This window comes from Phodopus roborovskii, unplaced genomic scaffold, assembly GCF_943737965.1.
Source record: "Phodopus roborovskii unplaced genomic scaffold, PHOROB, whole genome shotgun sequence".
NCBI classification, from domain to species: domain Eukaryota; kingdom Metazoa; phylum Chordata; class Mammalia; order Rodentia; family Cricetidae; genus Phodopus; species Phodopus roborovskii.
In genome coordinates this window covers 74326-146414 of record NW_026125489.1, presented here as the reverse complement: position 1 = coordinate 146414, position 72089 = coordinate 74326, and the positions used below count along the sequence as shown (strand labels likewise).

The 72089-nt window shown below is 39.5% G+C and overlaps 1 protein-coding gene across 1 annotated transcript; it reads left to right on the top strand.

The window, feature by feature from the left end:
• Positions 1-45648: 45648 nt before the first annotated feature.
• Tespa1 (thymocyte expressed, positive selection associated 1) lies at positions 45649-58875 on the top strand. The gene is made up of 9 exons (XM_051176299.1): positions 45649-45831; positions 46646-46688; positions 51156-51205; positions 51374-51427; positions 52307-52343; positions 52581-52679; positions 55685-55893; positions 56388-57130; positions 58158-58875. Exons 1-9 carry the CDS (start codon positions 45669-45671, stop codon positions 58251-58253), a joined length of 1494 nt encoding a protein of 497 aa, XP_051032256.1. The 5' UTR covers positions 45649-45668; the 3' UTR covers positions 58254-58875.
• The last annotated feature ends 13214 nt before the right edge of the window (positions 58876-72089 follow it).

The window sequence follows — 72089 nt, the reverse complement described above, 5'->3', positions numbered from 1 at the left end:
GCAACAGGCAGATTTATGGGCAGCAATCTGTTACACCCCACCCCACCCCCAGGCCCCTCTGCCAGGAGACAGATTGATAATCCATCAACCCCACTAATGAATTAATTAGTATTCCCAGTAATCCTGACCCCCAAAGGAGACCTGCCTGTAGGCCTGTAAGCAGAGTAGAAACTGCCTTCTGCAACCAGACACGGAAGAAGTGGGACCAATGTCTGACATTGGCCCTAGGGCGCTGGGCTGCAAGCCGCAGACACTGTTGGCAACTGTCCGCAGATGTCCTTCCTTCTCATCTTCCCTGGGGAGACCACTTGCTTTTGCTGAATTAAACCCCTACTTCCAAACAAATGGGGTCTAGAGGCAATAAATTAGAAACTATAGAAAGTGAGAAACTGCTAGAAGGGAATTACTGGGCTACCCATATTCCCAGTAAAACTTGAGCAGCCTACGCCTGTTACAGGGGAATTACGCTGGGATCTGGGACAGCAATGGGGCAGGGCATACGTTGAGAAGACAAAGACAAAGGAGACAGTCTGTGTTATAAGAAGCTCAGTGCTCAAGTAGCAAGGTGATAGTCAAAATTGTGAAATGGTTTTAAACTAAGTAATTTGTGACTTGAGATACTCCTGAGCATGGACTGGAGCGAAATATAAAGACATTAAATTTATTTATTTTTATTTATTTTTCTTATTTTACATATCCCAGTTCCCTCTCCCTCCCTCTCATGCTCCCCCCACCCCCGATCACCCTCCCATCCCATTACACACACACACACACACACACACACACACACACACTCCACAGGGAGGGTGATGCCTTCTAGGAGGGATCAACAAAATCTGTCAAGTCTTTTGGAGAAGGGACTAGGCCTTCCCTCCTGCCTCTAAGGTTAAGGGAGTATCCCTCCATGGGGAATGTGCTCCCAAAGTCCTTTTGTGCACCAGGGATACATCCTGTTTCCAATGTCAGAGGTCCCTTATACTGCCCAGGCCTTTAATCCTCTTATGTTCAGGGGATCTGAATTGGTCCAAAGCTTTGGAGTAAGTAAACTTGTGTTCTGAACCTTAACTTAGGACCAGATCCCACTTGTTTTGGCAGTATTAATTTTAATTTAATAAAAGCATGTGGGTTCTCCAGGATGTTGGAAGAAGTGGTTTAACTGCCCAGGCATAGTGTTCTCCATAGTTAAGGATCAGGGTGAATCATGATCTCTGATCTCATATCTCTCATGTTCTTTTTACTTCTAACATTCAGTAATGGCAACATGGTTAAATGTCACAATTGTCTTTTTACTCTAAATAATTCAAAGGCCTTCAGGCTTGAATCAGGGCCCCACATTAGTCAGTGACCAGGTCATAAGCATTAGTGTGGGTATGTCTCCACCTGCAACTGGTAATTTGCTTCAATATTCCTCTACATCATTCATGCAAAGTCTGTGTATTTAAGCATTTAGTGTGCATTATTCCAGCTACAGAAGAACATTACCCATGTTTGCTTTAAATCTGCTTAACAACTCTCTTTAAAAACCTCTGACTATATACTTTAAGCCTTCTTGGCAATTGCTGTTCCCAAAAGTCCTCTAGGATTTACTGAATCTTAGTGCTACTATTTACTAATTATGGGGCATCAGACAGCTTATTTGCTTCTATACTTCTAAGTTCCACCATATGTAATTGGGGGTAATAAGGCTTGGCTAATGAATTTGCTCTGAAGAGTAAAAACAAATAACAGATGGTGAGTTTGCTAAGTTCTTAGTATAATGTCTGGCACTTAGCAAGAGACCAGTAAATGCTACTTGTTAGTATTTTTTCTTAAACATTAGATTCTGGTCTTAAATTCACTAGAGACTATAGAAGAGCTAATGTCAGTATCTCCTTTTATGAGATCTATTTCTGTATTTCAGTGTTACAATGATAATCTTATACTATATTAATTTATCTAGTAAATAATCATACTATATTAATTTATCCAGTCTAATGGAAGCATTTTCAAAGCCAAGCTCCCTTTTCCCAGATGACCTTAACTTTGTCAAGTTGACAAAAAGCTAACTAGACAGCACTCTTAGTTTTTAAAAATACAACTATATATTTGATGATGTATATTTTTTACATGTACATTCACAACTTGTATAATAGTACATCTTTATATCAGAATTATCTCTGTTACAGTACATATTTAGACAGATAGTCATCAAAAAATATTGTTTTCCATTTGCATATGGAAAACTAGTCATCAGTAAAAAATTTAAAGTAAAATTGGTTTTAGGACATAACTAAAAAAAAAAATACTGTCTTTAAAATGCCATTTTCTATTGTGTTAGTAAAACAGCCCTGCCAGAAGCAATTGCAGGAAGGAAGGGTTTGTTTTGCCTCACAGTTTGAGGGTGCAGTCCAGCACTGTGCGGACATCATGTGGCAGGGGTCTGAGACAGCTATTGACATTGCATCTACAGTCAGGAACAGAATGAGATGAATGCTTGTATTCAAGTTTCTTTTTTATTGTTTCTGTCTTTTATGCAGTTCATGAAATTGTACTACCCACACATCCAAGGTGGACCTTCCTTGCTCTGTTAAACTGTTTGACTAACATGCTCATTCACCTACCCAGAGGCTTGTTTCTGGATCTTAAATTGTATCAAGTTGATAGTCCAGGTGAACAATAGCATCTACTCAATAGCACCCACCAACTCCACCCCGCTCTTCCCAACGCCAGGAATACCTGCCAAGTCTTGTATTTTTTCATTTATCTGAAAAAAATGTACTTATAGTCCATAAACATTTATTTATATTCCATAAATGTGAACCACATATATGACTGTCTTTCTTGTTAAGATTAACTTTTACACCCACAAGAGCTGTAAAATAATCCAGTTGAACAAAGACAGGCAAAAATATGTCACCCAGTTGTTCTCCAGTGGAACAGTGGCTAAAGAAAATGTGGTCTGGCATAGGAGGGAGGAAGGAAGGGAGGGAGAGAGGGGGAACTGGGATTGCTATGTAAAATAAGAAAAAATAATAATGATAAAAAAGAAAAATAAAGAAAAGAAAATGTGGTCTGTTTATACAATGGGTTACTGGTCAGCATGGGAAAAGGAGAGAGAGAGAGAGAGAGATAGAGAGATAGAGAGAGAGAGAGAGAGAAACCCTGCATTCACAGGTACATGACGAAAATGAAAGTCATTGTGTTATGCTAGATAAGCTAGAGACAGAAAGACAAACACCATATGCTCTCACCTATGTGAGGAAACATGCCAATCTCATAGAAAAATGAATCAGAATACTGTACAGCAGGGGACACAAACACACAGGAAAGAGTTGTGATGCTTCTTTGCACACAGGTTAACAACCTACAATATAATTCACAGTAAAATGAGAACAAAATTTCCCAACAGATAAAATGATGAATGACTACAAAAATGTTTTGTTTTGTTTTTTGTTTTTAATGATGAATGGTTGTGGTGGTATATTGTTTATGATCTAATAAAGCTTGCCTGGGGATCAGAATGCAAAGCCAGCCACACTAGCTAGCCATAGATGCCAGGCAGTTGTGGCATGTACCTTTAATCCCAGGACTCAAGAGACAGGCAGATGGATCTCTGTGAGTCCAGGATCAGATGGGCTACATGGGAGTAATCAGTCTAAAAGAGTAACAGAGCTCATGCCTTTAATCCCTTTAATAGAGAGGTATATAAGGGAAAAGCAAAGGGTATCGTGTGAGATTCAGTTTCCAGTCACAGGGAAGACAGGATCTCTATTTCAGCTTTGGTAGAGGTAAGAGCTACTGGCTGACTGCTTTGCTTTTCTGATCTTCAGGCAATCTTTATTAAATCATGAACAATATATCGCCACAAATAGTTGAGAAGAAAATACTGACTTGACCATTATGTATTGAACAGACTTATATATCATGCTGTATCACATCCATTAGCATCATGTGCCAATATGTGCCAATTAAAAGCAAAAAGAAAATTATAAAACAGCAAAAAAGAAAGAAAGGAAATAAAACTGAGAGTGGTGGTACATCATGAGATCATAAGCAATTATTTTCAATCTCCAAGGAGATACTACATGTGACAATATTACAGCATATCGTCTTACTTTTTCCTATGGTTGGATAGATTCGTATTTCCTTTTTTAATTATTTTATTATTGTTGATTTTTACAACTTGACTTCAGTTTCTCCATACCACTCTGAATGCACCTGATCTCATTTGCCAAGTCTTAAAAGAACACACTTTAATTTGAATTTGAGAAACTCCAATTTTATGGCTCCTCAACCAAGAAAATACATGGTGTAGGTCAATGAGGATTTCCTGCACAGATTTAAAAACAAACAAACAAACAAACAAACAAACAAAACACAACACAAGAAAGACATAGATAAAGCCAAATGCAATTGTCAAGTGTTTTAGTTGTCTGTGAGGAGCAGACAGAACAAAGATCTACACATTTGCAGCTCAAAGTTGAAACTATTTCACCAAGCAGACTCTTGAAGGATGAAGCATGGCCCCAGCTCTAGACATTTTCTGTTTCGTGGTCCACTGTCTTATGATTAGTCTCTACCACAGGCTTCCACTGCAGCAGAGTGAGTCACTGTACTTCATGCCTTCTCCACTGTAATGGAATGACACTCCTAAAACTGTGAACCAAAATTAATCTTTCTTATTTGGTTTCTGTCAATTTTTTGGCCTTAACCTAGAGATAGGAAGGAGGGCCTAGCCCCTACTTCAAAGGACTTGACAGATTTAGATGACCCCCTCCAAGAAGACATCACCCTCCCTGTAAAGTGTGGGGGGGATGGGATTGGAGGGTGGTGGGGGGCATGGGAGGATGGGAGAGAGGGAAAGAGGGAGGGAGGGACAAAGAGGGAACTGGGATCGATATGTAAAATGAAAAAATAAATAAATAATTTTGGTCGTAACGACACAAAATAAGTACAGTAAATGATTCTTCAACAACTTTCCAGTTTAACTTTGCTGTCTTTCTGTTCTTATTGCTAGAACTATTTTCTTTTCCAAATATGTTAATGTTAGTCTGAGTTGAGAAGGCAGGAAATCAGGCAACACAAGAACACATGGCTGTGCTTACCCGTTGGGACTCAAAGTGAGTATTTCCATATATCAGAATTACAGAGAAGCAGAGGCGATGAAAATAGGTGAGGGAACCGACATTGTCTTGATGAGTCTGCTATTTATCTCCTTTAGAAATACACATTTTCCTATTTCCATATAGGTAACAAACTACAATAACTCTTTGTGATAGATGTGGCTATCATTACTTTTTATTTCTTTTCTTCTTTGTCTTTTTCCTTCATCACTAAACCTTGTACATCCTAAACAGGTATTTTACGACAGAACTACATCCCCAACTCTGTATCAATTTTTAATAGATGAGAACAAAATTCATTAACTTATTCAATAAAGATTTAAGTGTTTCTCATGCATCATGGATAATAGGGATGTATCAGTGAGCAAAAACAGAAATGGTGATTAGGTTGTCCAATGTAACAAAACCAAGGAATGAATGTACTTCTTTGGATATCTGCCTACTTTGATGCCTCTTGGTTGGTTTGATCTTTCTATGTGTCTAAGTGTCTGCCTGCCTGTGTTTTCTGTGTACCATGTGTGTGCCTTGTGCCCAAGGAATACAAAAAAAGAATATCAGATTCCCCTGGAACTGAAGTTACAGATGATTGTGAGATATTTACTATATGGATGCTGGGGATTGAAACTGTAAGAGCAACCAGTGTACTTAAACACTAAGTAATCTCTCAATCTCCTTATTTTTAATATCAGAGCTATAAAAGATTATGTTTAAATGAAAATTCTGTAAGTTAGCACTCCATTCCAGAAACCTACCTACTCCCAGGATAATATTGGTTATATAAAGGTAAGCCCATGGCCCCACCTGATTGGTATTGCCCTACATGTGGAATTGGGGTGGGGGGATAGGAGGGGAGGGTGGTCAGGGTGCATGTGAGGGGGGAGAGAGAATAAGAGGTAGGGAGGGAGGGAGAGGGAACTGGAATCTACATACCACATGTAAAATCAAATAACAAAAAGATAAGCCCTGGGGTGTCACTATCACTATAAAAATTGAATGGTTCCCTTATTTTACCCTTTTCTCCTCCAAGCACCTACCCACCTCCATTCACATTACATCCAAATTTAGTCACATCTACAATGACCATAAGTTCTGAGTTACTTAATGCCTGTTGAGGACCTATGATTCTCTATTAACAACTTTAATGTTTTTTTTAGTGTGTGAACAATTTTCAGAACTTTAGCCTCACTTTTCACTTTGTTAAGGAAAGGTCTTTTATATCTGCTGCTGCGTTGTATCCAGAGTAGCAGGCTTGTGATCATCTGGCCAAATCTCCTATCTCTGCCTGTGATTCCACTATATGAATGCTGGGAAAGTGGATAAAAACCACTGCATTTGGTTTTTATATGGGTTCTGAGGATTGAATTAGGACAGTTGTCAGGCTTGTGCTGCCGTAATTTTTTAGCCTTGTCTTTGACCCCTTTTTAATTATTTCAGAAGTTCTTTGACATTCTAAAACATCCCCACTTGGAGGCTCATTATAGGGTATCTACTTACCCATTCCTGAACGTTTTACTATACTATTAAAAGAAAAAGGCCTTCTTTATCTAGGCTGTAAAGGATTGTAGTGACAGGATTCAGAGGGGTGTAGAGATAAAGGCTGAGCCTTTGGGTTCCTAGGTAAAAGGTAATTGAGGTGAGAACTGGGAAACATAAAGTGAGGGGAGTGAGAAATGGAAGACAAAGGAAAGAAGGAAGGAAGGATGAAAGGAAGGAAGGAAGAAAGAAAGTCTTCTTTATCCCCTTTTGTGACTCTGGAAAAGAGTGGAAAAATAGCCCCAGGTTCATCTTCTTGATATTCAACCCCCACCGCCTGACCTTCACCCAGATAAATTAGAGTTAGAGTAGGAATAAATTTTTAAGTGTAAGCACTGGTTCCCCCTCAGGCTAGGAGGGATTTAACATCTTCAATGGCTATATTAAGACCATGAATGGATGCCAGCTGAGGCCAGGCTGCATTCTCTAGGCCCATCTACAATATGCTGGGGTAGATATTTCTATCTAGTATTTAGAGGGCTAGTGGGTGACTCAGCGTTGTCAAAACAGCTACTTGGAAGGCTGAGGCAGGGGGATTCAAGGTCAGCTTCAGCTGTGTAATGAAGCTTTGTTACTTGGAATACAGGGTCCTTTATGCAGGTTTTTAGACTCTCAGATACAATTATTTAAAAACAGACTCAGAAGGTAACTTGAGGATGATTTTGAGTTGGAGAGTGAAACAATAGGGCAGGAATGTTGAAAATCTCAACAGCTGCTAGCAAAAGGAAGGTGGATAGAGGAAAGGAGGAGGCCATACTTCTGATAAAGGAGGAAGGGGAAGAGGAGGGAAAGGAAGAAAGCAGAGGAGAGAGAGACAGAGGGAGGTAGGGGTAGAGAGTTCACATCCACAGTTCATAGTTTTAGGGCAAGCAGGCTTAGGGTTTGGGCCAGTTTCATAAAAAGGGAAATAGGGAGTGAGAAGGAAAAGTCATACTTCTTCAGGTTAAACTCAGAAAAGTAGGCAGGCTTAGTGGTAAGAATCTGTAAGCAACCACACTGTGGGGAGGAGGACTTTCTTGGGTACAGAATTTATATCTCACTAAGGGGATCGCTTTTCCTTAAACAGTCAGGTGTCTACAGTACACATTATTGACAGGTTCATTTGGACTAACTTCCTCGCATCCTTTTATTTAGTGCATAATAATGCAGGGTTTGTTTTTTTTATGTATGTAATTTTTATGTTGTTAAGAATGCTGTGCTGAGAGGTGGTTCAGAGGTTAAGAGTACTGGCTGCTCTTCCAGAGGTCATAGGTTCAGTTCCCAACAACCACATGCAGAATACTGTATATATAATAATTAAATATTGAAAAAAGAACTCCATGCTATTTTTTGTTTGACCAAAAATGTGTGATAGAGTAAATTTGGAAACATAAATTGGGAAATAAGTAGTTCATCTATAAAGTAGCCCTGTTATTCCAGGAGGAAGCAACATCTCAATGCACCCAACCAAATCTTGCTCCTACATCTGGTCCTGTGCTGTGCTGTGCTATGTGTAAGAGAAGGGTGATTCCCTTCCTTTACACATAGTATTGCAAATTCTAAGGAGGGTAATCATGGTGTTTATTTATTCATTAAAATAGTGTTACAGTTCACAAGGAAAAGGCTCATATCCAATGGCCTGCAAGCATGATAATAATCTGATCAGCTATGCAAGAGTTTGGGCAATTTAGCAAGTCTTGGTTTAAAAGTAAAGTGACTAGAATTCTGATATAGCTCATAGGGCAATTCTCCCAGTGCTTCTGTTATATATCTGCAGTATGGATAATTTAGTTTTGCTTAGGGATTTGAGAATGAATTACATAGAAAACTAAGTTCCCAGAGACCTTAGGACCCTGGACCTTGTCCACCTCAGCTCCTCACTTCTCAACTGTTGCATAATGATAAATCTCTACATACCACCCTACAACTACTTTAAGGTTTGAGGGCATCTCCCTATCAGGCCCCTTACTACTGTGTCCTCTTGCCCCTCCCTTCTTTCTCCATCCTTTAGTGCACATGTTCCCCAATTTGATTTACTTCTGGACATTGTGCGGTTTTGCAATGACTGGTCCTCCGAGCCCTCAAAGGGAGCACTCCATCTGTCAGCCTTTTATCATGTCCTCCCCGCCTTGCAGCCACTCCCCACCCCCCTGCTTCTTTGTAAGCAGATTCTGAGCAAGTTGTTGATTTAGGCAAACTTTCCCTACCAGACTTTGTCCCATCTTTGCCCTGCTTTCTGCTACCCTTATTCAACTTGATTCTGTTTATCTCCTTACAAAGCCTTTGACATTGTAGAAGCCTGTGATCTTACAGCTCAGTGAAGCTACTTTGTCTTTTCTTGCCCACTGGGATGACTTGTACTATGTGATTAAGAAGATGGGAGGGGAGGGTGGTGGTGGGGGGATGAGAGGATGGGAGAGAGGGAAAGGGGGGGAGGGAGAGGGAACTGGGATCGATATGTAAAATAAAAATAAAAATAAATAAATTAAATAAGAAAGAAGAAACAGCTCATTGAGTTATCAGTAAACTCAGAATTAGGCACACCAGCAGAAGGGGGAAATTGTGCAGAAAATCTCAATCAGCAGATAATCTAAAATTATATCCTATTGAACACATATTATTTAGTCAAATCCATGAGGACACAAATTGTAATGAAATAGCAAATGTCCCAGTTATCAAAGACTTCTATTGTCTCCTGATGGCTCTGCACATATATGAAAAACTTCAGTCCAGATAGACTATAATTTGGGAAGAAGTTGCACTAAGAGTGAGCACATGGTGACTTATGGGTCAGCGAGTGGAGTTTAGGCTCTGCTTTAAAACATCATGACCTTTGATTTTATCCCAGGAACTCAGCACCAAATATATATATATATATATATATATATATATGTCTTTAAACTATACAGTAACCTATTTTATATACAGTGTATAAGTAAGTTTGCAGGGGAACAATTATTTAATATTAAACACAAATTTTTTTGAGTGTTTTGGTGTCCATTTTGGTATGTGTGTGGGGTGGGATTTTGGGCGTTGTCCTGGGACTTGAGGAAAGCCAGTTCTGTCTCCTTGTTCTATCATATTCAACTGGTGTCAAAAATTTACTGACATATTTTCTGGGGAAAGTGTTGCATAATAGTGATAACATTTAAGATTTTAAGTGTTTGGAACTGTGTTGGGCAGGAAAGCATTCTATATATCTGCCTCATGCATTTTTTTTTCTTTTCCCTCTTCTGTCCAGAAATTCTGAGTAATTTGAAGGGCAGAAAAATAAAGGTAAAATATGAAGTAAGCTTGAATAAAGTTACACTCAAAGGTGGCTTTGAGGCAGGATAAAAAGGTGGAGAAAATTATGGGGCAGAGGACAGGAGAGACGACCTTCATTCCATGGTCTGGTTGAAGTATCTCTCCAGTTCAGAGTTGATAATCCCCAAACAATTCATATTTGTTTTAGGCCTTTCTCCCCTCCCAATTGAAAGTTTTCTAGTCCAGAAACCTACTACAGTAAAATATATGTCTTAATTACCCTGTGTAATCTTAGTGACTCCTAACTTTATCTGATTATAGCCTCATCTGAGGCATCTCCACAGCCATTCTATAGTCTCACTTAAATAAAAAGATAGAAAAAAAAGGGGGAAGGTTTCCTTAGCAACCCTTCAACAAGTGACTTGAAAACACTAAAAATGGTATCTATGGCCATTGCTAAAGCACTTATGATTCTCCCTTAAGAATATTGTCCCCTCACTTGGGCATGTCTTATTCTTTTCCTGGGCATCTCTCTCCCTTTTTTTAAAACCACATTTCTAAAAGTCTTCTGATGAACAATGACTCATTTGAGAAGCTCACACCTGTGCTCTTACACTGTATTTTCTCCTTGAGCTCTATATTTTTTTTGTGGTCATTCTTTCCCGGAGAGCCTATCTACATAAAAATAAAATAAAAAGTAAATCGCAGCTCTGCCTCACCCAGGCTCATCCTGAAATTCCTTTCTGCATCAAAGCCAAGTGTCTGCTTTCACCTGAGTTTAGGTCCTTAAAAGACTAAGGAAAGTTCAGGCTGCTGCAGGTCAGCATGGGACTGTTTCCATGCTTGCCTGAGTCAAGATCTGTCGTTGGTCATTTCTCTTGGCCTGCGTGTTTCTGTTGCTCCCAATTTCTGTCCAAAGATCCAAATAGTGTTTATTACGTTTCACTGACACCAGAGGCTCCCTACCACATTCCTGTGTTAAAACAGTTCATAACTTGTAGGTGGTGAGGGAGATTGGGGTGTAGGATAAAACCATGAAACCATCAATGTCCTAGCCACTCTTTTTCCCCTGGGACAGGCATCCTGGCTCTGGTGAGGTGAACCAGCTGTGATATTATACTTTAAAGGAGTAACTTCAATCAGCAGTGGATTCTGAAACCAAAACACATTAAGGATGATCCCAATCACTACCTGTTCCTTTCTACCAGCTCCCAAAAGACTTCCCTCCAGTCGGTCCTCTGTCATCTGTAAGAATAACATTTAGCTTTCTTTCTTTTTTTTTGCTCAAAATTTTCTAATGACTTTCTATTTATTCAGAGTAATGTATAAGGCCTTTATAATGACTAGCAAACTACACATTCTGTCCCCCTCCATGCATGTATTCTGATGTGTTCTTAGACCTAGCCTGGCTTGTACACTGGCTCCAGAATCACTAGCTTCCTTACCAGTCTTCAAAACTCCTGGCCATGCTCAGGACATCCAGCTGTTTCTTCAGCCAGCAATGCTTTTATACTATATATGCACACATCCCCTGTCTCATCTCTTGCAATCATTATGCATAGCCAAATTATATTCAGATTAAATTGTTCTGTATCCTTAAGTAAATTTTACTATTTACTAAAATCCAATGTAAGTTTAAAAATTCATAGCTGGGCATGGCGACAGATGTCTTTAATCCCAGCATTTGGAAGGCAGAGGCAGGCAGATCTCTGTGAGTTTAAGACCAGCCTCATCTACAAAGAGAGTTCCAGAACAGCCAGGGCTGTTACACAGAGAAACACTGTCTTGAAAAACAAAATAATAATAACACACACACAAAAAAAAACAAAAAACAAAAAAACAAAAAACGAAAAACAAACAGCAAACAAAAATCCATGACACTACCCCAGTGTTTTTTTCTAACAAAGTTGAATAAGTTTTACTTTGCAGAAAATGAAGGAATAGTGTGGGGGTGGAGGGGGGGATTATAGCACTTGTCTCACCACGCATTATTACGGTTAATACCATTTTTTTTTTATTTCTCCTACAGAGGGCACAATCCTTTCATGTGATGATGTGTCTCTTTATAATGGATGCCCTGAATGTAAAGCACAATTTCTTACACGTGTTGAGGAAAACCATGGCTGTCTTATCAGAGACCACACTGCCAATACAGTGCCATTGCCCAAACTTTTGAAGCGCTCTCATGACAGCTAAGTACAGCTTAAATCACTATAGATCTAGTAAAACAATGTAAGTCCTTTTGTAATTACATAGCATTATTTGATAAAAAATAGAATGTTACATCTCACAAGTGTCTTTAAACATTAGATGAAGTCATTCATAGATGAAGTCAGGGAGCTCCTTGCATTTCATTCTGTCCTTGTTGTGACAGGCATATGATTTCTCTTTATTTTTGTGATTTCTCTTTAGATGGGAATGCCTACTTGATAATTCGTCTTTCCCTTATGACTTCAGGCTTTTTCATGTTTTTCTTTCCTCATGTCACTAATTCTATAGAAATGCCTTCCTCTGTTTTATCCTTTTAGCTATTCTTAAAGTTTTTTTTTCTGGAATTTCCACTTAATTATCCTTACTTCTAACAACTCTAGAACCACCTTGAGTTAATTATCAATTAGTGATGAGCTGAACTGCATTCCCCTGGTGTGCATGTGGTTGGGGGTTATTTTTGATCCTCTTGCACCTGCCTTCCAAGTCTGGGATTATAGCTGCATACCATATACCTCACTTCTGATGCGCTGGGGATTGGATATAGGGTTTTGTGCACATACTAGAAAAACTGTATCCTCCGTCTACTTGTACAATATTTGGTCATCTCATTGCTTTTAGAAAGTCCAGATATTTTGATTAAAAGAGTATTTAATTTGTCTTGTGGTAATGAGTTGATATTAAAAATGAGCAGTATTTATATTTTCCATTAAACCATAAATGAAAATATTACCAGATGCATACTTATTACATTTCTTTTCTGATTAGGCACTAAATTATGATTATGACCACAATATATATGAAATCCTGACTTTTCAGAAGTCTAGACTGCTGTTTCTGTGACTAAAACTATTTAGTACACGGGAAGACATATTTTTTTAGACATAAACTTAAGGCCAGGGAGATGGCTTAACAGGGAGAAGTAGTTGCTGCCAAGACCGACAACCCCACTTTGATCCCTGGAATCCACAGACTTTGGGAGCTGGTTCTCTCCAGCTCCCAAAGTCTGTCCTTTGATCTCTACACTTTGGTTTCAGCACATATTATTATGTACATAAAATGAATAAATGTAGAAAATTAAATTTAAAGTGTATTGTTACCTGATTTCTTCAATGTGATTTTCCATTTCCTTATTCAAACTAAGATCTAGCTGGGGGATGATCTTTCTGTATGCTGTGAATATATGTTCCTCCCATTGGTAAATAATAAAAGCTGTTTGACCAATATCCAGGAAGGCTAAGGTTAGGTTGAACAATCAAACTGAGAACTCAGATGAGGAGGTTCAGGGAGAGGTGCCAACCATCCGTGGAATTAACAGGATGTGTAGAAAATGAGGTAACAAGCCTTGAGCCATATGGCAAAATATAGATAGAAATATGGGTTAATTTAAATATAAGAGTTAGCTAGTAATAAGGCCGAGCTATTGGTTGAGCATTAATAATTAATATAAACCTCTGAGTGGCTATTTGGAAGCAGCTATGGGACAGGGCTGGACAGAGAAACCTCCATCTACAAAATACAATGGGATACAAACTAATAGGATGAGTAAAATAATTAGTCACAAAAATAGTTATAATAATGTATACATTAAATATCAATTCTTTCTAAAGTTAGAGCTAGCTACTTCTCATAAGATATGTGTGTGTGTGTGTGTGTGTGTGTGTGTGTGTGTGTGTGTGTGTGAAATCAAGCTGGCCAAAGACAAACTAAAATTCAAAAATAAGTTATTTCAAATATTACCAGCATCAAATAAAATATTTCATAAATAAAGAACAATTGTACACTCAGGGGAAGTATAGTTAATCTGTTTAAAGAGTAGGCTTTTGGGTTGTTTGAAGTCTGTGTTTCTAGGGCTGGGGGGCTGTGGCTCAGTGATAGAGCAGTTGCACTTACACCCAGTGTCCCATTTCTCCTAAAAAATAAAATAAGAGGCAAAACAAGAAACATTTCCCTTTTTTGTAGTCTTTTTACCTTTCTTCTTTCTTTCTTCTTCCTTTCTTTCTTTCTTCCTTCCTTCCTTTCTTTATTTCTTTCTTTTGGTTTTTATTGCTTTATTTGGTTTTTTGAGACAGGATTTCCTTGTGTAGCCCTAAGTGTCCTGGAACTAGCTCTATAGCCCAGGCTGACCTCAACTCACAGAGATGCTGGGATTAAAGGTATGTGCCACCACTGCCTGACTGCCTTTTTACTTCTTGAGACATACTGTGCTTTTAAGAATATTTATTACATTTCTTACTCACACAAAAGGTGGTTTACACTTTTTTTTCTTAAGTAAAAGAAAAAAGGTCTGAGCTATGTTTAGGGTCTATGATTCCTGAGACTACAAGATTTGAGTTCAGCCTCTATGACTAAATATAAAAATAGGGGCTGAGGAGATAACTCAGTCAATAAAGTACTGTTACAATGTTAGAATATGATATTTGAGATTAATGAACTGAATCTAAGCTCCTGGGAGTTGGTCATTCACATTTGGCCCCAGAGTAAACTTACCTCTCATTATCTTTGATATGAAGAAAAAACTAAAAGAACTCAAATGAAGCATATGTCAACTAGGGAATGACAATGTTATCAAGTCACCATAATTTTACAGGATTTCACTCACAGGATACTTCCTCAATAATATCTGAATAATATCTGTTCTGATTTCTTGTGTGTGTGTGTGTGTGTGTGTGTGTGTGTGTGTGTGTGTACTTGAGCTTGTGTGTGTGCGCATGCACACATGTGTGGTGCGGTATGTTTTGCAGGTGTGTACAGCGCGCATGTGTGGGTGTTCCCACCTGTGTATTAGTAGAGAAGTTGAGGGACGACATCAGCTATCTTGCTCTATTACTCTCTGCCTTAATCTTTTGAGACAAAATCTTTCATTACAACTAAAGCTGGTCATGATTAGCTAGCCCGGGAAACCCTGTCTTTTCTGTCTCTTTCCCTGAAAGCTGTAGTTACAGACATTCAAGTATCACAGAAAACTGGGGAAGCCCCAGCATATCCCTAATATGACACTGGATAATTGAGGTCCCCTCCTTCAGTGTTTGGTTTCATTAGCAAAAGAACTTAAGAATTTACTGAAAGAGAAGTTCACAATTATTTTAGCGTTTAGAAGAAAAAAACCCAGGGTAAGCCAGCTGTAAATATCAACAGCCACCAGCATGAAGGGAATGGAGACGGGAAGTGGGAGAGTCCATAAATTTGAGAAATTCTGGCTGGAGGTTAGGTACACGGTTGGCAAGGCGCTGCATGGTGGGAGTGGAGCTTTGGAGAAGGAATAAAGAAGCCCCAGATGGGCCGGCAAAAGTGCACTAAGGTGCTTGCTTGCATCTAAATGAAAGATACAGAAAAGAAAGGGGAAATTTATGCCTTTCTTATTCAGGACCCTGGAATGTGGGCAGATCCAACAGAAGCCCATGGGGTTGTTCTAGCTGGTAGGTGTTCCGGAAGGAAAAAGAACATTATCTTATTAAAGGAATACTTATTAATCCCATTTCTTTAGTAGGGCTTAAGGTGAAACCACTGTCCCAGAGGTGGTCCAGCTCTCCTTAGGAATGGATCCTTTATCTGGATCATTTGCCTGCCGGACTGGAATACTAGGTCTATCATGTGATTAGCTTTTGAATGAGTTCTGGAATCCAAACACAGGTCCAAAATGTACTGTATCTGTACAGCAAGCAGTCTCATCCAATGAGCCATCTTCCTAGCCTCCCAAGTCTCTTCCTACATACCCTGCACAGCATTTAGGAAGAGGAAAAGAAACAGGAACAGTAAAAACCATGGATTTCTCTACAGGTTTCAGAGGAGATCTGGCCATGGCAGGGTGACAGCATGATGCTTGCTTTTAGCATACAGTCCATATGAAACCAGGAGCTCAGTGCTTTGTTAAAGAAGCCTAGGCAACCGGATGCTGGGTCCTCACTCTTTGGTCACATTGTACCCACTTTAAAAAAATACATATTTTTATTTTTTTGAAATTATGATGCAATTACATTATTTCCTCTATCCCTTTCCTTTCTCTGACCCACCCTCCTCTGTTATCATTCAAATTCATGGCCTCTTTTTAATTGTTTTATACACACAGGTGCGTGCGTGCGCGCGCACACACACACACACACACACACACACACACACACACACACACTCATTTTTTAATTACCTAGATACTAAACTGAAGTCTTCAAGGGAAAGGACCTTTCTACTCTTCAAACTGTGTTGTCTTTAGAGTAGTAATTGAGACATTGCAGAGAAAACATGCTAAATTGATGTATGAAAAACCTTGTAACAAGAGAGTTCACTGACTGTAAAGGGTAACACCAATAATCCGCTCAAAGATTGATGATTTTTAAGTAACTCTACTGCCAGGATTTTCCTTTTTAATTCTTAAAAGGTTTAAGTTATTCTTTTAGGTGCCTACAGAGGGAACATTGCAACAGAGCGGTTATTTGTGAAAGGAATATTGAGACATATTTTGAAATAGGCATGACTTGGGCAGCTCTGAACTTTAAGCAAAAGACCTGTTTCCCTCCGCTAAGAGGTTTGGGTCCATAGAGTCCTGTAAATAAAGCATCATTCTACTCAAGACTCCTCTGTTCCACCCCTAGCAAAGAAGGTATGTGAAACTTATTCTGTATGAGGGAAAATCAGTTTTCTTAAATAGAGCCATACAGGGTATTATGGTATTGATATGATTACTTTGTTTTGGAATCGATTTTCATTTATTGATACAATTTAATGTCAATTTTGTGAGATGTGTATTTCTCCTCTTGTTTAGGTATTGTGTTTATATAGAAATATAATGTAGTACAGATTATAGATAATTACCTATGATAGTCAAAGCTTAGAGTTAAGTTAGTTAGGTTTTTCAAGATACACAGAGATGTATTTGAGATGGATAGGAATTCTTCAAACCTTTCAAAGACCTACAGAATATGGCATTTAAAGTGGTTTAGGGTTTTTGTGACAGAGAGACATAATTGCTCTTGGCAATACCACCTGCACCAGAAAGGAAGATGGACATCGAAGAAATGCATTATGACGTTTGCTTCCAATATGGCAAGACTAGCCATTTGGACAAGATACTGCTCTTGTCTGGACTGTTTGACTTTGTGATGTATAAACTGGACATGCAGGACCCACAGGAAAGTGACTCCTGATTCAAGATGGACATTGCTACAGAGATCCTGCTTCATGGAAGAGTCTTCGAGACAGTCTGCAGGACACAGAGGAAAGTGACAGACAAACTGCCAATACAAGAAGACAGTTTAAAGTTTCCTCCTTTGCTGAAGAGTCTGCCAGACACACTATGGCCTATGGGCTGAAGATGGAAAATTACAAAAGAACTTCGGGTGACCAAGCAGTGAGTTGTCTCTGTCATTTCTAGAGCTTATATATTATCCTTCTGTGGTCTTTGAAAGAGTTGAAGACAGATAGTAATGGTTATAGTTTTCCTTAGTTAGGTTTAAAGATAAGTTACATATAGGACTTTAGATTCACAAATATAGGATAGATGATAGAATAGTTTCTTTTAGTCTTGCTAAATGTTAATGGACTAAATATTGTTAGCTGTGATTCTTATTTGATAACTGATGTGTTATATATTTTGCTATGTTAAGGTTAAGACACTTCTTTTTATTTAGACAGAAAAGAGGAGATGATGGGAGAGGTCATTCTGTATGTTTCTCATACTGGTTAATAATAAAGCACTGTTGGCCAATAGGAAAGGAAGATAGGAGGGACTAGGAGACAAGGAGGAAATAGGAAGTAGGAAGGAGGAGTCAAGATAGAGAGTCAGGAGAGAGCTGGACGCCAGCCGCCTCCCCGGTAAGAGAAGGTCATGTAAAAATACATAGATCAGCAGAAATGGGTTAATAATTAAGACAGAGCTAGCCAATGGAGTCAAGATAGAGAGTCAGGAGAGAGCTGGACGCCAGCCGCCTCCCCGGTAAGAGAAGGTCATGTAAAAATACATAGATCAGCAGAAATGGGTTAATAATTAAGACAGAGCTAGCCAATAAAAAACTAGTAACTGGCCAACAGCATAATATCTAATACAGAGTCTCTGCGTATTATTTGGGGCTGGTGGCGTGGCGGCGGGACAAGACCAGCGGTGGCAGGCGAAAAAACTGTACTCGTTACAGGGTATATCAACCACACTCCAAGGCAGGTCCCAGGCTCAAGAGTTGATCAGTTCACATTTTGTTTTGGTTTGGTTTTTGTTTTGTCTGCGTGCTTTTGTTATTCATTTATTTATCTATCTATGCATTCATTTATCTTAAGAAGGAAAAAAGAACATGAAGTTGAGTGGGTTGGAGTGTGGGGAAGGATCTGGGAGGAACTAGGGAAGGGGCAAAAAGATGATCAATAAATATTGTATGAAATTCTCAAAAAATAAATATTAAAACCACCCTCTCCTCTGGATACTTCCATGCTTGCAAGTCATGAAATTGTTATGTCTTTGTCTTTATTCTCCTGGTCTAGGACTCCTGTTCTCATTTTATTGGCCTTCTGCATGATACTCAAAAATTTACTTAAAGGGCACTCTTCAATAAGCATACCTTATATTTTCTGATTTCTATTCACATACACTATTTCACATATTTAAATCCTGACTTGTCTGTTATTGTTCTTGTGAGACAGTGTCTCATATAGTTCAGGCTAGCCTTTAACTAGATATAGAGCCAAAGATGGGCTTTAACTCCTGATTCTTCTGCCTCTTCTTCCCAAATCCATGTGCAACCATGTCCAATGTGTTAGGAACTAGCAGCCAGCTGACTCCTGCCCCCACGATGGGCGGGACGCTCATGGCCGTGTCATCCCTATGTCAGCCTTACCTGGCTTTACCTGGCGGCCAGAGGACTGGGTTATGCATGCGCAAGCAAGCCTCTTTTAAAGCAAGCTCACCAAGTGCTTCTCTCTCTCTGCCTCTCTCTGCTTCTTTGCTCTCTCTCTCTCTCTCTCTCTCTCTCTCTCTCTCTCTCTCTCTTTCTCTCTCTCTCCTGCTTTCAGTTGGTCACCAGCTACCCCCTCTTTCTCTCCCCTCTCAATAAACTCCACGTGGGCGCTGAGTCTCGTGTTTGTGTTTCTTAGGCATTAGCTGCAGCAAAAGAACAACACAATGGCTACAACCTTCTTCAAAGCAAGAATTATGACTTTACGTTTTCTGTTCCTTTCTTGCTAGATACCATAGTATAAGTGTACAAGAAAATTATTCTAACAAACATTGACAGCTAATTTTTCTCTTTATTAAAGGAAAGAAGGAAGGAAAAACATTCACTAGGAGGTGGTTCCTGAAAAGGCTTTGTATGGACAGTAACATTCTTTTCATGTGAGACACAAGAATATTTCCCAAGGCTTGGTGTCATACACCTGTAATCCCAGCTATTAGGGAAGCTGCAGCAGGGTTATTAGAATTCAAGGCCCACATACACTACAGAATGCAGTCTAAACTAGCCTGAGCAATCCAATAAGACTCTGTCTCCAAATAAAAAAATTAAGTGAGTGTGGAGAATGTAACTTAGTAGGAGAGTGTCTTCTCCATAAGTGCAAGACCCTAAACCCAGGCTCCTGTACAATGATTACTGCAGGGAAAGGGGCACAGACATGTGACAGAAAGACTGGACTATGCTTGGCATAAAAGACATGTTCAGGTGGTGGTAGGGGCTCACTCTTAAGGAGAAGTCCCTTGTCATCCTCCCTTTGGCCCTGCTGAGCTGACCACCAGGAGGAGTATGGTTGGAACTGAGGGTCCTCTGAGTAAAACTATGTTTTTCTCATCTTGTCCTAATCTAATTCAAGGGGCTCAGATTGGCTGGGAAGACAAAATCGCCCAGGCAAAAAGAGTCAAATATCCTTAGCAAATATTGGCAGTGCTCATTTACTCTTTATTGGTCCAGTACCCCATAGGTTGGGAAAGACAATTCTAACCCAGAAAATATAATTAGTCAGCCTGCTGGTTTGCGTTCTAATTCAATCTGGGCAGCTGTGCCAGGATCTTGTATTAGCATGACACTGGGAGGTGGAGAATACAATTACCAAACCAATTGAGGAGGGGAAGGAGCGGTGGGACCCTGACAGCGTATTCCTGCAAAGGGGACGCAGTGGGGGCAGGGTGTCATAGAGGATGAGGTTCCCCTTGGGAGAAAGGAAAAAGAAAGAAGCTTCTGACCAGGAATCAACAGTGATATTAGTTTGGTTTTAGAGAAATTACACATGTGTGTAATTGCGTGTATAGGTGTATGTGCATGCTTGTGACATGGTGTGTGTGTGTGTGTGTGTGTGTGTGTGTGTGTGTGTGTGTGTGTGTGTGGTGGCAATGCTGAAGTGTCTAGGAAGGAGGATTTGTAGCTGAGATGTCCTCAGATATATTTCAGTGCATCAAGCTCAATGTAGAAAGCTGAATACCTGCTGTGTTATTCCTTTCTGTTTAAGGCAGTGTAATTATGATTTAAAGAGAACGCCTTATATTATTTCACCTATATAGAGGCCTCCAGCTACTAATTTGCTTCCAAGGTGTTTTACCTTGTGTTGAGCTGTAGCTAAGGAGCTTATGTTTATTATCATATGGAGTCTTTACAAAGCCAAATAAGATATTAAATATTATAATCCACCCATTCAACAACTAAGGAAACTGAGATTCAGGAAAACAAAATAAAGATGCTCAGTCATATAGCTAGTAAATGGTGAAGGCAGGAACCAAATCTAGGCCATCTGATTCTAAAATGCCAATTATTGCTTTTTCCTTTTACCCATGGGAAATTGGGCCTTGTAGCAACAGAACCATTTGCTTTAGCTGTATATTTGATGTAGTGTCAGAACTGAAAATTAACTTTTATCTCATGAGTTTGCTCTTTTATGGGATGCTTATGAGAGGGGATTGCTTTCCAGAAGGATAGCTGGATATTCAGAAAGAAACAAATAAATGTGCTGTTAGCTTATTTACTATGGAGTGGTTTTACATTGTCCCTATTTCACTCAGACATTCCCTATGCCTTGTTGTATGAAAAGACAAAGGCTTCAAGGCTCGGCAGTCTGCCAACTCAATACCTGGTTAATGACAGAATTGAGATTCAAATCCAACAGCCCAATTTCTTATCATACCTCTCTGAAAAGCACACTGCCTCTTCCTGCATGGTACCAACCATACTTTTTTATTCCAACAGACCTTCAAAATTCAACTATCCTTTTAAAGGAAAAGTATACTATACCTCTAAGGTCCATAAAACTACCTTTAGATCAAGACAGTTTAGCCTGTGGTACTTGAAGCACGGGGAGGTGCCAGACATAGTGGCACAGACCTTCAATCTCAGCCTTGGGAGGCAGAGGCAGGTGCATCTCTGTGAGTTAGAAGCCAGCCAGCCTGGCCTACATAGTGAGTTTCAAGACAGATAGGACCTGCATAATGAGACCTTGTCTCAACAACAAGAACAAAAAGAATGAGATGGCATTTAGGGATAGGAAGTTTAGAATCACATTATTTTTTCCCCTCAAAATTAACATTTCTCATGACTCTCAACCTGTCCTCTATTCAGTAGAAACCTTTATAGTAATTCTCTGTCACACTCTTCCTCCCTCATGGATTATAAGAAAGGGCAGAGAAAGTGCTTGGTTTCTTGCAATAAGACTACTATTCCTTCTACTTTTTCCCAGTAGTAGTCCCCCCTCCCCCTGCTTTGAGAGACACTGGGAATTAAAGAGAAATCTGCAGCTTCCTCTACTGAAGGAGGAGAGGATGCTTGGACTTCTAAGAACTGACAGATCCGGCTTTGGCCCTGATAGCTCAGGGGCACAGCATCTGCCCTACACCAAAGGAAGGTTCTTCTCTAGGGTCCCTGCCAATATCCAGGGCTCTGGCAAGAGGAAACCAGCAGTGCATAAATGAGTCCCATAGCCCATGTGCAGGAAGCCAGCAGCAGCACCTTGATTTCACAGACCTAACTCCTAATGTCCATCACTCCTATAGCTGCCATTCTTTATCTTTCCACTCCATTCTCTCACATCCTTCCTCTTCACTTCAAAGGAGGACACAGACAAGAGCTTTGAAAGAGGAAAGGATTGCTTTTTCACCACATAGGCACTGGGTTTTTATCTCTAGGTGAGACAAATGTCATCTACTCCATACTCCCCACTAGTTTCCAATGAGATCATGAGGAAAATATACAGAAAAAATAAAAAAAGAAAGAAAGAAAAGAAAAGAAAATCTGCTGGAAGAAAGACTGCTCATTTTCTCCAAGGATGTGGCCTTGTGCTGTAGACTGCCCATGTGCTGTAGATCCCTACACTCATGTATACACTGATGGCACTAAGTAGATTCTGTGTGTTTTTTAAAAAGAACACACGAAGTTGGTGGGAAGAATGGGGGTGTATAGGAAGGAGATGGAAGAGAAAAATTCTCCATTTAAAAAATTTTAAATATGATTAAATTAAAATATGTCAGTTGTAAGATGGTTGTAATTAGACTTCAAAGTGTTTCAGAGCTGCAAAAATGGTGGTCCCAGGCAGAGACATTTGGGGTCACACTCTGGCTATCCACTGAGACTGCTAGAGCCTAACTTGATTCTCTATCTGTGTCATGGGGATCTTAAGATTTCAATGAAGGGATGTTTAGTTAGGAAGAGGCTGTACCAGAGAGCCTGAGCTTCATCAGACTTGTTCTATCCCCAAATCAAAGCCAGGACTACAGTTCTCAGTGCATATGACTGTCGTTTGTGCTTTGCATAAGGAAAACATCAAAATCTCTCATCAGAGACTGGGCTGCCTCAGCTGTGAAGCATATCTTCACCCTCACCTGATCTACGAGATTGTACATGTTACACTCAGGCTTCAAAGACTTCCTGACCCCAGTATCTGGGGTTCAGGCAGAAAGAAAGATAGTGTGTAGAAGCTAGAGGTACAAAAACATCCCCCCCTCTCTTTTATTTCCTCCTTCCCCTCCTCCTTTACAATGTTATTTCCTAACATACCTCTAACTTTATCCCAATAAACTCAATTTTAATTATTCCTCACTGAACATACAAAATCTCCCAAACTAGCAGTTATAAGTTGAAACTTTGATAAGGAACAGAATGTTTACATAGCTTTAAAAAAGAACATCATAATTTTGAAGAAAAACCATACGTTTACAGGAGAGGGAGAGAGAGAGAGAGAGAGAGAGAGAGAGAGAGAGAGAGAGAGAGAAAGAGAGAGAGAGAGAACATGTCTACAAACTTCCACAGAGGGTATAGCTTTCTCATGTGCTTCTTGGTGCTGTACACAGAGGCAGAAACATATCACACACAGCAACCACCTTTCCAAATCTGATTATATGAACTATGGAGGAATCAAACTGAAGCTCACTCAACGATGTTGATGACATGAAAAGTGGAAAAAGATGAACAAACAAATCTGAACTTTAAAAGGCAAGAGAAATGAAAACTGCATGTAATTAATACACAGTCCTGAACATAACCCGGAAAGTGAATTTTTTGTGCATGTATTAATGTGTATGATGTTTATGGGATTGTGCTTGCCAGTGTGTGAGTGTATAGTTGGGTTAATGTTGAGATGTCTTCCTCAGTTGCTTTTCTGATGTCTTTTCTTTTGACAAGCTCTCTTACTGAACCTGGAGCTTGCCATCTGGATTAGATGTTAGGTCTATGCTGTTAGGTCCAAGGATCTGCCTGTCTCCACCCCCAGTCAGCAGGATTGCAGGCATGAAGTGTCCCATGAAGTTATACTGCGGTGCTGGGGATCCAAACTGCAGACCTCATGCTTTCCCATGAAATACTTTAGCCATTGAACCATCTCCCCGGCCCAGAAAGTAAAATTTAATTAAGTCTGCAAGTTAGGATTGGATGGCAATATTCCATCATTGTGAAAATTCCTGATTTTTCTTAATTTTAGTTTATCTATGAATCTCACTATCCTTGTTTTAAGCTGGATGGTAAAGGGACATAATATCTACAGTATATCCTCAGAAAGTTTAGGGGGAAAAGTATGATAAAGCAAGGTATTGATAACCATAAATTATAATGACAGGGATAGAGTTATAGTCTCTGTAAGTTTGAAATACTTTCAAAATAACTGGATTCACAAAATTCAGATCCTGAGGCAAGGAACTGAGTTCCCTATATCTAGCCTGGCATCATGTCATCTCAGGGTTTACTCCTTTCCCACTGACAGGGTAACCACTTGATTTCCCCAAATCTATGAAGCATCTTTCATCTTAGAATGTGCTCCCTCACCAGTGAAATCCTGTTCAACTTTGAACACCCTTAATAAAATTTAAGAAAAAAAAATCCCCTTAGTTGTTCACTTCGATACAATTATATCTCCTCCAGTTATTCAAATTAGATAAACACATTTGTCCACATGCTTCAGGAAGGGGCTCTGCTCTGGTTTAGGTTAACTTGGGAAGACCCGTGTAATTGTGTTCTCAGAAATGGTTACCAGCTGCCACCTGCTGGTTCTCAACAGCACAACAGCCCGAATGTTTCTGGACTCAAATTTCTAAGAGGGAAAAATTCTGATAAAAGAATTTCATTTAGTTCATCTGTTGAACACAATAACCGTTTAAGAGATTGTTTTAATGAGAGTTAATGAAAGTTATTTTCAAGTAATAGTCACTAGTCGATATTACTATTACAAGCAAATGAACTGCAAAGGATCTCATATTTCACCATTTTACAATTAAGAAACATAAAATCTGAAGGGAAAGTAGAATGAGACCCAACAGCTGGCTCTCGTTCCTCACCCCTTCTCTGAACATACATCAGAATAAACAAGTTGAATGTGAGCTGCAGGAAATTAGAGTATGTAGGTGTAGCTAGCTTTAAGGTGTTTAGATCACACACACACACACACACACACACACACACACACACACAAACACACACACACACTTTCTTGACAAAGTCTTCAAAAACTCCCAGGGCAAGCCACAGAGGCAGGGGCTGGGTGTATGTTCTTGAGCAGTACAGGTGCCTAAGGAAGGGAAGCCGCTCCCCATCACCCCCCACTTCTGTGGCTTTAAATTTTACTTTCACTTTCTCCAGCTGGTGAGTCACTTCCTTCAAGGTTATGTCTCTGCCTCTGAAGCCATCTCTTCTCTTTCCTCCCCTCCTCTACTTCTGTGCCCTCTTTCTCAAAGTCGGACAAAGCTTTGAGCCGGATCTGCTCCACTGACCTCTCCCTCGGGAGCTCCTGTAGGCATCTTCTGGTTAGAAATCAGCTGTTGTCTCATTTCCTCTGAAAAACTGATGCAGAAGACAAGACAGCATTCTACAACACTCCTCTCTTTCCTCTGGCTCTTACATGTTTTTCTCTCCCCTCATCCAGTGTTCTGCCAGCCTTGGAGGGGATGATGTAGATGTCCTGTTTTTGGCTGAACATTCCACAGTTACTTATTCTTATCACTTAGACAGTTATGAGTCTCTGCATTAACTGCTACCCATTGAAGAAGGAAACTGCTCTGATCAGCATATTCCGAAATCTTAATCTCCAAGGTGATTTATTGTTGGAAAACTGGCATTCTGCTGACCCTGCCCCCTAACGATGGGCTGGACAAGCATGCCCTGCGTGGCCATGTCATCACTACACCACTCTGTCACTCTTTTCGGCGGCATAGGGACTCAGTACTCGTTCGTGAGCTTCCCCTTTTAAGCAAGCGCCCCCTCCCTCTCTCCTCTCTTCTTTCTGTTTTCTTCTGCTCCCAGTGTCTCTATGTCTCTTTACCTTCCCCCTCACTCCCCTTTCTAAATAAACTTCTCACTCAAGCTCTGTCTGCCTAGGGTGTTATTCCCTCTGCCTCAGTCACCTCCTCTTGCTATGGAATCCGCTATGCTCTCCCACATGGTCCCACATGACCCGAACAAACATCTATTCACCCTAGATAAGGAACCCAGGACAGACCAAAGTGAGGGTACATCCATCAAAGTTCAACATGGTGAGTCAATGACTTTTCTTGGGGTTACTTACAGTAATATGGGTAAGGGATTAGAAAACAGAAATCACTCAAAGATGACCACATCACCAAAACCCCACCCCAGTGTGGGTGAAGCTCATGATCATTGGAAACCTGGAACACTGCATAGCCTGTAAGCAGCTGGATTGGTCTGAAAGTTTTTTTTCTCAGGTGCCTCCCCTGGTTTCTACCTCTTCCAGGCAGCTCAGTTAGTCTTGGGGTATCTCTCAATAGTCCTTGCTGCTTCCTAAGTTTGGGGAAAGAGGGAACTAGTGGATGCTGTCAGTTTCAGGGACTTCTTGAAGCCTTAGTTGGGGCTGGCATGGTGGTGAGACCAGAGTCCTCCTTTCTGAGGAGTGAAAGGGAAGGGAGGGATCTGTGGTTGGTATGTAAAATGAATAATAAAATAAAAAACAAATAAAAGAGAAATTCTTTTAAAAAGAGAGATAATGCTTCTCTTTCAGATGTTTGTGCCCATGGATGTGGGATACACACACACACAGACACACACACACACACACACACACACACACACACACACACACACACACAGGCACTTGGAAGGTAGCCAGTATCACAGCTTTAGTAGACTTAGCACCCTGATTTCTGAAAGAACATTTTGTGACTGACTGCTGTTCCATTTCTGATGGAATTTGAGCCATCTAGACAGAGGAAAGAACTTCCCTGCTGAGAAGAGAACCTGAGGAGCAGGGACAAGCCAGAAGAGTGACAGAGGACCATGTCTCAAGATCCTTCACTTCTAGAACACAGAGGTAAAGGAAACAGTACTTTGCCAGACTACTTCTCCTTGCAAGAAACCCCTAATGAGCTGCCACTGTTTCCTCCTCCTGACCCACAGTGCTACAGCCCAGGCAGTCCTTGTGCTTCTGACTCCAAAGTGCTAAGTTTAGAGTCAGGAGCCCCATATCTGACTCTCCTCCTACTTTGGTCAGTCAAGGTTGGGGCTTGGGTGTGGGTTCACGTGGGTCCATCAGATACACCTTTAGAAATGAATGTTAGCCTTTTGCTGCTGCAGGGGACCCCAGCTTCAAGGAACTAAAGTACCTTCCCTAGGCCCAGGGCATTTTTATTTTTCTCTATATTTACACTTTAGCCAGCTGATTACCATATGCTCAGAACATTTGATTACCGTATGCTCAGAATAAAGCTTTCAAAAAGACAATGCCATGTGCAAAGTGTCCTGGTTTCCTGAACCAAGTTTTGCATAGGCCTTTATCTTCTTGGGAAAGTCCCAAACAAAGTTCACATAGGGGAACTAAAGCTATCCGGTCTGTCAATGGATGGACGAGGTTAGGTGCTAGCTCTCCAGAGCTAGGCCAGGTGCCACCCAGCTGGTGATTAGGTTGCTACCACTTCGGAGTGCTCGAGGCCAGCAGGATATCACTACATTGGTTCTTGGATACATGTAGGAAACAAAGTATTATTATTATTACTTTTTAATTTATTATTTTACATGTCAATCCCAGTTTCCTCTCTCCCTTTTACCCTCTCTGCCCTCTCACATGCACCCTAACCACCCTCCCCTCCCATCCCCCCACCCCAATTCCATATGTGGGTAATGCCATCCAGTTGAGGTCATGTAGATCTGACAGGTCATTTGAAGTAGGGACTAGGGCTTCTCTCCTGTCTCTAGTTAAGGCAGTAATCCCTCCATGGGGGATGTATTTGCAAGGTCCTTTTATGCACCAGGGATACATCCTGGCTCCACTGTCTGAACAAATTATTAAAGACTCAAACCGGCAGTTTAAAGAATCAGATTCCTATGCAAAGTAGCTTTTTTGGTATCACAGGACCTCAGTTCTGAATGAAGCAGATGTCATGCATCTGGGCCTGGGCAGAGGGGCCCAGCTGCAAAAGCAGAGTAGGACTCTGAGCAACAGCTTTTGTATCATGGGGCAGCCTCTCTGGGCAGCTGTCCTGGCTGTGCCCCAAGTCTGGGCAACCTTCCAGATGAGCCTTAGCTCTTCAGCTTCAGACTTGTGCCTGGCCCCACTCGTCTGATGGGCACATCAGAACTCAGATGGTTCGAAAGTTACATGTCTACAGATATTATTCAAAACTGATGTATATTTGGCTTAAGTGGACAAGAATCTTTTATACATTTTTGTTACATTTATAATATTTTTTTACCAAATATCTTACTTAATATTTTCATTCTCTATAACAAACCCCATGATAGGTATTAAACAATGAAAAAAAAATAATTGGGATAGATGCTATAGAATTTAAAGCCAAGACAATCTTGGTGGGTTATTTCTTTAGAAGAAAATACTGGTATCCAATAAAAATCAAGCAATTGGCATATACTGATATTGAAATCAGCTGAATCTTAATCCAGCTCTATGCTTTTGCCAAATTCTATAAAGAATAAAGGAAGTCACCTGGGAACAAAAAAGTGGCCATAAGATGTAGCTTCAAACTCTTGAAGCACACATACAGATGATAAATACTTTATTGTTTCAGTTAGTATAAGAAGTTTTGCTTATAATCAAAGGAAAAATAAACAAAAATATATTTTTTTAAATCTGACATCTTGAATGGTATCAACTTCATAAATGTTAAGTGGCTATTGTTGTTCTTTTGCTACAGTTATAGGAATAATGAGTGGGGTCCCAAGGTAAGGGACCACGTGGGAAAGCATAGCAGGTTCCATAGCAGGTGAGGGTGACCAAGGTGGAGGGAATAACATGCGGAATAGAGCTAGAAGGCAAAAGAGAGAGCAAAGAAAAAGTAAAAGAGACATAAAGAGGGCAGTTGTCTGTCTTTTAAAGGGGCCCTTTACACCTGCCTGCAGACTAGTACTCATGGAACCCTGGGCTGACCAGAGTACTGCCTGAGTGCATTATGTTAGGTGACAGGGGCAGGCCATCGTAATGCCTGAATCCTAACAGCTATATTTTCATGAACTTTGTGAAAAACATGATCAGTTAAGCCTGCAGTGTTAAATATAGTCAGAGGGTGGAGGCAGAGGATAAAGCACAGTCTTTATCTCTGTTTCAGATATTGCTTGTAGAAGAAGAAAACATTTTTTTCTTTAAAAAAAGTTAAGGAGAAATTTTCTTTTTTTATTAACCAATATTTCTAGAGATTGTTTATGAGAAGACATTTTAAATAAAATATAGCTGAATAAATTGGAAACATTTTATTTTAGAAATATTAAGAATAACTGGGATAACTGAGCATTTTCCTTGAGATGGGAATAACTGAACATTCTGGATTGCCCTGTCCCCCTACCTTTGAAATCACTCATTCAGGTTCATCATCTTCATTTTGTAGCTAGGAATACTGAGGCCTGCAGATGTTAACATGGCCATAACTGTTGATCCACTAAGAGCTGGATTGGTCACTCATTATGGAGTTTACTTTCAATATGGCAAAACTAGCCATTTGGGCAAGATACTGCTCTTGTCTGGGCTGTTTGACTTTATGCTGTATAAACTGGACATGCAGGACCTACAGAAAAGTGAATGCTGAATCAAGATGGACATTGCTACAGGATTCTTGCTTCATGGAAGAAGAGTCTGCCAGACAGTCTGTAGGGCACAGAGAAAAGTGACTGACAAACCGCCAATAGAGATGGACAGTTTAAAGTTTCCTGCTTTGCTGAGGAGTTTGCCAGACACACTATGGCCTATGGGCTGAAGATGGAATATTACAGAAGAACTTCAGGTGACTGACCAGGGTAGTTGTCTCTGTCATTCTAGAATTTATATATTATCCTGCTGTGGTCTTTGAAGGAGTTGAAGACAGATAGTCATGGTTATAGTTCTCCGTAGTTAGGATTAAAGATAAGTTACATATAGGACTTTAAACTCACAAAAATAAGATAGATGATGTAATATTTTCTTTAAATCTTACTAAATATTAATGGTATTGTTAACTGTGGTTCTTATTTGATAACTGTTTTGTTATATATTTTGATATGTTAATGTTAAAACCCTTCTTTTTATTTCAGACAGAAAAGAGGAGATGATGGGAGATGTTATTCTGTAAATGTGTTTCTCTTATTTGTTAATGAATAAAGTACTGTTGGCCAATAGGAAAGCAAGATAGGTGGGACTAGGAGACAAGGAGGTTTTGGGAAGAGGTAGGAGGAGAGTCAACATGTAAGACCAAAAGAGCAGAGGTGTGGATCCTCTCTCTGGTAAGATGAGACCACGTGGAAATACTTAGATTAATAGAAATGAGTTAATATTTAAGACAGAGGTAGTTGGTAAGAAACCAGTAACTGACCAACAGCTTTATATCTAATACAGCGTCTCTGTGTGTTATTTGGGGCTGGCACAGCAGTGAGAACAGGCCAGCAGGAAAAACTACTCTAACAGCCCAGCATTTCCTGTTCTTCATTAATAGTTTTTTCATCTACAAATTATCTGGAAAAAATGAAAAATTCTTAAATTTCATTTAAACTTTCAGTTTGTGAAATGTATTATTTTCTTTAACTTTTTATTTCTTTTCCTTTTTCTTTCTTTCTTTCTTTTTAAACATGTTTTGGATATGAAGATTAGCCATGTCAACTAGGAATCTGGAGACATATGAGAAACTTTTAGCTTTCACAGAGTTTACGATACTGATATTGGCATTTAGTGTCTGAAAAGCAAAGATAACTTTGAAAGCATGTAACCTTTCAGAATAAGAAATAAGTATCCTGGCTAAAATGTCAACATTTTGTGAACACTGGATGTAAAATTTCATTGTTAGAAGATTAGCCTTTGGAGTGACAATCCAGCTCTTAGTGGATCAACAGTTATGGCCATGTTAACATCTGCAGGCCTCAGTATTCCTAGCTACAAAATAAAATAAAATAAAATGTTTCCAATTTATTCAGCTATATTTTATTTAAAATGTCTTCTCATAAACAATCTCTAGAAATATTGGTTAATAAAAAAGAAAATTTCTCCTTAACTTTTTTTAAAGAAAGAGATGCTGTATTTGATATAAAGCTGTTGGTCAGTTATTATTTTCTTATCGGCTAGCTCTGTCTTAAATATTAACTCATTCCTATTAATCTGTACCAATGTTGCTGTGAGACCTTGGGTGACTGTCCAGCTAACACAGTGTTTCCATCCTTGCTGCACCATTTGGGACTTGCCCATCTGCACTTCCTGCTGACCCTAGTATTATTATTTTCCTTCTCGGGTCTTTGATGATGTTGAAGATTAAACTACCACAACTATTATTCTCTCTTCCTAGTTAGATAGATTAGGTACTAGACTTAAGCTTTCCAGCTTAGGACAACTCTATTATAAACCCCATTTCAACTTCACCCTAGGACTAGATAGTTAAAACATAAGTTTTAACTTAAAAACATAAGTTTGTATGTTCTCAATTTTGATTTTCTTAGAGCACACTTGTTATTTACTGTTTTGTATATAGTTTTGTATCAAGCCTAAATCTTTTCTTTAGAATAAAAGGGGAATTGTAGTGAGATATTCACTTTGTCCACACCTGTGGCACAGACCATGCTCATTGTGGGTGGAGACAGGGGCGGACGTTACCTGAGGGGACTAAGTCTGAGGAGGGGGCTCTGAGATCTCTCTTGCTTTCAGCTCAGGGACAGAAGAGCATCCTTGGTACCAGGAACCTGCTGGTGTTCATCTGTCTATTTGTAAGTTATTTCTCCCTGAATAAACATCTATTCAGCCTATTTGTTTCTCCTGATCCTTATTAAACATCAACTGGGCCAATAATAGGTTTAGAATTTTATTTTTTCTGTATAGTTAACATGTATCTTGTAGTGAGAAACTTGTTTGACATTTTCATCCCTGGCTACAAAAGTATGTGATAGGGTAGAGTTTTAAAAAGACAAGAGACAGAAAATACAATTATCACTTCCTTATAGTATATTTTTAAAAAAATCTATAGGAAAGCCAGTGAGGTGGCTCAATAAGAAAAGGTGTTTAGGATCAGGCATGATGCCCTGAGTTTGGTCCCTGGAACTCACATACTGAAAAGAGAAAACTGAATCCCATATGTTATCTTCAGACCTTCACATGTGAGCTGTGACATATGTGTACACACACACACACAGTTAATAAATAAATAAATGTAAAAATATTAAAATTTTACTTCCATATGATTTCTTGACCAGCAGGGTCCCAAAAGTACCCAGAACAATACAGGCAGTTGCCATTGTTCTTAGTTGGCCACTCTAACAATATGGTAAGGCCCTATTGCTGAAGACACCACACACTTTAGTTGCAAGACACAGAAAACTCAATAAAATGGACCCAGAATCTCCATGATGGCTGGCTTTTGTAATTCTAGAACGTTCTATGAAAGTTGATGGGAGAAAAAAAAAGCATTGATGGTCTTATCCAGCATGGACCCTGTATTATACAATATCACCTGATGTCACCTGATGAGAGATGTCATTCTGTAAATATATTTCTCTTATTGGTTAATGAATAAAGCGCTGCTGGCAAATAGGAAAGCAATATAGGCGAGACTAGGAGAAAAGAAGGAGAGAGGAAGGAGAAGAGGAAGAGTCAAAATGTAGAGACTTGAGAGAACAGAGGTTCAGGCCCTCTCTCCGGTAAGATGAGACCACGTGGAAATACTTAAATTGATAGAAATGAGTTAATATTTAAGACAGAGCTGGCTGATAAGAAATTAGTAACTGTCCAACAGTTTTATATCTAATACAGCATCTCTGTGTGTTATTTGGGACTGGCACAGCAGTGAGACCAGGCCGCTGGGGGAAAAGCTACTCTTAACAGTCACCAGCTGCATCAAGTTCTTCCTGTGACTTTTCCACCATGATGGACTGGTGAGCCAAAATAAATCCTTTCCTTAAGTTGCTTTGATCAAAGTCTTATATCATAGTGACTGGAAAGGTAACTGAGACAGTAAATAATTCCATAAGGAAAAAATAAAATCAGAAGATGTAGGAGATGTCTAGACTAAGTAGAGAACCATCAAAGACACAAAGGAAAAGCCCAAGAGGAGAGGCTGGTGCAGTGCTGAGGTATAGTCAGTGGTGTTAAATGCTACCTGGGATGAAAGTGAAAGACACGGAAACTCTTCTAGAGTTTAGTAAAAGCTCCCTGAAACTGAGAGATGGCAAACTGGAAACAGCTCCAGAGTGTGATAGACTTTAAAAGTCTAAATCTAAAAAAAAAGTAGTCATTTCCTAGGATAAGTAAAACTGAAGTAGGTTTAAGTATAATAAGCAAATTGTTAAGAAGTAAACAGAGGGCCATTGAGTAGAGGTACCTGCTAAGCCTGATGATTTGAGTTCAAACCCCAGGATCTACATGGAAGAAGGAGAAGATTGACTCCTTCAAACTATCCTCTACCCATCACATGCATGCTGTGACATGGGTATGTACACACACACACACACACACACACACACACACACACACACACACAATGCATGTATAGATGCACAAATAAATTCAATAGAAATTGAAAAAGAAATTAATAAATAAAAATTGCTTTCATTGATAGTATTTAAGGGGAATTAACCTATGTGAAACTTACGAAAAGCCCAAGTAGGGGATTATTGTGAATAGATTTTATGGAGAGTCAAGTCTCATTTTTAAATTCCTTTCCATTTGACTGCAGGGGTGGATTCTATTTCTAGCTATTGGAGGGAGACTTTCCCAGATTCCCATCATGCCTAGGTGTGGTAAACATAACAGCAGTCCTCTCAGAGGATGAGCGCTCTACCTGTAAGCTTATGGGTAATAGATGCTCTGTTCATCAGCCTCCTAAGCTAAAGCAGAGGATGTGGCTGGCTAGGAGGCGGGGACAGTGCAGATTCATATGTAGATATGTGTGTGTGCTTTCTCACATCCGCTTCCTCTTTTGAGCTGACAGTTGAGTGAGAACAGAGAGAAAGTCACAGTCTTTGATATGAGACAATCTCACTGTCCTGGCCTCTGCCATCACTTCTGAGAAGGACTCAGGCCCATTTGGAGAACATTCTTACCTCTGGTGAGTATAGTTTTTAACCTCAGTTTCAGGGTGGGGCTGATACATGATTATCAATAAATAGTAATAGAGAGGACATGGGTCAGGAAAATATCTTGCTTCCAATGAAAGAGATGTATCAGGAGACAACCTCTCATTCCTGACTTTGACTCTATAGCCTCATCATTGCCCCTACTGATGCCTCACTTTTCCCTCTTGATTACCAGATGGGATTATTCTAGAATCATGGATCATGGTCTCATTTGGTGAACTGAATTACTGTTTACAAAATTTTATTTTTCTCATAAGAATTCTTAGCATCCTACTGAACTTACATGTGTGGTCATTTCATTCTATTTCCAACTATAAAAAGTACCAAAGGAGGAAATTTCCCTGGTTTAATGACAGGTCATGTTCTAGAGCCCATATCTCTGAATTTGAGAATACCTAAATCTGATCTGCCCTTGATCTCTGTGAACAGAATCCTTCTCTTTATATTCTTCAGGGAAAGTTGTAGAAATAACGTGTAGTGATGTATGTAGGTAGGAAAATTTACACAGTTGGACAGGACAGATTTACTAGAGGCCCATGGTTTATATTTTGTGAAGACTAAATTTTGTTCCATATCTCATGTAAATATGTTCACTTCTCAGCATTCTATATAATATTAGGGTTGGAGTCTCCAACACCCTTTGTTTCAAGGTAACCACCCATCTGTATTCTGGGGAGGGAGGAGGCATGGAAATATCCTTCACACTGGGCTTTCCCCACAACCCTGTGTACTATCATGTTCCTCAGTGGGTAGAAGAAGTGAGATGGGGATTTAGAGCAGAGCCCCATCAAGATAAAAGTATACAGTAGAAGTGGTTAAATAAGATAATGAGCATTTGGAAGCAATGGGCAAGGAACTACTTGAGATTTTGTATATCACAAATATCTTTAATGGGAGGTTTTATACAATTCAAGGGGATTTAGAGGTTGGAGGCTTGCAAATTTTTTGCCTAAGCTTCCGACTCAGCAGATGTTCAGCTTGAGTGGTGAGAGACACACATATGTATTCTCCTATGACATGAACCACTGGTAAAAAACAGGAGAGGCCAGGTTTATTGGTTGTCTGCTGAGAATATTATCATTGATAGCAATATGAAGCTATAATAGGAGGGATAGAAACAAAACCAACATATGATTTCTTATTCACAAGCACCCAGGCCATTTAGAGGCCATTTACAGCCATACTAATATTCTCTTAGCTCCTTTGAAACTCTGAAAGTTAAAATGTTTTCCTAGGTTGACACGTTATATAGTGGCTGTGGAGAGCCAACACAGCCCTTTTAGGTTCAAGGTCCAGGATTCAGACTCTAATAGAAGATGAAGAGAAACTTTGGTTTTTGTCCCATGTTATGACTCAAGTTTCACTCTTAGTGGCAGCAAGGGAAAAGACACTAGCATTTCTTTCTACTTGCAGACTAACAGCTATCCTGATTTCCACTTAGGAGTCAAGCAAAGTGACGATCCCAAAACATATAGCACTGTGCTTAGACTATGCCCAGACCTAGTGAGAATGGCTAAAACAGATTTAGACTGAGAAGATAATTCTGTCAAATAACTGAAGGATAAGAAGAGTATGTGTATCTATTACATAATGAAAAGGGGGGAAAAGAAAAAGGGAACGATATGGATTGAAATTATTTCACAACCATGAAAACAAGACATTTAATTAATGCATCAATGCACAGGGATCATTCAGTGGTCAAGAAGTCTCTTCGATCGTCTGGATAAAGCCATGTGTAATTAGCCAGGGTGAGCTGCTGATATGTTTGTAGCTTACCTAGATTTTTCTTTATAGATTTATTTATTATGTATACAGAGTACTGCTTGCATGTATGTCTGCAGGCCAGAAGAAGGCACAAGATCTCATTAGGGATGGTTATGAGACACCTTGTGGTTGCTAGGAATTGAACTTAGGACCTCTGGAAGAATAGCCAGTGCTCTTAACCACTGAGTCATCTCTCCAACCACCCCACCCCCAGATATTTTTAAGTGTCATCTCTCACACACCAAGAGTACAGGATGACTTGCTCCAAATATATGATTTTAATGTTTCCCATGGTCATTTATAAACACAAAACTCACATCTAGATATTGAAAGAAGAAAGAGAATGAGAGGAAAAGAACTTAGATACTTTGCTTTCAGTATTCAGCTAAACTAGATCTTTGGAAAGAAAGGCATGAAAAAGGAAAGGCAAAGGAGTTACATTGAGTAGCTGACATTTTCTCCTTTTATAATTTCATTTAAAAAAAAAACACCCTATTTTACATCCCCTGAAACAGAGATTGAAGTGCTCTCTTGGGCCATAAATGTTTCAGAATGCTCTGACACCATAAGGGTAAGTTTTGATCTGCTGATCTTCCTAGTGGCACACTGAAAAATAGAAACCAGGAAGATAGTTATCATTAATCTAGGGAGGAATGTGATAGTCTGTTGTAGGTTTTGGGTATGTAGGGTTGAGGAGGGTCAGTCTTGCTTAAGGTTAAGTTTGTCTTGTCCATTGAGAAATACTGCCTGCTCTGTGAATTCCCCGAGCCTTCTGAATCAGTAAGACTATGCCTGAGCTGTGGATGCACAAGTTCTGTTGGGCAACATCATGGAAACTTTTTTCTTTTCTTATGCTTGATCTCACTCTCAGTCCAAATTCACAGGTACTACTTGGGGCATAAGTAAGATACAAACAGAGAAGAGAAACCTTTCTGGTCTGTGTCTATCAAAGGAGGCCCAGAGCACTGAAGACTCATCTAGAATCAAGAGTTGCAGGAAGAAGGCTGTGTGATTAAAAAAGATAGAGCACATTTGGGATGCAAACTTATGAGTCATATTTTTTTATCCTCCCTTCTTTTCCTTCCTTCTCTCCCTTCCCCCTCCCTTCTTTCCTTCTTCCTTCATCTCCCCTTACCCCTTGTTATCTCTATCTAGGTTTTTTCTACTCTAAAATGAGTGACCAGGATTCTATTTCTCTTGGTCCCTCTGGGCATTATATAAGGACAGGTACAATAGAGCTAGAGAGATGGTTTAATGGCTAAAACTTCATGAGGATCTGAATTCCGCTCCCCAGTATTCTTGTAAAAAAGCTAGAGGTTATGGTGCACATATATTATTAATGCTGAAGTCATAGGGACAAAAGAATTCCAAGGGCTCACTGTCAAACAAGTCTAGCAAATCAGTGTATCTCAAATTTAGTGAGAACTATTTCAGAGAATGATAGAGGAAATTACCAAATATGACCCTTTGACCTATATGGGTGTACATATACCCATATAGGTACAAGTACATTTACAGGTACATGCACCTGTAAATATAATATACACACAATTAGAAAAGGCCAAAGAATTGTTTTTTTCTCACAGTTAATTTCTGCCTAATGTGAGCACCTGTATTTAACATCCTTATGTTGCACACTCTAATGTATTCTGATGACCACTCCCTTTTCTCCATTCTGATTCTTAAAACTATTCTAGTTTTAGAGACTAGCATATAGTGAGAAAAAATTAATAACAATCTTGTATATTATTTATTACATAATACATAATTTTAATATCCAATAACCCAAAATGTATGGCAATTATCTGTGTATGTATTTAAAACACTTAACTGCAGAAAGGTTCAATAATTTTGTCAAAGACTCACAAGTGTAAGTAGATAGACTATGATTTTAAGCAGCGATAGTCTGATCCCAAGGCCTAAGCTCTGCCTAAATTTTTCCCCCTGAATTTCTAAATAACATTCTGAAGAAAAAGAAACCTTGCCCATTGTTATTGGACCTTTACAAAACATTCCCAAGTTGACCCACATATAAGCAGAGTTGATATTGTCAAAGTCATTTGTTATGTTTAATTATTAAGCTGGATGGGAGGAACAGAGAGGAGTAGAGAGAGGGGAAACCACAACCAGGATATATTATTTGAAAAAGATCTATTTTCAATACACAAAAGAAGGAGGAGGAGAAAGGGAAGGAGAAGCAGTGGCCCTTCTGCCACATTGTGCATATTACCCATCATAGGGAAATGCATCAATTACAATTTACAGTTTCAAAAAAAAAAATCAAATCTCTCCCTTGTGGGGAAAAGATATGTTAACAGAAAATTGTGGTAGATACTCATTGCTCCAGGCCTTCTGAAAGCAACACAATCCATCCTACTGCTCCTGCCCTTCCCACAATTTCCCAGGCTATTCCAAAATCTCAGAAGTAACTAGGCCTGTGCTGATCAGGGATGTGACTATTGTAAACTCTGTTCATTTGGTCAGTGCCCTTCTACAGCTGCTGCTAAATATTCTAATTCTACATCAAAGCACTGAGGAGTTCTCTCATGTAATCTTGAATTGGCTTTGTTGGAAAACTGCCCTGCAAGCCTGAGGGAGGTTTGCATGTTCCAAGATGGAGTCAAGAGGAAAACCATGCTGGTAACACAAAGAAAGCAGTACTTACTTCTCTTGCTGTGAATGTCACACAGCTGAGTACAAAATGTGTTGGGTTTATGCTGTTTCTCCTGTACTAAATTATAAAACAGCATATAAAGTATATAATTTACTAAAATAATTCTTACTTTCATGCATCCCAGGTTACATTATCTGCTGATATTTGAATGACAATAGGCTGTTTTATTATTCCAGTATTTGTGGAACGACTTACAACATGGAATCAGACCAGTGTGAGCTTAAATCCAAGCCCTTCAAAGTCCTAAATACCCATCCTTGAAAAAGACATTCTCTCTGAGCTTCAGATGTTCATGATTAGCTCGAAGGTAATGGTCAGGATTAAGTGAAGTATTTTAAAGACATATTTGTGGATAAATATTAGATGTTCTACACAAACCAGTTATCACTAGTTCCTTCTTCTCTGATTTACCATGTCAATACATTTTGAAACTCCAGTTGCATCTTCTGGAAAATAGATGGGCAATGTAGTAGGATGGTAAGAAGTAGGTAATGTTCTCAGCTCAGCAATAATAACACTTTTTCAACAGTTTTTCACTACTGCTGCAGTTATTGCATTTGATGGCATTTTATTGGAAGATAGACATTCAGAGTTCTTAAACAATCCTGTGTTCTTAAGCCACAGATGAGATTTCATTCCAGCTTCTACAAATTCTTGTTTTTCTTATACTCTTCACAGAACAAAGAACATTTTCTCTTACTCTATTTGGTTATAGCTAGCTAGATTCTAGACCTCCTGGTAGGGTATGGAAAATAATTCAAGGAAAACCAGAAGTGGAAAGGACAATGGACAATGGTTAGGGAGAAGCCTTCGGGGAAATTCAGGCAAAAAGCAATAACCCTGTATGTTCCTTTTTTTGAGTTGGTGGTAAAAATAGGAGAAAAGAGATATAGAGGCTGTCACTTTCTGTCTCCACTTTAGACATACTATGGTCAATGTTATAACAGAATCAGCATCTAGGAAGGTGGTAGAGTCCAGAGAAGTTTTTTTAAGTAGGAAATGAAAACTTAGGGTGGAAAATAATTTTCTAAAGATAGGATAATTTGCTAGTTTAAGCTTTAAATTTCAATCAGACTTGGGTTACTCTTATGCTGTATTAACTAAAGCATGGAAAAGTGGTGTCCAATAATTTCTATTCACTACAGGACAGATAACATATACACAGAGGATCTGAGGCTATAGAGAAAGGATATTGGGTCTCTACCTCTTCTATGACACGTACTAGTTGAAGACAATTTTCCACTACAAGTACAAATCTTGTTCTTTAGGAGGTGAAGTGTTTGCTTCAATGGAGTTATCTCCATTGAACAGCACTACACCATGCCCTATGTTGGGTTCAAGGGAGATCTTACAAAGGATGTCCAATTAACACAGACATGCCATATACTCTCTTCTTGAATGTGACACAAGCACACATGCTGGTTGCTAGGTATTAATTGGAAAAAATGGTATGAATGTAAATGGCAGTTTTTTAAGCTTTTACCTTTATTATTATCATTAGCATTGTGTGTATGGGTATGGTGCATGTGTGGGAGGTGAGAAGGCAACTTTCAAGAGTCAGTTTTTTCCTCCCACCTTAGGTTCCATTGATTGTACTCAGCTTGTCAAACTTGTGTGGGAGGCATTCTGACCTTTTCCCTGGCTGTGAGCTTTGACTGTACCATGTTCCTTTATACTGTGGAAATGTGTTTTTGTCTGATAAATCTTGTTACTGGAACATTTTGATAAACATTTCCATCCAGATCTCTATATTAGACAGCTTCCCTCCAAAAACTCTCCAAAGCTTCACCTTGTCATCCCTGTACCCATCTGTCATTTCTCTGCAGCATGCTCACTACTGGTGTGTTTATCTGATATCATTTGCTACTTCCTCCAACTTTCCAGAAAGAGTACCTAGTTTCTTATCTCCCAGAAGTATATTTTCATCTGTAACCATGAACCAGGCCCTTCTATTTATTTCTATTCCCCAGTATTGCTACCCATTCTTAAAATAGTTACAGTTTTGAACCGTTCATTATAACCCAAACGTGACAAAGGCTAGGGAAAATTAATTTCTATTTTAAGTCCCATACCAATGAGCCACATTTGGAGATGTTTGTTGGTTTCTTTGCATCTTCTTTCTCAAGATGATTGGTGTGTGTGTGTGTGTGTGTGTGTGTGTGTGTGTGTCTGTTTCACTGACTGTGGAATTTGCTAGACTGGCTGGCCAGCAAGACCTAGGAATCACCGCACGTGCACTCTCAGTGTTGAGATTACAGGCATTTGGTACAGGTCTCAGCTTTTCCCTACAGGCTCTGAGGAAAAGTGTTTAGAGGTTAAGCCATCTTTCCAGCCCTTGCCATAGTTGTCTTTCAAAGTGAGTAAATGATTCCATTCTCATCCAAATTGACAGAAAAATGACTGTTCTTTGCAATGGATGATAGAGCTCTTTCTGCTGCCTGTAATTATAGCCAGTTTTGTAAGTCTTCCTTTGGAACTCTTTAAGCTTTAAGCATCTGTTTCCATGTATACTTTACTGTAGGCATTTAAGTAAAACTTCTGTGTCAGGATATATAGACAAGGAAAAAAACATTTTCAGGCACATATAAATGCTATTCTCAATTGCAGGAACTCTCAGAGCAGAATAGGGTCTTAGAAATATCATCTCCTTTTTCCTCCAACTTTCTTTTTTTTTTATGCATATAGAGTATTTTTTATTTAATTTTATATAACAAAGTCCAATTAAATGAAAACAAACATTTATACACAATATTTGGGAATTTGGGCGTCGTTCTTTCCAAACTACTTCCTGCTGGTAAGGGGCGCTGTCTTGGGGGATTCGAAGAAGATTCAGATATCCTAGCTGTAGTCTGTAGGGCTGTTTTGTCCAGATGTTTGGAATGTAGGATCAGCTTGTACTCTGTTTCAGGCAGTCTGGTGTGATCAAACCACATTAGTCTGGAAGGAATCCACATCTTTTCATTTTCTGTGGAAACAAAAATAGAAATACTTTTTCCCCAGTAACTTGTTCTTCAACTTAAATTTTGGAGTCAAAGCGTTTTTTTTTTTTTTTTTTTTTTTATTATTTTACATGTCGATCCCAGTTCCCTCTCCCTCCCTCCCTCCCTCCCCCCAAGCCCTCTCTCCCTCCTTCCCTCCCTTTTGCCCTCTCTACCCTCTCCCATGCACTCTGAACACCCTCCCCTCCCAACCCCCCACCACAATACAATATGTAGGGGAATGCCATCCAGTTGGGGTCATGTAGATCTGACAGGTCCTGTGAAGTAGGGACTAGGGCTTCTCTCCTATCTCTAGAATAAGGCAGTTATCCCTCCATGGGGGATATGTTTGCAAAGTCCTTTTGTGCACCAGGGATACATCCTGGCTCCACTGTCTGAGGTCTCTTAGGCTGCTCAGACCTTCTGGCTGAGACCCATATTCAGGGGGGTCCGAGTCAGACCCCTGTTGGCTTCCCAGCTATCAGTCTAGTGGCCCTTAGCTCCTCCTTGTTCAGGTAAGCTGTCTCTATGTACTTCTACCGCATGGTCTTGTCCTCTCCATCTGCTTCTGGGTTCTAGTTTGACTCAGTGTTTATGTATGGGTGTTTGCTCCTGTTTTCAACAGGCATTAGTTGAGGACTCCATGGAGAAGTTAGTTGTTGATCTCACTCTCCGGGAAGGGCATTTATGATAGCCTTTCCACGGAAGCTGAGATTGTTAGTTGGGAGCAGTCTTGTAGTTCCCTCGACCTTTCTTTGTGTTCAACTTTATCTTCAAACCAATATTGGCTCCCTCTTTTATGTTCTCTCTCTCTGTCTCTCTCTCTCTGTCTCTCTCTCTCTGTCTCTCTCTCTCTCTCTCTTTCCTATTTTCCATTCCTAACCAGGCTCAATCCTCCTGGTCGCACATGCCTTCCTCTCCTCCCTCTCATTTTCTCCTACTTCTCTCTCCATTAGCTGTCCTCCCCCACTATACCTGAGGTCTGGGGGACTTGTCCCTTCCCAGTTCTGTGAGGGACTTTATATGAATCTCTTAGAATACAACTTGTATCCTAGTTCCTCTGGTGATGTGAATTATATGCTGGTGATCATTTGATCTAGGTCTAAAATCCATATATGAGTGAGTACATACTGTGTTCCTCTTTTTGTGACTGGGTTACCTCATTCAGGATGGTTTCTTCAAGTGCCATCCACTTGCCTGCGAATTTCAAGATACCATTATTTTTTTCTGCAGAGTAGTATTCCATTGTGTAGATGTGCCACATCTTCATTAACCATTCTTCAATTGAAGGGCATCTAGGTTGCTTCCAGGTTCTTGCTATTACAAATAGTGCTGCTATGAACATAGTTGAACAGATGTCTTTGTTGCATTGATGTGAATCCTTTGGGTATATGCCTAAGAGGGGGATTGCCGGGTCCTGTGGTAAACTAATTCCCATTTTCCTGTTCCTCCAACTTTCTGTCCCAAGCACATAATTGCATCTAATGGAAGCCTTGAACCTGAGTGCTGAGTTTGTCTATGGTGAATTGTAAAACACTCTAGGATCCCATGGGACATAGTCACCTAGGGAGCACTCATTTATTTAGAGTGTATGTTTAGCCAACAATGTGTTTGATTCTGTTTTAGACATTGGAAACACCTCTGACCCTGGAGCTTATGTTCCAATTAGAAGAGTAAATAAAACAGGAAAGAGATTAATAAAAGTGTAATGTATGTTGATAATAATAACCAGAAAGGAAAGTCAAGCAGAGAAGTCACACAGGGACCAGAGTTAAGGTCAACTGCAGAAGCTACATCCGGCTTTCCAGAGGAAATGTGTTGAGAATGGATTACTGGCTTTGTGGGTTGAGTGCAGCAAATACTTATAGTGGAAAAGGAGAGGAAAAAGTATAAGAAAAACCAGAGCTAAAAGAAGTGAAGAGGAAACTAGCTTATGTGAGTGAGGACTTCAAAGCTGTGAGGAACATAAACTAGAGACTTACCAAAGAGGTTGCTGAAACCCTTTACCTGTCATCCCAGCTAGGGAGTCAGCTCTAACAAGTTGCTTCCAGAGGTGTTTGGTCCTAAGGGTTAGGTGTCAAGAATACAGTAGGGTAGCCCTATGTTGCTTTCTCCTCTTGTTCCTCCTCTCCTTCTCTGTCCTTTCCTCTTCTCCATTTCCACCTCCCTCTTTCTCTTTCTCTCATCCCCTCACTCTTCCCCTTCACTCCTTCCTTCCCCTGTTACCTCCCTGTGTCTCCCAACTCCCTCAAACTCCATTTTTTCCTCTCTCTCCTTCTGTCCCTGCCTCTTCCATTCTTCCCTTTCCCCATGCTTCCCTTCCCTTGCTGTCTTCCTTTTAAGTTTTCCTAACCACCAAAAATATGCTTGTGCACCAAGGAACCCTGTGATTTATGTAAGGGAATTAAAGAAATAGGCAAGTCAGCCTTTGGTATTTTCTTTTCTGGGCTGGCTAGAAGCAGCCTATTAAATAGTTTGGAAGGTAGGACTAGGAAAACACACTTTGATTCAGGCTTTATAGAGACTTTCTGACTTCTTTCTGGAGGCAGTTTCATCTTCTATGACTTAATGCCAACAAGTCTCCTCTGCTGATCCTCTTTGCAGATTTCCTTTGACCTGAGCTCTGGTAAGTGGTTGAATAGTCCCTGAAAGGCATAACAGTGCATAACAGTCCCACACTGCTGCCTTCCGTAGAAGACAAATCCTGGACTGGACCTGAAGGGAAGAGACCAAGGTTAGACAGCAACAATATACATTGTCTTTCTTGGTATACATCTTATCTGTAGCAAAACAAAGCAACTAAAACAATCTTATTGCACTAGCAGAACATTTTGTGTTCAGAGTGTACTTCTTAAAAATAGCTATTTTAGTACCAGAGCCTTTGAACATTTCACTAATGACTTTGCTTTTTAGCCATAAAAGAAGGCTCTTGAAATTTCTTTATTTTTCTGTTATATTTTCCCTGGCTTCAACAATTTAAAGTGTGATTTTGAAGATGAAGCTATGGAAGAATAAGACCTGAAAGTCCTATGGCTGTGTCTGAGTGCACACTAGTGTCTGCCTTTCAAGCTCTATCTGGACGGCTGAATGATCCTTCTCCCTTTGTTCTTCTCAGACTCTGTGCCTAGAGACACTATTATATATTTGGGGGAAGAATGCAGAGATGTCAAATGAACTATCACTGTATGGACTGACAATTGCATTGGCAAGCTGAGTAAATAACTCAGTCAATGTGGAAAATCAGGTCCACAAATTAGAAAGTGACCACCTGGAATGCATAGTCTTCTAATTGCCTAAGATATTAAGTTCAGTGTCTCCTCGTTTCTATTATGGTTCCTTTCTTTTCTTGGGAAAAGAAGATATCACGTTGAAAACCAAACAAATACAGAAACAAAAATAAAATGTAAATTTTATGTGTAATGTGTAAGTGTGTATGTGTGTGTTTGTGTGTGTAGACCCCAGGTCAATAGCAAAGTCTTCCTGAATCTCTCTTCATCTTATTCTTTGAGATAGGGTTTCTCACTGAACCTGAGGCTAATTGATTTAACTAGGTTGTCTAGCCAATGAGCAAACTTCATGGAATCATCCTCCCAGCTCTGTGTCTACAGCTAAGATTAGAGACCTACTCCTGTACTCAGTTTATATGTGGGTGCTGGAGGTCTGAATTTAGGTCCTTATGCTTGTGTGCCATGTACTTAACTGAGTAAGGTTTCTCCCTAGATCCTCAAATATTTTAATTGCAATGGTAGATTCTGAGAGACAAAATATTAAAGAGTAAACAACAACAACAAAAAAACCAAAAAACAAAAAACAAAAAAACAAAACCAGAGTCTCTTTTGACCTGTAGCTTAATTGGTCTACCTCAGCCTTCTGAGTGCTAGAGCTGTAGGTATGAGCTAACAAGCCTGCTTTAAAAAATGTGTTTCATAATAGAACATTTCAGCTACCATGAGGAATAGAAATACTTTAAGTCAAATAAGTTTCCTGAGTGACCCTTAACTCCTGTGATGTTTGAAGCTTTTAGACTCACTGACTTGAAAGCCTTGACCTGGTACTTAGATTTCTCAGGGCATTCCCTTTTTTGGTGGTAGTGGATGGGTTGAAGCAGCAAATGGCCTCACATCATTTCTTTCCTGATTTGGCAGAGAGAACAGGCTCTTTATACAGACAGAAAATTAGAGTCACCCTGAAAGGAGTGGATTCTGAAGAGAAGGTGAAATATTTTCCTCCTGTTTCAACTTCCAGGAAGGCCTGAAAGTGGCCCAGGACCATGGAAGCATCTGTGCTGAGCCCCACATCCTGGGAGAAACGAAGGGCCTGGCTACAACAGAGCCGTAACTGGCAAACCCAGGTACTGGAAGAGGAGGCTGCAGCTGCCCTGCAGGATGCACTGGATCCCGAGCCTTCCAGCCTAGATGATGTTTTCCAGGAAGGTAAGAAGTTGCTGGGCATCACATAGATAGCCCCTGTATCTTGCACATGTCTACAAAGGATGGAAAGGGGCCTCTGTTTAGTAGGGACTTGGAGGCTCTTTATGACTCCTTTCAGTGAGTGCAAGGGAGAGATATAGTATCACATGATATATGGATTGTGTGAGGAGGAGGCAGGCAAATGATTAGGAAACAAAATGGGACACCTTTGCACCATTCTGAGAAACTTCTGTAAGAGTCAAAGGAAGAGGGTTTGTCTGTGAATTAAGTTTGTTTATATAACAAGACTACATACATTTTATGCCAAGATTCAGGCTGCAACTCTGACAACCTTTGAGACGTCTCTCTGAAGATTTTCTTGCTTAATGATGCAGTTGCCGGTATTATCTGATGTTCAAAGAGAAAGACCAGAAATATAGTCTGACAGAAAACCTTCTGGACCAATAAACCCACCCTTATTTATTAGGAAATAAAAGAATAGAACTTTTTTGGCATTTCCTTCTTTCCTTCCTTCTATTTCTTTCTTTTGTCCTTTTTTTCTTTTAATTTTTTAGTTTTGGGGAAGGAACCATCTCTATTCTCAAACTTTGGGAAAAGAAAGCAGAAAATTAGGTAACCTGGACACTGGGAACTTACCATTTTCTGAAGTAGAAGAGAGGCAGGGAGGAGAGACATATTCATTAGTTTTGCATTGAGTACTTCCCTTTCATAACCCACTCCCCATGGGTAGAAGAGTTATGCTGTGACTTGCATGAGTTATTTGAGGAGGTTCGGTTTTCTTCTGTTCCCACAATTACCCAGTGTCTACTTTTTCTAGGGAATCCACCCAATAAGATTGAGGACTGGCTGCAGGGATGTGGGTAAGTGCTCAAAAGCAAAGATGTGTCTGGTGGATGACTGTGATGGTGTGCATGGTTGTATGGAGTACGGTTTTCTCCGCCCTCCGCCAGTCTTGTCCCACCGTAGTGCCAGCCCCAATTAACACACCGAGACTCTGTATTAGATATAATTCTGTTGGCCAGGTACTAGTTTCTTATCAGCTAGCTCTGTCTTAAGTGTTAACCCGTTTTTGCTGATCTATGTATTTCTCTTACCGGGGAGCTGGCCCGCATTCTGCTTTCTCCAGACTCTCCATCTTGGCTCCCCTTACTACTTCCTATTTCCTTTTTGTCTTCTAGTCCCTCTTACCTTCCTTTCCTATTAGCTAACAGTGCTTTATTCATTAACCAACATGAGAAAAATTTACAGAATGGCATCTCCCATCACATGGTCCTTGTGAACTCACAGACAGGGAAAGAGTGAGAATCAGTTTGGACAAATGTAACTCTTCCAAGAGAAAACCATTTTCCCACTCTTGGCATTTCTTAGTTGGTGTTTGCAGGACTGAGGCCTCATGGGCTTTCCTGCATCTACTTTGGCATGCGTATTAGTGTTGTCCTTGTTCAGCATATGTTCAGGCAGTCATGTTGGTGAGACTTTGTGTGCATAGCCTCTGACGTTCATAGAAGAAGCAATCGTACAGGAAACTCCCTGTTCCTCTGGTTTTTACAGTCATTGTGCCCCATCCCTGAGCCTTAGGTGTAGAAGCTGCGTTGTAGTAATATCAGTTGGGACTGGGATCCAAAACCCTGCAAGTGTATTGGTAACAGTTTTCTGCAATAGTTTCCATCTTTTGCAAACAAAAGTTTTGTTAATGAGTGTAATTAGGGATAATGATGAGTATAATTAGCAAAGGGATGATTGTAAGTTCTCCTACACAAACCATAACTTCACTAGCCTTGGGTAGTTGAATAGGTTTCCAGTACCAGACATGATTTTCCTCTTGTTGAGCAGGTTTCAAGTCCAATTAGAAAACTATTGAATACTGCTAAGATATGTGTGCCACTACTGCATCTTTAGGATTATACTGCAGAGCTGGTCCTTGCTGTCGTTCATAGGCACTATGGCTGGATAGGAATATTGGTTACTTTTCATCCTTTGGAAACTTGCATGGTACTTTATTGTGCCATGAAAGCTAGTCCTCAGGGAGAAGGCTTTCTGGTCAATTCCAGTTTAAGAGCTTCTAGGCTATGTGTCTGAAGTACATGGTATCTTCAGCAGTAAGAATTTACGTTACACCTCTGGGTGGAGGAAATCAAGGGCAATAGCAATAGTTTGTAATACTTTGGGAGTCTCATGGACAATCTTGACCAACAACTCCAAAGAGGGCTTTTCATGTCTAGTGTTGAGATCTTTGTTAGGTGGTCTTTGGCTCTTGGAGGGAGCACTGTCAGTCTAGATAAAAAATTCTACTCAAGCTATAGACATATTTTATAATTTTAAAACATTTTAAGGAAATAGTTAATAGTATGGTTCCTTATGACTTTTCAGATGTCTTTACTCTTGTTTTACGTTCCTCCTGTATTTATCCGCCTCCCCCTTTCTAATTTTTAGGGCCCTTCCTTTTTTTTCTACTTTCCCCATCAGATTACTTGTACCCCACTAGTCTCCTCTTTATTGCTCCCACACATACCTACCCCAGAAATGATCCCTTTTTACTTTCTTGGTTTCTACAGTTATTCCAGGATGTGTACTTACAACTGACGATATGGAATTCGGGGTATCTGATGACAGAGAACATGTGATGCTTGTCTTTTGTGGTCTGGGTTACCTCACTCAATATAACCTCTTTTAGTTCCATCCTGCAAACTTCATGGTGTAATTTTTGTAACAATTAAATAACATGCTGTTGAGTTATAGTTCAAGAAATCCATTGTGTTCATGCACAGAAGTTGGTAAATAGCAACAAGGTGGAAGGATCTGGCATGTTGAGAATTAGTTAGTATGCTCAGAGTGTGAGAGAGATCATTCTTGGGCTTTTTGCTGGTGTCTGAAAAGGAGAGAGGAAGAAGGAATAAGAAAAGTTATAGTCTTTTTTAGTTATAACTAGAAAAACATTCAGGGTTAGCAGTGCTCCATGGCAGAAGCTCTGGAAGAGAGTGCATTATGGGTGAGCTTCTGGAAATGTGAATACATTGCTTCATTATTTCTCCCATCCTTTAGCATGTCCTCAGGAGAATCAAAGTGCTTTTCTGGTCAACTAATTGACAGGCTTAGATAATTACCTCTTAAGAAAGGAAATAATATTATGCAATGTTCTAAACACTGGAACAGATCAGAAAGTCCTATCTCCACTCAAGAACAGAGTTAGAATTGAGATTCCATTATTTTGACCAGAAATAACTAACATTCCATTAATGGAACTCAAAGAAGCCCTGACATTTTTGATGTATTATTTTAGATCCTAAGAAGGGGCAGTTATGGCATTTTCCTTTATAGTATAACTAGGGAAACAAGAGGTAGGTTTCTAAAACTGATTATGAGGAAAGGGCTTATCCTTTATGGCCTCCAAAGGTAGTAATGCCTAGAAATAGTACTTGAAAATAAGGTGATGAGGTAGGACAGAGTGCAGGCAAAAGGAACCAAGATCATGAAAAAGACTGCACTGTTATATTTTTTCTAGTTTTGACTCCATCCAGTACTTCTGATTTTCATGGAGGACATGTGCATTCAACTTTCTGTTATTTCTTCCAGGCATGACTGTGAAAAGTTAGACATTTCTCCCCCCATCCCCATTAACTACTGTAATTGGAATTAGACTTGACAAGTCACAGCATGTATTCGTTGCATGTTTGATTTTAAAAGTTGTGTTGTTAACTAAGAAAAGGTAAATTATTTTTTTTAAATAATGTTCTGAGAGAGAGAGAGAACATAAAAGAGGAATCCAATATTGGTTTGAAGATAAAATTGAACACAAAGAAAGGTCTAGAGAACTACAAGACTGCCGCCAACTAACAATTTGAGCATCCGTGGAAAGGCTATCATAAATGCTCTTCCCGGATAGTGAGATCAACAACTAACTTATCCATGGAGCCCTCATCTAATACCTGTTGGAAACAGAAGCAAACACCCATACATAAACACTGAGTCAAATTAGAACCCAGATGCAGATGGAGAGGACAAGACCAGGCTGCAGAAACACATAGAGACAGCTGACCTGAACAAGGAGGAGCTAACGGGCCAGCATGGGACTGACTCAGGCACCCCTGAATATGGGTCTCATCCAGAAGGACTGAGCAGTCTAAGGGACCTCAGACAGTGGAGCCAGGATGTATCCCTGGTGCACAAAAGGACCTTGTTAACACATCCCCCATGGAAGGATAACTGCCTTAACCTAGAGACAGGAGAGAAGCCCTAGTCCCTACTTCACATGACCTGTCAGATCTACATGACCCCAACTGGATGGCATTACCCTACATATGGAATTGGGGTGGGGGGATGGGAGGGGAGGGTGGTTAGGGTGCATGTGAGAGGGCAGAAAGGGTAAAAGGGAGGGAGGGAGGGAGGGAGGGGGAACTGGGATCGACATGTAAAATAATAAATTAAATAAAAAAATAAAAATAATGCTCTGAGTTGATGAGTTTTTAACCTGAAAATTTTTCCATTTTTCTTCTTTTAAAAGTTATATCCAATAAGTATATTATTGTGTTACTTAATATGTAAATTATGAGAAGCCAAAAGTGAATCCCAGGTGCTCTGATCACATCTTAAAGCTCTGCTTACATAATTCAGATCGTGGGAATTTGTTTTGTTTTATCAAACTGCTGTTGCTTCTTACTATCTGTTATGTTGATTTCTGTTTGTTCTTCTGATCACAATGGTGACTGTGTGATAAGGCATCATTACAAAACCTAAAGCTATCCAACAGGATGCAATTTCTTCTGTTACCTCAAGTAAGAGTGTGGATGCTAGAAAAGTAAAAGGATGTGGGTAGATATGGTGAACTGACAAAAGCCTGAAAACTTTGACATTTGTATATGTTATATGGAAATTATGATATCAGAAATTGTCAAATTCTAGCTATTAGATCACTAGGAAGTGATAGAAATCATGGCATCAAAAACCTCTGTCCTGTTAACAAAATTTTCCCAATTTTACTTCTGTAGTTTTTCTTTTCTTTCTTTTTTTTTTTTTTTTTTTTTTTTTTTTTTTTTTGAGACCTTTGGAGCCTGCCCTGGGTAAAGAGTGACAAACCATTGCAAAACCAACTTCAAGCTACATGGCCATGACAAGAGCAGCACATTGAGTTTTACAACACGTTCCAATCTCAGGCCTTCGTCACTACTTCTATAAACCTGTCAGTCGAGTAACCATAGCCTAATTGTCTTCAATATGAAAGCAAATCCAATAGTGCTGATTCTGACTGAAAAAAAAATTATGTGAACATGTGGAAGTTATTTGAAGAAAGACATGAAAATGTGATTTTTGTTTTTTCCTTTTGGCCTTAGAGACACTGAAGAAGGACTTTCTGAAGAAGCAGGACAACCCAACTGCAATGGTGAGCTGTTCTATTTTCTTTTCTTCTTGGATGCTATGCAGCTGTGTGTGTGTGTGTGTGTGTGTGTGTGTGTATGCATGTATTGTGTACTGACTATTTTCTGTAACTTTTCTGTGTGTGTGTGTGTGTGTTTTATTTTTTTATTTTATTTATTTATTTTTTTGGAAGGGTTCTCCAGCCACGGGACCAGCTTTGAAGATGACTTGAGTCTTGGAGCAGAGGGTGAGTGGCACAGCTGTATGATGTTGGGATTAGTGCAGAAGGATCACATGGTATGATTTAATGGTAGGGTAGAAAGTATCAAGGTCTTCCTGGGGTTCTATCTGAAGGGAAAGAATAGTTTGATTTTTTGTTTGTTTGTTGTTGTTACTTGTTTGTTTTGATATAGGATAAACACAGAAAGTATCCCAGGTTTAGAAATATTTCTTCACCTGCCTATTATGATTTCTGACAACGTTTTTGTGGTGCTTGAGGGGCTAATATCAAAGCATCGTTAAATTTGCTATATACTCATCCCTATGACTTCTTTTCTCTGTTAGAAGCCCCAAAAGCCAAAGAAACCCAAAGAAATGTGAGAGCTTCTTTCTCCTCTTCTACTTCATCTTCTTTATATTGGGCATCAGACACAGGGCTCCATCCTACTCGGCAAAAGCTCTGTCACTGAGCTATATCCCCACCCTTGATAAGTGGTTTTAAGGAGAAGATTTTGCTTCAGAGGATAAGGTTTTTGATAAAAGATAGAAGCACTTCATCTTACCAATATCTCCAGAGACTTGTAAAAAAAAAAAAAAAAGACCCATATGATGGGCAGGAACAAGATCCTAAAGATCTGAGTGACCCTCATGCTCAGGTCAAAGAGGCCATTGACTAGACTTCAATTATAAATCATAAGTTCAGACTCCAGGCTAGGTGTTTTCTTGACATGTCTGCTGCACTTCTAAGGCTATGTTAGATGAGATTGACATCCCAAACTCTGTGCCATTGAGCTGATGTGCAGTAATAATAGAGGGAAACAGTGGAGCTATTGTATAGCCATAGAAACAACACAGATGCTTTTCATTTTCCCTTCTAACTTGTTTTTACCTTTCTGTTCCTATCCAGCCACATTATTGGCCACCAACGGAAACATCTTTTCCAGGTAAGTATGAAGTTCAGACAGTTTGAATGGTGTCTCCCAAGGGGACAATGAACTGAAAGAGGTAGACAATCAGAAATTTTAAGCAAAGAGGCAAAGAGGAACACTTTCTAACCAACAAAGGAAGGCATAGTCTAGTTTTCCTCAGTATAGGAAAAGTATACCTATACTGAGGGGGAGCTTGAGGTCAGGTATAGATTAGAAACTGGAGCTGAATGACATCAACTTTGATATCTGCAGGAATTTCCTCCAGACACCCAGGCCTTGCCGGTTACTTGATCTTGGCTGTAGTTTGGCTTCCAGCAGCATGACTGGTGGGACCAACAAAACCAGTTCAAGGTAGGTAGAAAATTTTGGAGAGTTAAGTTCATTAAAGAATGAGAGGCAGTGAAGAATGAGCTTTGGGTCTGCATACTGGAGCTTTTATGCATTCTCTATATACAATCAAGAAATGTGATGGTGTTTGTACCAAGAATAGGGGTGAGGGAGATGCAGGGGAAGCTTCATCTCAGATACCGATGCTGTGTATGAAACACAGGTACCTTCTTCCACTGATCATATACTCCAAGAGGTGAAATAACAGTACTGTCACAGAATCTAGATGTATAATAGGTATTCAATAAACCTTTTGTATTTTGTAATCAACTAATTTATTGATAAAAAGCAATACCAAGCTTTGTTCAGACCAGGGATTAACTTACAGAACTTGAAAATATGAAGCACAGTTTGTCTTGAGAGTCCATAGAATGGACAAGACACACATACAAATAAATCTAAAACAAGATAGAAAGTGTTAGAAATAAGTGGGATATAATGAGAATGTTAGAAATTTGGGGACAAAGTTTTAATTTGAGACATGATACGGAGACTTAACATTTTACTTGCATGTGACTAATCCTACCTACATGGAACTCAGTTAAATAGGAATGTATAGAAGTAGGATTCAGGCCAGGTGGTGGTGGCCTACACCTTTAATCCCAGCACTTGGAAGGCAGAGGCAGGAGAATCTCTGAGTTTGAGGCCAGTCTGGTCTGCAAGAGCTCTTCAAGAGTTCCAGGATAGGCTTCAAAGCTACACAGAGAATCCCTGTCTCAAAAAACAAACAAACAAACAAACAAACAAAAAAGTAGGATTCAGGTGCTGTATTAGTCAGAGTTTTCTAGAGTAATGGAACTTATAGAATGAATCTCTCCCTATATATAGAAAGGGTATTTATTAGACTGACTTACAGGCTGGATGTCTCAACTGGTCTCCAGTATATTCTGGAATCCCAAAGAAGTAGGCAGTAATGCTAGTGAAGGAATCAACTTGCTAGGGAGGCAAGAGCGAGCAGGCAAAGAACAAAAGCTTCCTTCTTTCATGTTCTTGCATAGGCAGACTTCTAGCAGATGGTGTGACCCAGATTAGACGTATGTTTTCCCAGTTCAAAAGATCTGCATTAAAGATGTGTCTTTCTGGCTCAAAGAACCAGATCAGAAGTAGATCATCCCACTTCAAATTAAGCAAAACAATCAAGCAAACAAAACAAAACACTCTTTCACGGGTGTGCCCTCTATTTTTGGACTTCAGTTAATTCCTGATGAAATCAAGTTGACAGCCAAGAATAGCCATCACAGATACCTAGATTTTTAAAAATTATTCCTTCTATTTTTGAAATTATAAAGTTATCAAATCATTCCCCTTGCCCTTTGCTTCCTACAAATGCCCCCCCAGATATTTCTCCTTGATCTCTTTCAAACTCTTGGCATGTTTTTTATTAATTGCTGGTGTGTGTATGTGTGTGTGCTCAGTCTGTATAATGCTTGCATGTATGTTTTCAGGGCTGACCATTAGTAATGGTTAACAATATAGTATGCTCATCTCAGTGGAAGACTATTTCTCCTGTTCTTAGCATTCATTAGCTCTTTGTGTGTGAGGCCCCATGGCTTCCTTCCATCCACTTTGACATGTCTACTGCTGTTGTTCTTGTTCAGGCTAGGGGACAGAATCTCACAGAAAAATTCCAAGTTCCTTGATGAATCATGAGGACTGCACTTATTTGTGGGTATAAAGATAAGCATTTAAAATTCAGTTAGGGATTTGCTGGTTTGGCAAAATGATTCTAGCATGGTTGTGAGCAAAGATCAAGTAAATCTATGTCAGCAACTCACAGATAAGGAAACATGCAATGGTGTAGATAGAAGGAACATGGAACTGACTACATAAGGATAGGTTCGTGGACTTCACAATCCAGATCCTAATTAACAAAATGGCCCCAATTTTGATTTAAAAAAAAAATTCTGTCATCCTTTCTGAAAAAGAAAAATAGTGATAGCTTGAGCCCCATACATTCCACACACCTCACCTCCATCGTTGAAACACAAACATTGAATACAGGTGTCAAATATACTCAGTGTGGTGCCAGAATGAGCATAGGTGTGATAAGGGGAGGGGAAGTATTTAGTCTTCTGTGAAATAGCACTTCTCCAGATGAACAAAGTGCCAGAAGGAAGGACACCTCTCTAAATCAGTTATTGAGTGTACCTAAGTTCAGAATGAGAGTGCTATAAGATCTATGGTCTTTACACTCTAATTGTTTAGCTCTCTCACATAACCACTAAGGCAAAGACAGTGACACATAAGCTGCAAATCACCTAGAAAAATCCAGATTGGGAACTGACCAGTTAGCAATGTAGGCATACATTGACTCTGTATTGCTCTTCATTTTCAAGCCATTTCCATATTTATTTAAATTCGTTTTCAGCTCTAGAAACAGTTCAAATCCCTATGCTAATAGTTAAAAAAAAAAAAAACAGATCCAGAATATACCCCTCATGCTCCACAGAAATGAGGTTCGAATAGTAAAAGCTCTTCTCAAAACCACAATAGAGTATAGAGAAATGCTCAGGGGGAAAATGCCAGCCTTGATACTATTATTAAATATTGTCCTAGTCACTGTTCTAATGCTGTGAAGAGACACCATAACCAAAGCAACTCCTATAAAAGAGAGCACTCAATCAGGGCTGGCTTACAGTGTCAGAAAATTTAGTCCATTGTCACGGTGGAAAATGGCAGCATGCACGGTGCGTGCTGGAGCCATAGCCTAGAGCCACACCCTGAATACGGGCTGAGAGAGAGCTTGGTCCTAGCCTGGAGTTTTGAAACCTCAAATCCCATCCCCAGTGACATGCTCCCTCCAACAAGGCCACACCTTCTAATCCTTTCAAATACTAATGCTCAGTGGTGACTAAATTTTCAAATATATGAGCCTACAGGGCCATTCTTTCTCAAACCAACAAATATATTATTAATTCATACCTATCTCCAAGTTGTCCTATGTATCAAAACTCTCTCTCTCTCTTTAGTATCTCAGAGATTTTGGACCAGGTACAGGAAGATGCAGAAGATGTCCTCTTCAGCCTGGGCTTTGGCCATGAGGACCACAAAGATACATCTCGTATCCCTGCAAGATTTTTCACCAACCCCTCTCAGGCCAAGGGCATTGACTTCCAGCTCTTCCTGAAATCTCAGATGCAGAGAATTGAGATGGAGGATCCCTGCCTGATGCTGGCCAGTAAGTGTTACTTCAGATGGATCCACGCTTTTTTCCCTTACCTTCCTTTCCCTCTCATATGCAACAGTGGCTCCATACCCTATTTTTTTTTTCTTGGTTAACTTTGTCCTTTGTTTGTTACATTCTCATTTATATTTTTCCAAAAGTGGAGAACTTTAGTATATGCTTTTCCCTCTTAAAGAAACAATCTTCAGGAAACCTAGGGCCATCAATGTTTTGCTTAGGCCTTTTGTCCATGAGCTGAATCAAATCAGCACAAAATCCTTACATATTATTACAGTTTAAGATCTCATTGTTGGGTTATTTACTGGTGCTATGAAGTTTGCAAACAAAGGAAGTTCTGGGTACCTGAAATCTTAATTGGAGGACCGCCAATGGATAAATTGGTACTTGTCTCTGAAATTGCAGTTTTGGGAAGGCTTTTGAGTACACATATTAAAAATGTAATTTGCTGATGAGCTCCTGGAGTCACCATCTTTATTCCTTGTATTTAGGCCGGTTTAAGCAAGTGCAAACTCTGGCTGTCACTGCTGATGCTTTCTTCTGTCTCTACTCTTATGTGTCTAAAACACCCGTCCAAAAGTTCACACCATCCAATATGTTCTGGAACTGTGACCCAACTGATGTGCCGTCCATAAGGATTCTGGCTCCAGAACCTAAACCTCACTCACCCAGAGAACGTCTTCGGAAGGCAATCTCTAAAATGTGCCTGTATACAGGTTCCCGAGATCGGCTGTCACCATCTCACAACCACCACAAAAGGAACAGTTTGGACCAAGTTGTGTGGGAAATGATGGACAGAGTGAAAGGAGAAAAGCTAGGTCTCCAGCAAGGCCCTGTACAAGGGCAAGCCACTCAGCAAGAGTCTGTGCCACCACTGAGAAATACAGAGCTGTCCAGTTGTTCATTTCCATATGTTTTCCACCCTAAAGAAGAAACTCAGGGAGATGTGTGCTGTGTTCATGCTCTAGCCAGGGCAGGTCCACAGTGCAGTACAGACTCTGCACAGGTAAGGAGAGAGCTGTGGGGCCTACGGGCCGATAATGAGAAGCCAGAGAGTCCATGGGAAAGAAAAAGCAAAGCAAGAAAGAGCCTATTTCAAAGTCCTTCCTTGGACAAGAAGACTAAATCACTGGACTTGTTCACCATCCAAAAGAAACAAAAACAGAGCCAAGCCAGACATGTGCTACACCAATCTCTAACTCAGCAGCTTCAGGATGCTTCTGACGTGGAGCAGGTGAGTTTCTGGAGGTAAAGGAAAAGCAACATATGGATTGCTCTGGATTCTTGCCCAGAGGATAAAGACATAGTGATCTGGAGCAAATCCATTGTCTTGTTCTCATTGGGCCAAATAAAACACAATTTGAGAATATTCAGAAACTTTTATTAAGTGTGCCAATATAGACATAGATAAAAACAGGTCCATTATTTTGAGAGAGTTCAGTTTCTCATGAAATATGCACTGATGTTTTTAATGTTTTTCATATAAGTGAAATTGAATGTTAATGAGATGCATCTTTTCTATGTATAGGTAACCATTAATATCTAGAAGTTTTGGTTCCAGACCTCAGAGTTTTAACCATTTAACTGTGGGTGTGGGTTTTTCCTAGACTCACACTTGGTTTCTCTTTCTTTCTATATCTAGATATGGTTAGAACAATAAAGGATTTTTTACATACTTTTGTGAACAATGCAAACTATGTAGCTAGCACAGTCCTTTCTTACACAATCAGCTATCCATTGGTCATAACATGGACCTATAGATACATACTGACGTGGAAAAGTTCTTCCAAGAACAGACACCAAGCAAAACTAATGCAAGTATATGCAAACAACTTAGAGTTATTTTACAAGCAGATTTTGTGATTCTAGGTAACCACAGTTTTTGAGAAGGGATTGTTCAAGCTTCAGATATTGACCCATCTATTTCTTCATATTCTTTCCACCATGGACCATCTAAAATTTAACATTCCTTTGGCCTTGATGTACCTATAGGCACTGTCATCAAGTGCCAGTATTTTTGGAAAAGCTTTCAAATCCTTGTCATACAGAAAATCTGTGATCATTTACAATAAAAGTCACATGCATGTTTCCACTCATTGACTGTAGTTATATAAGTCATACCTTACAACCAGATGTCTGACAAGGAAAAAGAAGAATATATCTGGAATGCACTCAGTCCTCAACCTTCTTTTAACTCTTTTCTACCCTGTACCTTTCCTTGCTCCTATCTCCCATTGGTTATGATGGGATCTTGTTCACAGATACAAAGCCACAGGGAAGAAGAAGCGAAGGAATGCCACTGGCCCAGCAGAGCCAGACACCCCTACTTCTACCACACTTCCCTTGGAGAAGACTGAAGAAGTAAGTGGGCCTGTGTGTCAGGCTGCATTTCAATGTGTGGATACATTCTCTCTTCAGTGAAAATGCATGAATATCCCCAGTGGAACTTATCCCATAGTACAATTATTTTACTAGTATGGCATGTAATCCATAGCTGATTATTTTTTTAAAATTCCACAGTTGCAGCTAGATAATGCTTTTCTAAGTAAGTGGCATTCAGACTTAGCATATATCAGAATATCCAGACATTACAAACATCTGGATCTCAGTTCATGGTTTCTTTCTCAGTAGATCTGAACAGGGACCATGAACATGCATCTCCAACAAGAATCTGACTCTCAGGTGATCACCATTCAAATGCCACTGTCCCAGAGGACATTTTGCAGAACCTTAGCATTAAGAATGTATACTATTATGAGAAGCTGCTGCTGGAAATGGAGAATCAAGGGTCCCACCAGACTTAATGGATTACAATTGGACAAGATTAGACCAACCTCTCTACTAGGATAGCAAAGAAAATAGCATTAGGTTACCCATTGTCTTGGAGATCATATCACTTTGTACAGGTATGTACTCTCTAATAAACCATCTACACCAAAAATTTCCCAATTAGTAGTCTACATTTTCAGTGTTATTTGCCTAGAAACACATTTAAAGCAAGTTCTCTATAGTTTGGAATGCTCACCGCTCTTGTTTCTCTTTTACTGTACCTGTAGGTCTGTATATTTGTATCTATGTGATCATTTATTGAGACATATACATAGGAAGCAAGGAGGTAGTACATGTAGTTGAATTTTTAAGTTATGGATCCAGTCCTGATGTCTAGGCCTTTAATCACAGAACCAGAGCGCTGTGGAAGAAAGTTAGCAAATTTAAGACTAACTTGAGCTAAGGTGGTTTTCCACAAAAGTCTGTGCTTTATCTTGAGTGTCTCAAAAGACAGAGGGGGCAAGGGATTAATGATGTGACCTATACCTTCGTCTTGAAGGTCTCATGGATGCGCTCTCTCCCTCTCTCCCTCCCTCTCTGTCTCTCTATCTCTCTCTGTGTGTGTAAGGATGGGTTGTTATATATTTCAGTATCCAGTATGACTTTCTTATAAGGAAATTTAATAAAAACCAAAGCTGCAATGACTTCACAAAGTAGTATAATATCGTCCTCACTTATTGTATATAGAACAATCCAAACTTTACTCAAAATATGAGGGGCAGACTCCACATTTAATGGGATGACAAAATCATGCAGTACAAAGACTTGGAATGGGAAGGATTTTGGGCCATCTTTTTAAGCAATCCATTACAGATTGTAACAAACAAACAAACAAATAAAACCCAGCAGCTATATCAAAAGTATTTATTCACCAAGAACAAATTCTCATTCAAAAGGTATTCAAGCCCATGCATATAGAAATTTGAAAGAAAGTTAAATCTATTCAAATAGAAAACAAAGAAAACACACTGCATTGCCTGTTGGCCATCCCAAACATCTGCTTTAAAACACAAAACTTTGCACCTATGCTGTTTGTCCACCAGATGGGAGCCTCACACAAGAAAATGTCAAGATGTCTCTGAATGCCAAGTGCCCTCACCAACCTGAAGCCATTATGTATATTTTTCCTCTTGTTTAGGTATTGGCTTACTTAGAAATGTAATATATAATTTAACACAAATTGTAGATAGTTACCTATAATAGTCAAAATTTAGAGTTAAGTTAGTTAGATTTTCTAAATATACAGGGATGTATTTAAGATGGATAGACATTCTTCAATCCTTTCAAAGACCTACAGAATAAGGCATTTAAAATGGGTTAGGGTTTCTCTTAACAGCGAGGCACAATCACTCCCGGAAACACCATTTGTGTCAGAAAGGAAGATGAACATCAAAGGAACTCGTTATGAAGTTTACTTCCAATATGGGCAAGATACTGCTCTTGTCTGGACTGTTTGACTTTATGCTATATAAACTGGACATGCAGGGCCCACAGGAAAATGACTGCTGATACAAGATGGACATTGCTACAGGGTTCCTGCTACAGGGAAGAGTCTGCCAGACAGTCTACAGGACACAGAGAAAAGTGACTGACAAACTGCCAATGCAGGTGGACAGTTTAAAATTTCCTGCTTTGCTGAGGAGTCTGCCAGACACACTATGGCCTATAGGCTGAAGATGGAACATTAGAAAAGAACTTGGGATGTCTGACCAGGCAGTGAGTTGTCTCTGTCATTCTACAGCTTATATATTATCCTTCTGTGGTCTTTGAAGGAGTTGAAGACAGATAGTTATGGTTATAGTTTTCCTTAGTTAGGATTAAATATCAGTTATATATTTGACTTTAGCTCACAAAGATATGATAGATGATAGAATATTTTCTTTAAATGTTAATGGACTGAATATTTTAACTGTGATTCTTACTTGATAACTGTTTTGTTATATATTTTGCTATGTTAAGGTTAAAACCATTCTTTTCTAAAAGACAGAAAAAAAGGAGATGATGGGAGATGTCATTCTGTAAATATGTTTCTTTTATTGGTTAATAAGTAAAGCACTGTTGGCCAATAGGAAAGAAAGATAGGTAGGACTAGGAGACTAGGAGGAGAGAGGAAGTAGTAGGGGGAGATTCAAGATGGTGGACTGAGAGAGAAGGCAGGGGCCTCTCTCTGGTAAGATAAGACCACGTGGAAGTACTTAGGTTAATAGAAATGGATTAATAATTAAGACAGATCTACCTGATAAGAAACTAGTAACTGGCCTACAGCTTCATATCTAAAAAAAAATTTCAGAATCCAAAAATATCAGAATTATCTGGCAAAGAGATATATTTGAACTAAATGAGGCCCTATCAGTGTAACAATACTTCATCTTATCAGGACAGATAGGCATCCTACATGTGCATTTTTCAAAACTGTAAAATATCTAGTATGAATTTTAAAATTTATATCATTAGTCAAAATTTTATTTTAATTACTACATGTTCACAAGCAACAACAAATAATTTTGCATCTTATGAGAGAAAGCCAAATGCAATGCTGTGCATTAATTTCAGAGGAAAAAAATATACTTAGAATTTCAAAAAATTGAAACCAAAATATTTTAAATGTTTCTCTCCTATGATTACCTGGGAGAATCAGAAATTTCTTCTCAGAGAGTCTTTGTTTCAGTCTTGGTTCTTGTCATCCCCACAGTCTTTCCATGTGCTTTTTTAAAAATTGAAAATAGATATTTTCCTTTTCAAAAACATATCTTGATTATGGTTTCTTCTCCCTGTTCCCCTCCTTGTCCCTCGCCATCTCCCCATCTGGATCCACTTCCTTTCTGTCCTTTATTAGAAAAAAACATTCAAGATGTAATAATAAAATAAAACATTAAGATAAAACAAAAACACACCAATAAAAACACGAAAAAGCAAACAAACAGGAGAAAAAGCCCGAGAAAAGTCCTAAGAAACAGATACAGATACAGAGACACACCTGTTTGCTCACTCAGGCATCCCATAAAAACACAGATCCAGGAGGCACACAATGAAACTGTGCATAGGGGGAGAATTTTAAAACGATAAAATTTAAAACAAAACATCCCCAACATGACTTCATGAGACAAGGACTCTCCAAACGTAACATTCACTTTCTTCTTTGTTGGCCATCTACTGCTGCTAATGTGGCCTACCATTGAAAGCAGTTTGTTTCCACAGTGAGATGTTTACAAAAGTGGCATTAATTATCACTCTCAACCTGTGTCTATCATTCTTTAAGAAATCAATGGTAATTCAAAAACTTCTCAGTACTGTTAAGAGTGACACCTATGTGATAAGTATACAGGGGAAATAGACTGAGGTATGCTGAATTAACCTCATTCCTAGTGTGGTGGCAATACTCAACTGGCCACTCTATTCAGCTGAAAAATCTTCATTGTACAGAGATGCCCAGCCTTCTAGAGTAACAGGGCTTAGAGGCTTCTGCCAACCCCAATTTACCGTACAAAACTTTAAATAGTATAGAGAAGTGAAGGTGGGCACCTATTATCCAGCCTGTATCAAGTTATAAAGCATGACTAAGGTCTGGACTTAAGGCATTGAATCTACAGTTAACAATAATATGAAATTAAATTTTATATTTTTGTTAAGTTGGTGAATATGTGTGTGTTTGTATATATGCTGTATGCATATGTACAAGTGTGTGTGTTTGTATGTGTGTGGGTTCACATGTGTGTTTGCATGTGTGTAGAGTCCAATGGTAGATATTACATGTCTTCTTCTTCAATCTTCTAAATGAAAAATTTCCTCATTAGCAGTCTAAATTTTCAGTGTTGTCTAGACACACATTTAATGCAAGTTCTGTATAGTTTTAGAATGCTCACCGCTCTCATATATATATACATATATATATGTGTGTGTGTATATATATATGAGACAAGGAGATAGTACATGTAGTTTAATTTCTAAATTACGGATTCAGGCCTGATATCTAGGCCTGTAATCCCAGCACCAGGGTACTGTGGAAGAAAGTTATCTAATCTGATAGTAACCTGAGCTAAGGTTGTGTTTGTTCCACACAAGCCAGGGTTATATATTGAGTGTCTGTTTCAAAAAGAAGATGGGTAAAGGGATTAATGATGTGACCTATACCTTAATCTTGAAGGTCAGATGGATGCTCCCTTTGTCTCTCTCTGTAAGTGGGGGGTTGTTTTATCTTCCATATTGCAGCCTGAGTACTTACATGGAAATTTAAGAAAAACCAAAGCTGCAATAACTTCAGAAAGTTGAATAATATCCTGCTCACATTTTTTTATGTATAACAATCCAACCCGAATTCCAAAGGATGCCCAGCAGACTCCACATTTAACGGAATGACAAAATCATGCAATACAAAGACGTGTGGGATGGGAAGGATTTTGGCCATCTTTTTAAACAATCTGTTACAGACAGTAAAAACAAACAAACAAACAAAAAACCCAGCAGCTATATCAAAAGTATTTATTCACCAGGAATATTTTTTCATTCAAAGGCTATTCAAACCCAGGCATATAGAAATTGAAAGAAAGTTAAGTCCTAGACTCACTGTATTCAAATAAAAAACAAAGGAAGTACACTACATAGCCTGTTGGCTTTCTCAAACATCTGCTCTAAAATACAAAACTTTGCACCTATGCTATTTGTCCACCAGATGGCAGCCTCACACAAAATAATGTCAAGATGTCTGTGAATGTCAATTGCTCTCACCAACCTTAAGCCATTCAGAATAAATTTCAGAATCCAAAAATATAAGAATTATCTGGCAAACAGATATGTTTAACTAAATGAGGCCCTATCAGTGTGACAATACTTCATCTTATCAGGATGGATAGGCATCCTACATGTGTATTCTTCAAAACTGTAACATATCTACAGTTAGTATGCATCTTAGAATTAATATCATTATCAAAATTTTATTTTAATTACTATGTGTTCACATGAATCTTATAAGAGACAACCAAATGCAATAACATATAGTAATTTCAGGGGAAATATGTACTTAGAATTTCAAGAAAATGAAACCAAATATTTTAAATATTTCTCTCCTATGATTACCTGAGAGAATCAGAAATATCTTCTCACACATTCCTTGTATCAGTCTATGAGCCTTGTTATTTTTAAAGACTTTCCATGTGTTTCTTTTAATTTGAAATAGATTTATTTTTTTCATACAATCTATCTTGATTATGGTTTCTTCTCCCTCTTCCCCTCCCTGTCCCACACCACCTCCCCATCTGGATCCACTTCCTTTCTGTCTTTTATTAGAAAACAAACCAGCATATAAGAGATCACAATAGCATAAAACAAAAGATAAAATAAAAACAAACCAATCAAAACACAACAAGACAAACAGGAGAAAAAGTGGCAAAGAAAAGTCCTAAGAAACAGATACAGACACAGTGACACACTTGTTTGCTCAAGCATCCCATAAAAACACAGACTCAGGAGCCCGAAGAGACATACAAAGGAACTGTGGGCAGGAGGAGATTTTAAAACGACAAAATTTAAAACAAAAATTCCCAACATGACATTATGAAACAAGGAATCTCCAAGCATACCATTGAGTTTCTTCTCTGTTAGCCATCTACGGCTGCTAATGTGGCCTACCATCAAGAGTAATTTGTTTTCACAGTGAGATGTTTTCAATAGAGACATAAATTACCACTCTCAACCTGTGTCTATCAATCTTTAAGAAATCACAAGATGATTCAAAACTTCTCAATACTGCTAAAATTGACACCTATGTGATAAGTATACATGGGAAATAGATTGAGATATGCTGAATAAACTTCAGTCCTAGTGTGCTAGCAATACTCAATTGGCCACTGTATTCAGCTGAAAAATCTTCATTGTACTGAGATGCCCAGCCTTCTAGAGTAACAGGGCTTAGAGGCTTCTGCCACCCCCAATTTACTGCACAAAACTGTAAGGACTATAGAGAAGTGAAGATGGGCATCTATTACCCAGCCTGTATCATTATAAAAGATGACTAAGGTCTGGGCATAAAACATTGAATCTATAGTTAGCAATAATATACATTAAATTTTATATTTTTGTTAAGTTGGTGAATGTGGGTGTGCTTGCATTTTTGCTGTAATGTACATATACAAGTGTGTGTGTGTTTGCATATGTGTGGTATCCAGAGGTAGATATTAGATGTCTTCTTCATCATCTTGCTCAACCTCATTTTTTAAGATTAATTTTCCAAGTTTTCCTATTACTCTTTTATTTCCTTAGTGTGTGTGTGTGTGTGTGTGTGTGTGTGTGTGTGTGTGTGTGTGTGTAAACTACAGGACAGTTTGTTGGAATCTGTGTCTACATTGAGCACTAAATAAGAAAATGCCTTATAGCTGGTCTCATGGAAGCATTTCCTCAACTGAGATGACTTCCTGATGACTCAGTTTTTGTCAAGTTGACACGCAAAACCAGCCAGTACTCTGGGTATTCCCACAGGCTCTGGGCCACCATTGCCTCTGCACATTTTGCAGGCAGGACAGGTATGGATCAAAAGTTTTGTGGTTCAATTGGTGTCCCGGTTCCACCACTGGAAACCTTGCCTGGTTACAGAAGATGGACAGTTTAGGCTCCAAATTCTCCATCTTTAGGTGTTCTTGCTTAGTATGATTACCCTTACAGCTAATATCCATTTATAAGTGAGTATATACCATGTTTGCCTTTCTGGGTGGGTTTGGTTTTCCTCACTCAGGGAGATTTTTTTTCTAGTTTCATTCACATGAATACAAATTTCATGATGTCATTTTTTTTCCTAACAGCTATTTCAAATAGTCTATTGTGTAAATGTACCTCATTTTCTCTATTCTTTGGTTGAGGGACATTTAGGTTGTTTCCAGTTTCTGGCTATTGTGAATAAAGCTGCTGTGAATATAGCTGAACAGTGTCCTTGTGGAAGTATGTGGTATCTTTTGGCTTGTGTTTGAGTGGTATAGCTGGGTCTTGAGGTAGATAATTCCTAATTTTCTGAAGAACTGCCATATTGACTTCCATAGTGGCAGTATCACTTAGGTTTTTTTTTTTTTGGTTGTTGTTTTGTTTGTTTGCTTGTTTTTTGTTTTTGCTGTGAAGAGACACTATGACCATGGCAACTCTTACAATGAAAACATTTAATGATGGGGGCTCACTTACAGTCCAGAGTTCAGTCCATTTTCATCATTTCAGGGGGCATGGCAGCAGGCAGACAGATGTGGTGCTGGAGGGGTCTGAGAGTCCTGCATCTTGAAGGTGACAGGAAGTTGACTGAAATCCTGAGCACAGAAACCTTAAAGGCTGCCTCCATAGTGACTCACTTCTTCCAACAAGGCCATACTCACTCTAACAAAACCACACCTCCTAACAGTGCCACTCCCTATGAACCTATGGGAGCCATTTACATTCAAACCACCCTAGTGGCTGCAATGGATGACTATTCCCCTTACTGTACACCCTTGCCAGGATAAGCTGTCCCTTGTGTTATTGATCTTGGCCATTCTGACAGGTGTAAGATGGGATCTCAAAGTACTTTTGATTTGCATTTCCTGATGGCTAAGATGTTGACCATAACTTTAAGTAGGAGAAATTATTCTTAAAGAAACATTCATTGGTATTTGAGTACATAAATGATTAGAATTGAGTCATAGTGCAGAATTAAAGGTAGTTTCATGAATTTCTGGATTAGTGTTTAGTAATTTACAAACAGAGGTAAATATAACTGCAGAATGTCAGAACTATAAAAAGCATACTGTCTTCTTGGAGCAACTCTGAACAAAGGAGACCTCCCTATCCACGTGGGACCACCCCACCTCCAGTCCTCTGCTGGAGTCCCGGGCCCCTCCCAGAGATCCGCCTATCTCTGCAGGTCCACTCTGAGTTCCTACCAGCAAGAACCTTGACCCCCAAAGCAGGACCACTGCTAAAGAAAGAGGCCCCAGTTTCCAGTGAGATCCTACTATCCTGCAAAACCTTCCCAAGTTTCAGCTCAGCCTTTGCCCTCTTCTGCCAGCTATTGGCCAGAGGTGAGTCTGGGCCCAATCGGGGCTGCCTCTCCCCTACAACCTCTCCCCCCGACCCGAACTCCGTGGGTTGGCCCCTGATCCTGCTGCTCCTGTGTCCTGTCCCCATCGAGAGCACCCTTGGAGCTCTGATACACCCCCACCCATCCCCACCACGAGCCTGCTCCCCCTCCCCTGTGCTTTACCCTGCCCACTGTCCTGCCGCTCTGGTTGAGCACTGGGACAGAGGGTGAAGCCAACGGTCCACCCTACTTCGGAGACTTCTCAGAGCAACTGTGAACAAAGGAGACCTGCCTATCCACGCAGGACCACCTGTAATTTCCACCTGCTTGGTCTCTGACCCCACCTCCAGTCCTCTGCTGGAGTCCCAGGCCCCTCCCAGAGATCCACCTATCTCTGCAGGTCCACTCTGAGTTCCTGCCAGCAAGAACCTTGACCCCCAAAGCAAGACCACTGCTAAAGAAAGAGGCCTCAGTTGAAGAGTGCAAGTTTCCAGTAAGATCAGACCATCCTGCAGAAACTTCCCAAGTTTTAGCTCAGCCTTTGTCCTCTTCTGCCAGACATTGGCTAGTGGCATCTTCTACTGGATCCTAAGCCCTGACCCCATCCCTGGGTCCCTGTCTGCGGAGAGAACTCCTATAGAGCTTGAACCACACAGAGCTACAGATATTGAGTCTCTGACCCACATAAGCCCACCGGGGAAGTACCATAGAGAGAAGGGGAGACCTCACCAACACCTACTGGAAGAAGCTATGGGAAGACAGCAATACAAGAGAACACCTAACAACAGAAAGACAAGCATGACACCACCAGAATCTGGGGAATCTACACCAACTAGAACGGAACACAACAACAAAGCAGAGGAAGCAGAAGGGAATGATTCAAAAATTACCATCATAAAAATGATAGAGGCCCTCAAAGAAGATGTGAGAAAATCCCTTAAAGAAATGGAGGAAAAAACAAACAAAAAAGTGGAAGAAATTAACAAATTCCTTAAGGAAAGTACAGAAAGCCAAGAAAAAGCAATTAAGCAGGTGAAGGAAACAGTTCAAGACTTGAAAACTGAAATAGAGAAAATAAAGGCAACACAAACCGAAGGAATGCTGGAAATAGAAAAACTGGGCAAAAAATCGGGAACTACAGACACAAGCATAACCAACAGAATTCAAGAGATGGAAGAGAGAATCTCAGGCACAGAAGATAAACTAGAATAAATAGATTAATCGACCAAAGAAAATCATAAATCCAACAAATCCTTAACATAAAACATCCAGGAAATGTGGGACACCGTGAAAAGGCCAAACCTAAGAATAATAGGTATAGAAGAAGGTGAGGAAGCCCAGCTCAAAGGTGCCGAAAACATATTCAACAAAATCATCAAGGAAAACTTTCCAAATCTGAAGAAAGACATGCCCATGAAAAGTACAAGAAGCATACTGAACCCCAAATAGGCTGGACCAAAGAAAAAAGACCCCTCGACATATAATAATCAATACACCTAGCATACAGAATAAAGAAAGAACATTAAGAGCAGCAAAGGAAAAAGGACAGGTAACATATAAAGGCAGACCTATCAAAATTACACCTGACTTCTCCATGGAAACTCTCGAGGCCAGAAGGTCCTGGATAGATGTTCTACAAGTACTAAGAGTCCAAGGATGCCAGCCCAGGCTACTGTACCCAGCAAAACTCTCAATCACTATAGATGGAGAAAACAAGATATTTAATGACAAAACCAGATTTTCCTAATACTTATCTACAAATCCAGCCCTACAGAAAGTATTGTAAGGAAAACTCCAACCCAAGGAAGGTAATTATGCCCACAAAAATGTAGGCAACCGATAATCCAACTACACCAGAAACCTAGTGTAAAGCAGAACTAATATATTCATAATACCACTGCCAACAACAAGCCTAAACAAGCATCAACAATCAATGGTCCTTACTCACCCTCAACATTAATGGTCTTAAATCACCTATAAAAAGACACTGGCTAACAGAATGGATACGAAGACAGAATGCATCCTAAGAAAGAAAACTACAGACCAATATCCCTGATGAACATCGATGCAAAAATACTCAATAAAATACTGGCAAACTGAATTCAGGAATACATCAGAGAAATCATCCACCATGACCAAGTAGGTTTCATCCCTGGAATGCAGGGATGGTTTAACATATGAAAACCTATCAACGTGATCCAGAGAGGATTGAACAGTGTAATCTGAGGCTGGTGTAAATGGATGCAGAGAGACAGACTTCCACGAAACTGCATTTCTGCACAAGCAGCTTTCTCTCCTTTGTGGATGCTACTCACATGGTATGGATATGGGCAATCTGAACAAAGACCTGATTTTCTCTTAAACTTTGACACCAGCAAAGACAGAAGACATATGAATGGCCATCTTCAGTGGGGGGGGGGGGGGCAGAGGTATTCCTCAATGCTGTTAAAAGGTCAAAGCTACCAGAAGAAGGAAAAATTCTAACTTCATGCTCAAAGAATTTGTGTGCCTTTCTGTGGATGTCTGCTCATCCCTAAGTATTAATTAAATTCGTGCTGATCTGAAACATCATAGTTTTATTTTCTTCTTAATGTTGTATCTAGGGATATAGCCTTAGAACATTTCCCTTAAACATACTTCCTCTCTATTTCTAAAGTTTTGTGCCCTCCTAGAAAAATAGATGACTTGGCCTCAGGGTCCTTTCTCTTGGCTTATGTGAAACACACACACACCAGATAAAAGCAAAATTTTCTTCTGGAAGAGAACAATAAAAGTAAAAGTAACTTCTAAATTATATCAGTTTGTTGTTGGTAGTGGTTGAGTTTTGTGTTTTTTAAGAAAAGGCTGAATTCAAGATTTGTTACATCTTCCCAATTGCTGAGAATATATGCATTTGCCACCATGCTAGGTTTGTGGTGTGTTTGGTGAGGTAATTAACAGCTGTGCATGTCTTTGGAAAGAAAATATCTTGTCAGCAAGCACCTTGTAAAAGGAGACTTCTGCTAAGTGTTCTAGAGCACTGTAGCCCCTTTCTTTTAACAAGAAAAATTGTTCAATAATTAAAAAATATTCATTTTCATCAATAGACCACTCCATTGTATAATAAATTGATGAAGAATGCAGATAACAAAAGGGAAGATTTTTTTGTTTTTAGGGATTTTGAAGAAAAGTATAATTTTGAGGGTTAGGGAAAAGAAATTACATCAAATAAGGACAGAAATAAGCCAACCACCTGGGGCAGACACAGACTAAGTGTGGCTGTCTGGTGACAGAGAAAATTTCTTTTGTGTCCCAAATTGAATCATAAGTGGAGGAACAGAAAAAGGGGAAGAGAAAAGAATTAATTAGACCCTATAGTGTAAGCCAATTTGAATAAAGATTCCATGTTTCCTTTAGTACCCAAATTCTTACTTAAAAAAAAAAATCTTTACTCCCAGGCAATCACACCCTGGGTACTATACTATCCAGCAAGCCAAGATGCAACAAGGACCTCTCACTGTGGACTAATTAACTACCTCAAATTTTGTCCCATTTTGTGTTATACATCTTGCTCAGCTACAATTACTTTAGTTCAGTGTCAGTAATGTATGATTTTTCCTTCTCATAGATGCACTTGGCCCTAAGTCAAGGAGATACATTTCCAACTGCTGTGTTGTGTTGCTAGGAGTTTCAGAACACACCTGATCTTCTTGTAGATAACATCGGAAATGGCAAAAACAAAACAAAACAACACTTTCTTTGAGGGAGCCTTTAGTCTTCAAATTTTTGGTTCAATACTAGGTAGCTAGAGATGACATTAAAGGGCTGAGAGCTTTTAAATTTAAATTGCTTGAGGAAAATGTTCTTGAGGCGTCTATATCACACACCCTTTGCAATATCAGGGATAATTTTAGAAGAGTTGGAGATAGAGAAGAGTTTGAGGCAGTTGATACCTACAAAACAGTGTGTCCCAGACACAGCAGGACATTTTCAAAAAGCCATCTCTTGTTTAGCAAGGTGCTGAACATAAGTTCTTATTCATGAGATAAACATAAAAACTTCAGCCTTACCTATTATTCTGTGTTGGATGAAATGAAATAACATTAAAGATATTTTAACCTAGAAACATTCATTCTTGGCAGTGTTCATATAAAACAGAGATCCTTAATGCCCAGGATTTATGTGTTACTAAAAATAATGGTAGAATCTAGTTACTTCCTAGTTGTGTGACTAGAGGCAAGTTACCATACTGCCCTTTCCCCCAGATTTTTTGTTAGTAAAATGGAAATAATTTCCAAGAAAAACTTTCATTGAGGAAAGTAAAATGATATGGAAGTGATGTTCTGGATAGTTGGTTCACCAGTCAAGAGCACTTGTTTTCTTGCATAGGACCCAGGTTCTCTTTCCTGCACCCATATCAGGTGGCTCACAACTCCTTTAAATTCCAGCTCCATGGAATCTGATGTCCTTTTATGGCCTCTGTGGGCACCTGCACAAACATGATACACAAAACTCACACAAGCACACACATACATGTAAAAATTGAGTAAATAAATCTTGGAAAGAGTATTTTTAGGAGAAGTGCTTAACTTTCAAGAGAAGAATTTCAGATCTTTGAGGAAGATTTTCTTGAGACATATCTATATCACACTCTTTCTAAGATTCATGATTATTTCAGAAGAGGGGTTGGAAAGAGCTGGAGTCAGGGCCAGTGGATGACTATGAAAAATGGTGCTTTCCACACACAGCAGGGCAGGTGCACAAACGAACTCACAATGCTTGTGACAGCATCCACCAGACCTGTTCAAGCTCAAGCCAGACCATATTACAACATGAAAAGGAAAGGTGGTCACTACGTCTATTCTTACGTAGGAGCTATTGTCATTAATAGCTGCTGGGAGAGGGAGGGTCAGTTTTGTACCCTGTGTGTTTTCTATTCTTGATTATGTTTCCTGTCTAAGACAGCCTAGTCAGGGTCAAATAGCTGATGCTGATTTTTTTGTTTGTTTGTTTTGTTTTGTTTATCGAGACAGGGTTTCTCTGTATTGCTTTGGAGGCTGTCCTGGAACTCTCTCTGTAGACCAGGCTGGCTTTGAACTCACAGAGATCCACCTGCTTCTGCCTCCCGAGTGCTGGGATTAAAGGCCGCTAATGCTGATTTTAAAGGGGAATTTTCCTCCATTTGAGAGAATTTGCAAACTTCTACATTTTTACATAGGAGTCAGCTTGGCAGAATTCTAAGAATAAAATTGACGTCAGGCCTGAGACTCTTAACCACTGTCTGGAGGTCAGATGGTACTCAGAGGGTACTTCCTGCTCTGTTCTTTTTAGTTTCAAGATAAGTTGTCAACATGTAACC

Bases quoted from the DNA above. Each gene is read 5' to 3' on its own strand.
- Tespa1 (XM_051176299.1), top strand. From the start codon at position 45,669: ATGGAAGCATCTGTGCTGAGCCCCACATCCTGGGAGAAACGAAGGGCC. The intron at 46,689-51,155 runs GTAAGTGCTCAA...TTTTGGCCTTAG, and splicing joins GACTGGCTGCAGGGATGTGG to AGACACTGAAGAAGGACTTT. The intron at 52,680-55,684 runs GTAGGTAGAAAA...CTCTCTCTTTAG, and splicing joins ACCAACAAAACCAGTTCAAG to TATCTCAGAGATTTTGGACC.